Source organism: Triticum aestivum, chromosome 2A (assembly GCF_018294505.1).
Source record: "Triticum aestivum cultivar Chinese Spring chromosome 2A, IWGSC CS RefSeq v2.1, whole genome shotgun sequence".
NCBI classification, from domain to species: Eukaryota; Viridiplantae; Streptophyta; class Magnoliopsida; order Poales; family Poaceae; genus Triticum; species Triticum aestivum.
In genome coordinates, this window is record NC_057797.1 from 675292129 (window position 1) to 675364217 (window position 72089).

Consider the following 72089-nt stretch of genomic DNA (forward strand, 5'->3'; position numbering starts at 1 on the left):
AGCGCTCGCCGGTAGCACACGACCTCATTTTGGCAAGCATGTGTGCCAGGAGGGCATATCCCCGACGGTTTCTGGGTCGTGTGGGAAGAACCCCCTTATCGCTGTCACTCACTAGGCAACGATTCCTAATGTCGTCGCGGAAAGGGGTTAAAACCGTTTGTATAGCACCGACGCATACTAGTGACTTTATCACTATGCATTAGCGATAATTGTAGAAGCAATAGTTGGCGAGACGACCACGACGCTATGATGGAGATCAAGGTGTCGAGCCGGTGACAATGGAGATCATGACGATGCTTTGGAGATGAATATCAAAAGCACAAGATGATGATGGCCATATCATGTCACATATTTTGATTGCATGTGATGCTTATCTTTTACGCATCTTATTTTGCTTAGTACGGCGCATGAAGAAACTCCATGTAGATGGACTTTTGGAATCACTTGATTGTGAATCATTTGATACTTGCGAACCATGCCTCATGGGCAAGATGACTAAAACTCCGTTCTCCGGAACAATGGAGCGAGCTAATGACTTAATGGAAATAATACATACCGATGTATGCGGTCCAATGAGTACTGAGGCACGCGGCGGGTATCATTATTTTCTAACCTTCACAGATGATTTAAGTAGATATGGGTATATTTACATAATGAAACACAAATCTGAAACATTTGAAAAGCTCAAAGAATTTCAGAGTGTGTTGACACACGAACACGCCACGTGTACCCTCGACGCCGGGGGTGATGCACCGCAGATCACGTCGAAGGAGACTCGACCGACAGCGCGATACGCAGGACAGTCGGTGGGCACTTTTGCAGACCTGAAACCCCGCGCACCCAGGAGCGACCCCGTCAGGGATTGCGGCGGCTATGGGTTGCCCTAGGTCGATTCGCTCGCCCCTAGAGCCTCGGTACTCACAGCTCTCAAACTCGAGGAACAGCGAAGAACGAGAGAGAAAAACGGTGGGGAGATAAAACATAGATGAAAAAGTAGTATATTAATTTGTTCGATTGCGTCTTGTTTTAATCGGCCGTCACGCCCAACATATATAAGAGGCGGCTAGACTTCCCGTACAAGCAAAGGATTTATCTAGGCTTTCCTTACAAGAAAATTACATCAATTCACGTCCAAAACCCTAATCAAATTCGGATTGGTTTTATCCGAACTTTCCAAAACTGTTCAGTTTAAACTGGTTGTCTTTGCGGGTCCTTTTTGTGGTGGCAAACGACCTCGGATTGAGATGATCTTTATATCAAAGTCGATCATTTTGACGAGACACACAACTTCCGTGTAGAACACTTTTCCATCCCCCCTATTTTTCGGCAAAGCTTGTGTGCCGAAAAATAACTTGTATTGTGCTTGTTCTAAGGACGATGTCAACACTCCATCGGCCATTTATTTTTCTTAGGGCGATAATTATGTATCGGCCATTGCCTATTTAGGCTTCTTGCCATAAACTCGGATGGTATTTCTTCAAGTATTTGCCATTGAGAGCTCGAGGTAACAATGCCCCTTGCATGGATTCCACCAAATATGAATTTACGGGAACTACTCTTGCGATCCTAATAGGACCTTCCCAACTTGGAGACCACTTCCCGAATTTTCTATCTTTTGAATCAATCAGTAGAATCACTTTCCAGACGAGATCGCCAACTTGAAAATTCTTCAACTTGACTTTCTTATTGTAAGCTCTTGCCACCCTCAACTTGTCTCTCTCTATGGCCTTCAAAGCAGCCAAACGTTTATCGGCAACTTCGTCAATGTTGTCCATCATTAAGTTATAAAAGTCTGCTGCCGATAAATCATTTTGTTTGTCTATTCTCAAAGCATTAAATTTCACTTCCACTAGTAAAACAGCCTCTTGATCGTATACAAGCTCGTATGGAGTCACTTTCGTAGCACCATGCCTTGAGATCCTATGTGTCCACAAAGCTTCAGACAACAACTCATGCCATCTTCTTGGATTATCCTCAATCTTCTTCTTGATGAGTTTGATCAAAATTTTATTGCTAGACTGAGCTTGTCCATTGGCTTGGGCATAATATGGAGAGAAATTAAGCAACTTTATGTTATAAGATTCAGCAAATTCTCTGACTTGGTGTGACATGAAAGATGAGCCTTGATCTGTATTCAACGTTTGAGGAATGTCGAATCTATGAATAATGTGCTCGGTTATTAATTTAATTACCTCCGTATGCGTCATGTTCTTGAGAGGTATTGCTTCAGACCATTTAGTGAAATAATCGGTTGCTACCAATACGAATCGATGCCCCTTTGAGGAAGACGGATGAATTTGTCCAATAAAGTCTAAAGCCCATCCTCTGAAAGGCCACGGCTTGATAATGGGACGTAACATAGCAGCAGGAGCCAACTGAATATCACCAAATTTTGACAAGCTTCACACCCTTTGTAATATCTGAAGCAATCATTAATCATAGTCGGCCAATAAAATCCAGCACGTCGTAGCAACCATTTCATCTTGGGAGCCGACTGATGAGTGCCACAAATACCTTCATGGACCTCCCCCATAGCAACTCTCACTTGGTCCTCATCCAAGAACTTTAAAAGAATATCATCAACTGTTCGGCGATAGAGACCGTCATCTCTCATTGTGTATTTGAAAGCCATATGCCGAACAGCCCTGTCCACCCTTCTACTAGGATCACACAAATAATCAATGATGGGTTTCCTCCAGTCTTGATTTTCTCCTGCATTGCATATTTCATTAGTGGCTGAAACGGTGGGCTCTGGTTCGCCCCCCCCCCCTATGTTGGCAAGACTAGACATCGGCTTTTTAGAAATATGAAACAAGCCACGATCAACATGATAGTCAGATGCTTGTTGTGCCAACTCAATCGCTTTCCAATTGTCATGTCTAGATATATGAGCAATGCTAAAATAATTCAAAGTAGAAATTATATCTAGACATTTATCAAGATAAACATTAAGTGATTCGTCAAAACATTGAAAGACTTTGGATATTTGTTGCACTACTAATAACGAATCACCATAAGCCTCAATATGTGTAACACCTATAGCAAGCAACATCTCTAGGCCGAATAATAATGCCTCATATTCGGCTTGATTGTTTGTACAAGAATATTCTAAGCGGCATGAGGCTTCAAAAATAGCACCATGAGGAGATATGTAAACAATACCAACACATTGGTCATTGCTACAAACTGAACCATCAAAATATAATCTCCATGGTACTAGTGAGACAAGGTTTATATCAACATCATGCTTGTCATTAATCCGATGTTCAACAATAAAATTAGCAACGATTTGGCCTTTCATGGATCTTAGAGATTCATAAGCCAAATCATATTCAATCAAAGCATAAACCCACTTGCCAATTCTACCACTAAGAATTGGTCTATGCAACATGTATTTAATGACATCGGTCTGACAAACTACTATGCAAGCACTCGGCACTAAATAATGTCTTAATTTTGTGCAAGCATAATATAAACATAGACATAATTTTTCAATAAATGTATACCTTGTCTCGGCGTCCAATAAGCGGCGGCTCAAATAAGTGATGGCATACTCTTTTCCTTCGGTTTCTTGAGTCAGAACAACACCAATAACTCCTTCCTCTGCTGCAATGTAAAGCCTGAAGGGTTCCCTATGCTTGGGTGCTTTCATCACCAGAGGAGTGCACAAATAATTCTTGATCATATCAAATGCTTTTTGCTATTTTGCCCCCCAAGTGAAATCAGCATCATTCTTTAACCGAAGGATAGGAGTAAACGCATCAACCTTCCCTGACAGATTAGCTATGAACCTCCTCAAATAATTGACCTTGCCAAGGAACTTTTGCATTCTCTCTTGCATGTTGGAGCCTCCACTTTCTGTATGGCCTCTATCTTTTTGGGATCAATCTCTATGCCATCTTCATGGATAATGAAACCCAAAAACTTGCCAGCTGACACACCGAATGCACACTTCAAAGGATTCATCTTCAGTCCATACTTTTTCATTCTTTCAAAAGCTAAATGCAAATCGGCCAAGTGAGACTCAAAAGCATCCGATTTGACAACAATATCATCAATATAAACTTCAAGTATGACACCGAGTAAATCATGAAAAATCAAATTCATAGCCCTTTGATATGTGGCGCCAGCATTTTTTAACCTGAATGTCATCACTGTCCACTCGAATAAACCAAGAAAACCAGGGCAACAAAAAGTTGTCTTGGACAAGTCCTCTTCGGCCATAAAAATTTGATTGTATCCGGCATTACCATCTAGGAAGCTAATAACCTTATGTCCAGAAGCATCATTAATAAGCATATCAACTATTGGCATGGGATACTCATCTTTGGGTGTAGCCCTATTCAAATCTCTGAAGTCAATGCACACCCTCAACTTGCCGGATCCTTTCTTCTCCACTGGGACAATGTTAGAAATCCACTCGGCATACCTGCAAGGTATAATGAAATTAGCTTTAAGCAAACGACCGATCTCTTCCTTGATCCGGTCATATGTTTTTGGACTAAACTTTCTGGCCGATTGTTTATATGGTCTAAAACCAGCCTTTATAGGTAACCGATGCTCCACTAGCTCTCGGCTTAACCCTGGCATCTCATGATATTCCCATGCAAAGCAACAAATATATTCTTTCAATAGCTCGATTAACTTAGCTTTATAATCGGCTTTCAAATTTTTGTTTACAAACGCCGGCCTAGAAATTGAACCATCTCCTATATCTATCTCTTCTAATGGATCGGCCGATGTAAGACCTTGTCCTAATTTATCCATATCATCTAACTCTTCTATAGACTCATACATATCGTTTTCATTAGACCGATATTCTACAAGTCGCTTTTGTAACCACTCTGGGTTAGGATCCATTTAAACATAACATACCTTGGAGCTGATTGCATTCAGCCGGCTTTAAAGAGACGGGCACGAAACCATTCTTGGTCGCGCTGAGAAAATCAAACTCTGATAAGTCGCGCCCCGTCAAGCAAGTAGCATTAGGATGTTGCCAATCCACCGATGCATCGGCCAAAGAAACACAGGCCAAATTATCCGCATGAATGACTTCCACTTCATCATCAACCCACTGGATTAAAAACTGGTGCATAGTAGATGGCGCGCATTGGTTTGCATGAACCCAATCACGGCCTAGTATGACATTGTAGTTACCTTGCACCTCAGCAATAAAGAATGCAGTAGCCAAAGCTTTGCTTCCGACTGTAAGCTCCACATACATCACACCTTTGGCTTCAGTTTTCTCTTTGCCTTCAAATCCATTGAGCACCATGTTGGTCTTTATCAACTCTTCATCATGCAGCCCCAATTTTTTGAAGATCGAATACGGCATAAGATTCACCACAGCACCACCATCAACCAGCATCCGAGTGAGCGGTGACCCATTGATATGACCTCTGAGATATAACGGTTTCAGATGCATTACTGGTTCTTTTGGCTTCTCGAATATTGCGTTTTTAGGGCCAAAATCCAGCTGAGCCACCTCCCCTTCCTCATCTACAGCATGAAACTCGGCAAGTAATACACCATATTAATATCCATACCTTCATGAACCGGTGTAGACTCGTAATCTAACATATCCTCCTCTTCCCCTAATGTATCCACCTATTCTAAAATTTGTTCAAGCGAAGAGGAATCAATAGGTAACTCGGACGATGCAATGATCACATCGTCCTCTTTTGGTGGTGTAGGCGCTGCTGTGATAGGTGTAGAAGCCACTGCATTTTGTATTTGTTTAGGCTTACACACTTGTTTTGTAGGCACCATGGGCCGACTGTCGTTGAAAAACTTATCCCTTTGCTTCTCGGCCTCTTGTTTTGTCATCTCTTGACTTCTTAGCCTTTGTAGTTTCCTCTTTTGTGTCTTTGTCAGCCCTGGAGGACACCACTTTGGATGATTGTATTTAGGATCTCTCGTCTTTACTTGGCTGGTGCTTGCTTCATGGTCATTAGCCGAGTGCTTTGGCGCGATAGCAAGTATCGGCTCAGTCGGGTTGCTATGCACAATCGGCTGTTATATGGCGAATGTTTCGGTGCCCAAGATGAGTGAGTCAGCATTGATTTTTTCCTTGCCTTTGCTTGACTCAACCGTTGCAGCACTTGGCAACTTAACACACCATTCTTGCTTGCCGACCCTTTTCTGATTATCTTGCACTGGCCGATTGACACCATTATTCAAACGGCCTTGTGTGGGATAAAAAATGTCTCTCATGAACGGACCTCCTTGGTTCTGCCCAACCCAGATGAAAAGCATAAGGGGCCATTGGGAGCTGCCACCATCCTCCATTGAAGTCTCCCATGTAGTATGGCACATAGGGGGTGGCGGCATCCACGGTCCCGGCGCCCATGACCCATATGGCCTTGCATGATGCTGAAATTCTTCCTGAGGAGGTGACCTTGAGTGTTTCAAATTTGATGACCGGTCAGAGATAGAACCGGTTGCTTGACTGGCATACTTGGACAACAACATATCAAAAGTTGGTTTGATTTTCTTGTGCTACACTTTAGCTTTATTCGTCTTCCACTTACCAACCTCCGGACTCTTGGGCTTAACAAATTTAACTCGAGTGTCTTGCTGCACCTGTGCTTGCCCCCTGAGTGTAGGATTCTTGATGGTAATTTTGATCACTTCCTTGCCATCGGGTTGCTTATCAAGTACAACCTGTCTCCCCAAGACCTTGTCGCCCTCTTTGCCTTTCCTGGGCTCACCAACAATGACATTAGCTTTATTAGCAGATTCGGCAACCTCCGGCCGAATGAGTAGCTTCTTCCCATCCAAATCCATGGTATTCATTGGAAAAGGTTGTTTATCAACTTGTATCTCAGAGAAGTTCAATCGTCCGTCATTAATGGCCGATTATATCAGTTGTCGAAAAACATTGCAATCGTTTATAGCATGAGAAAAAGAATTATGATACTTGCAATAAGCACGCCGTTTTAACTCTTCAAACGACGGTAAAGTATGAGATATCCTAATAATTATAGCTTGCAGCAAAGCATCAAATATTCTATCACACTTAGCAATGTTAAAAGTAAACTTCATCTCTTCATTACGATTCTTACGAATCGGTTTCAGATCATTGCAAGTAAAGGGTTTGGCCTTAGATGTCCAAACAAATTCAGTAGCAAAAACATCACCCTCGTCGTCCGAGTGATCACTATCATATTCGACCATATTCATCTTTGGATGATCGACTTTGTATCTGTGCACTTCTTTGAGATCTTTGCTTCGGCTTTCCTGAGCCAAAGCCCTTTGTAAAACTTGGTTGATATTTAAGAACTCATAGCCTTCTAGATTTCCTTTAATGGGAGTTCTCAAACCACTCAGTACTAGGTCCGCCAAGTCCCTTTCTGTTATCACCAAACTAAAACACCAGTTTTTTGTTTCTCTGAATTTCTTGACGTAATCGGAGACCGATTCATCATGCTTTTTTTAACCGATGTTAGATGTGACAACTTAAGTTCATTGTCGCCGCTATAAAAGTGATCATGAAATTTCTGCTCTAGCTGCGACCAAACTCAAATGGAACCATGTGGTAAAGAAGAAAACCATGAAAATGCGGTACCAGTTAATGATAAAGGAAATAAATGCACTTTCAATTCATTCGATGAGCCTGCCTCACCCAATTGTGCTAAATGTTGACTAACATGCTCCCATGTGGTTTTTGTGCCTTCTCCATTAAACTTAACAAAATCTGGAATTTTATATCCTGGAGGGCACTGGATGGCATCAAATTATTTGGGGTATGGCTTTTGGTAAATCCGATTCCGAGGTAGCTCAACTCCAAAATTCTCTCGAAGCATCTTAGCCATCTCCTCTCTTAAATTAGCTAGGGCATCATCTCTAGTAGATGATGAAGCTTGCTGTTGTGGCATGGGAAGAGTAGGACTATTAGTTGTAGGTAGGAATTGTGGCATATATGCCGAACCATAGTTCGGTAATGGCTGAGTGGTTGTAGCTGTAGGTAGGGTTTGGTTCGGTGTTGCCACCGAACCCGGCATGATCATGATGGGACTAATGGGTGCAGCCACAATCTGATTTGTTTGAGTAGGATAATAAGTCATCGGCATGGGAGGCGCCGATGAAATAGGTAAAGTTAGATTAGGGTTTTGCACACTAGCAGCTATACCACCATTACCACTAGATGATTGAGATATATTCTTCTGAGCATTAGTATTTTCTATGAAAGTTTGATAGACTAGATTGTTGCCATCAGCAATACGACTCTCAATCTCAGCCCACTGCTCAGGAGAAAAGGTAGTACTTACAGGGGTTTTAACCTGCTCGGCTTGAAGAGGAGGAAACTTGATTTCTTCAATCGGAGTGATGTTGCATTGGCGATCCTTCTTGAATTTTGCAAGGAACTCCTGCAGGTCCGTCTCCTCGCGCGCCTTCTTGTACTCCTCATAAACTTGGCGATGATTGGCCGATATCTCATCAAGACTGGGCTTAATGATGTTATCGGCGTCTACCTCAGATGGCTTGGGAAGATCGGACATGGTGGATTATGACGATTGATCTTTTGTCCCCAGCGGAGTCACCAAAAAGTGTGTTCACACACGAACACGTCACGTGTAACCTCGAAGCCAGGGGTGATGCACCGCAGCTCACGTCGAAGGAGACCCGGCCGACAGCACGATACGCAGGACAGTCGGCGGGCGCTTTTGCAGACCCGAAACCCTGCGCACCCGGGAGGGACCCCGTCAGGGATTGCGGCGGCTATGGGTTTCCCTAGGTTGATTCGCTCGCCCCTAGAGCCTCGGTACTCGTAGCTCTCAAACTCGAGGAACAACGAAGAACAAGAGAGAAAAACGGTGGGGAGATAAAACATAGATGAAAAAGTAGTATATTGATTTGTTCGATTACGTGTTGTTTTAATCGGCCATCACCCCCAACATATATAAGAGGCAGTTAGACTTCCTGTACAAGCAAAGGATTTATCTAGGCTTTCCTTACAAGAAAATTACATCAATTCGTGTCCAAAACCCTAATCAAATTCGGATTGGTTTTATCCGAACTTTCCAAAACTGTTCAGTTTAAACTGGCTGTACTTTGCGGGTCCTTTTTGTGGTGGCAAACGACCTCGGATTGAGACGATCTTTATATCAAAATCGATCGTTTTGACGAGACGCACAACTTCCGTGTAGAACACTTTTCCATCCAAGATCATATGAATAACCTTTTAAGCCCATCTTCAACTTCTCGTTGGCTTGACTACCATAGCCTCCACCCCGGCAGGCTTTCCACCCGGGTAAGCTTTCCACACCGGCAAGGTTTCTACCTGGCAAGCCTTTATATCAGTAAGGTTTTACCCCGGCATGTTTCTACCCCGGCAAGGGTTCCTCCCCAGCAAGGTTTCTCCCCCGGCAAGATTTCACATCAACAAGGTTTTACCCAGGCAAGGTTTCTACCCCGGCAAGGGTTCCTCCCCAGCAAGGTTTCTCCCTCGGCAAGATTTCACACCGGCAATCTTCCACACCGGTAAGCTTTTGGCGCGGCAAGCTTTCCACGCCGGCAAGCCTTCACACCGGCAAGGTTTTACCCCGGCAAGGTTTTCATTCAGCCGGCAAAGGCCAAATACTTTCTCACTCAGGGCCGGCCCGTGAAGTGTTGTCTCTAACTTTTGCATACGAACCCGGATTCTTGACCATGCCAAAATCTGGTGTCAATAGAGTGAAGTAGAGAATCATAGTAACAAGAAAATAAAGTTTCTACGATCTGATCGCGGAGGCGAATATTTGAGTTACAAGTTTGGTCTTCATTTAAAACAATGTGGAATAGTTTCACAACTCACGCCACCTGGAACACCACAGCGTAATGGTGTGTCTGAACATCGTAATCGTACTTTATTAGATATGGTGTGATCTATGATGTATCTTACTGATTTACCACTATCGTTTTGGGGTTATGCATTAGAGATAGTTGCATTCACGTTAAATAGGGCATCGTCTAAATCCGTTGAGATGACACCGTATGAATTGTGGTTTGGCAAGAAATCTAAGCTGTCGTTTCTTAAAGTTTGGGGTTGTGACACTTATGTCAAAAGGCTTCAGCCTGATAAGCTCGAACCCAAATCGGAGAAGTGCGTCTTCATAGGATATCCTAAGGAAACAATTGGGTACACCTTCTACCACAAATCCGAAGGCAAGATATTTGTTGCCAAGAATGGAAACTTTCTAGAGAAGGAGTTTCTCTTGAAAGAAGTGAGTGGGAGGACAGTAAAACTTGATGAGGTAATTGTACCTTCTCTCGAATTGGAAAGTAGCTCATCAGAGAAATCCGTTCCCGTGATGCCTACACCAACTAGAGAGGAAGCTAATGATAATGATCATGAAACTTTAGATCAAGTTACTACTGGACCTCGTAGGTCGAACAGAGCACGTTCCGTACCAGAGTGGTACGGTAACCCTGTTCTGGAAGTCATGTTACTAGACAATGACGAACCTACGAACTATGAAGAAGCTATGATGAGCCCAGATTCCGATAAATGGCTTGAGTCCATGAAATCTGAGATGGGATCCATGTATGAGAACAAAGTGTGGACTTTGGTGGACTTGCCCGATGATCGGCGAGCCATAGAGAATAAATTGATCTTCAAGAAGAAGACTGACACTGATGCTAATGTTACTGTCTACAAAGCACGACTTGTCGCAAAAGGTTCTCGACAAGTTCAAGGGGTTGACTATGATGAGACTTTCTCACCCATAGTGATGCTTAAGTCTGTCCGAATCATGTTAGCAATTGCTACTTTATTATGAAATCTGGCAAATGGACGTCAAAAATTGTATTCCTTGATGAATTTTTTAAAGAAGAGTTGTATATGATGCAACCATAAGTTTTTGTCGATCCTGAAGGTGCTAACAAAGTGTGCAAGCTCCAGCGACGATCCATCTATGGATTGGTGGAAGCATCTCGGAGTTGGAATATACACTTTGATAAGGTGATCAAAGCATATGGTTTTATACAGACTTACGGTGAAGCCTGTATTTACAAGAACTGTAGCATTTATGATAGTATATGTGGATGAAATATTATTGATTGAAATGATAAAGAATTTCTGGATAGCATAGAAGGATACATGAATAAGAATTTTTCAATGAAAGACCTTAGTGAAGCTACTTACATATTGAGCATCAAGATCTATAGGGATAGATCGAGATGCTTAATAGGACTTTCACAAAGTATATACCTTGGAAAATTTTTGAAGAAGTCCAAAATAGACCAGTCAAGGAAAGGGTTCTTGTCTGTGTTGCAAGGTGTGAATTTGAGTAAGACTCAAAACCAACCACGACAGAAGATAAAGAGAGAATGAAAGTCATTCCCTATGCCTCAGCCATAGGTTCTATAAAGTATGCCATGCTGTGTACCAGACCTACTGTGTACCTTGCCATGAGTTTGGCAATGGGTAAAATGGCGATCTAGGAGTAGATCACTGGACAACGGTCAAAATTATCCTTAGTTACCTTAGAGGACTAAGGAAGTGTTTCTTGGTTATGGAGGTGATAAAGAGTTCGTCGTAAAGGGTTACGTCGATGCAAGCTTTAACACTGATTCAGATGACTCTGAGTCTCGATCTGGATACATATTGAAAGTGGGAGCAATTAGTTAGAGTAGCTCCATGCAGAGCATTGTGGGCATAGAAATTTGCAAAATACATATGAATCTGAATGTGATAGACCCGTTGACTAAACCTCTCTCACAAGCAAAACATGAGCACACCTTAGTACTTTTTGGGTGTTAATCACATATCAATGTGAACTAGATTATTGACTCTAGTAAACTCTTTGGGTGTTGGTCACATAGCGATGTGAACTATGGGTGTTAAATCACATGGTGATGTGACTAGATTATTGACTCTAGTGCAAGTAGGAGACTGAAGGAAATATGCCCTAGAGGCAATAATAAAGTTGTTATTTTATATTTGCTTATTCATGATAAAGGTTTATTATTCATGCTAGAATTGTATTGATCGAAAACATTAATACATGTGTGAATACATAAACAAACACTGTGTCCCTAGTGAGCCTCTACTAGACTAGCTCGTTGATCAAAGATGGTTAAGGTTTCCTAACCATAGACATGAGTTGTCATTTGATAATGGGATCACATCATTAGGAGAATGATGTGATGGACAATACCCATCCGTTAGCTTAGCATAATGATCGTTCAGTTTTATTGCTATTGCTTTCTTCATGTCAAATACATATTCCTTCGACTATGAGATTATGCAAATCCCGGACACCGGAGGAATACCTTGTGTGCTATCAAATGTTACAATGTAACTAGGTGATTATAAAGATGCTCTACAGGTATCTCCGAAGGTGTTTGTTGAGTTGGCATAGATCGAGATTAGGATTTGTCACTCCGAGTATCAGAGAGGTATCTCTGGGCCCTCTCAGTAGTACACATCATAAGCTTGCAAGCAGATGACTAAGGAGTTTGTCACGAGGTGATGTATTATGGAACGAGTAAAGAGACTTGCCGGTAACGAGATTGAACTAGGTATGAAAATACCGATGATCGAATCTCGGGTAAGTAACATACCGATAGACAAAGGGAATAATGTATGTTGTCATAACGGTTCAACCGATAAAGATCTTCGTAGAATATGTAGGAGACAATATGAGCATCCAGGTTCCGCTATTGGTTATTGACCGGAGAGGTGTCCCGGTCATGTCTACATAGTTCTCGAACCCGTAAGGTCCGCACGCTTAACGTTCGATGACGATATAGTATTATATGATTATGAGTTATGTGATTTGGTGACCGAATATTGTTCGGAGTCCCGGATGAGATCATGGACATGACAAGGAGTCTCGAAATGGTATAGAGGTAAAGATTGATATATAGGACGACGATATTTGGACACTGAAAGTGTTTCGGAGGGTATCGGGTACATATAGGGTCACCGGAAGGGGTTTCGGGCACCCCCCCCCCCCACTCCGCCGACAAAGATATGGGCTTAATGGGGAAAGGGAGGGACAGACCAGCCCACAATGGGCTGGTGCGCCCCTCCACCAGGCCGGCCAGCCCTAGGAAAAGGAAAGGGGGAGGGCAAGTCCCTCCTTCCTTCCCCTCCTCAAGGGAGAAAGGAAAGGGGGGGCACCTCCCCCTTCCTTCCCCTGGCTCCTATACAAGGAAGGGGGGCAAACTAGGGCAGGAGCCCAAGTGGGATTCGGCCCCACTTGGGGCGCCCCATGGCATCTATATATATTTGTGTGTGTGTGTGTGTGTGTGTGTGTGTGTGTGTGTGTGTGTGTGTGTGTGTGTGTGAGGAGGGGGGTGCCTAGAACACACAACATCAATTGTTAGTCGTGTGTGGCGTCCCCCTCCACAGTTTACACCTCTGGTCATAGTTTTACGGTGCTTAGGCAAAGCCCTATGAGAATCACTTCACTATCACCCTCACCAAGTCATCGTGTTGACGGAACTCATCTACTATCTCGACACCTTGCTATATCAAGAAAGCGAGGGACGTCACCGAGCTGAACGTGTGTAGAACTCGAAGGTGTCGTACGTTAGGTACTCGATTGGTGGAACACAAAGAAAGTTCGACTACATCAACCGCGTTGTGAAATGCTTCCGCATACGGTCTACGAGGGTACGTAGACACATTATCCCCTCCTTGCTATGAATCTCCTAGATAGATCTTGCGTGAGCGTAGGTATTTTTTAAAATTGTATGCTACATTTCCCAACAAAAACGAGGGCCGCCACCAGCCTTCCCCTCCTCCCCGCGGCCATCTTCGCCTGGTCAGGCCAAAGAGGGAGCCGGGGACGCCGCCCGTCATTGTGAAATAGGAGCACGTTGACATGGCCTCCGCTGATGAGACCGCTCTCAAATGGACGCGGGACGACTACGTCCGTGAGGAGATGGAACGCCAGCGTCGCACCCTCGAGGAGACCGCCGCTTGGCACCATGGCCGCGACGAGGGCGGCATCATCATCCTCGAGGACAGCAATGACGAGGCACCGCCGCCCACCAAGCCCGTCCGCCGAGGCGACCCAAGGCAGGGCTGTAGCAAGGGCGACGACGATGGTGGCTGCGACTACACCGACTTCTTCAATCTCCTCGGCATGTAGAAGGCTCGGGACGGCGGCAGCATAGTTTTAGGTTTTTTAGGTTATGTCTTTCAAATTATTTACAAAAATAAATGGATTTCATCCAATTTTGCCTAAATTTCGTCCAAATTCAGCCAAGCTAATTTTTAAAAAAAGTCGTCTGGGGGCCAACTTGGGGCGGCGACTGGGAACATGACCGCCCCCATGGTGAAAATAATGCGGCTCGCCCCAGGAGGCACTATTTCAGTCCCTGGGGGCGCCGAATGAGTGGAGATACTCTCACTCGTTTGCCTCCCTCCTCTCGATGCCATCGACCTCACCTCGCACCACTAGGAGGAGAGAAGCAGTGCGTGCTCGATCCCCTGCACCAGTCGGCCGCTGGCGCTGGCGAGGTCCTCCACCGCCGCCACCCGCATCTCTCGCGTGTTCTCCTCCTCCCTCTACGCCCCATCGCCCCACTCTCACCCTATTTATCTTCCCTGCTGCAGCGCTGAAGGAAGCCATGACCGCCTCCTTTCAGTTCGTGTCGCCGCTGTCGGTTGCCCTCGCCGATGCATTCCCGGTTGCCCCGTTGCCAGCATCTTGCTACCTCTTGAGCTTGCGTTGGATTTCCCCGAAGGGGAAAGGATGATGCAGCAGAGTAGCGAAAGTATTTCCCTCAGTTTTTGAGAACCAAGGTATCAATCCAGTAGGAGGCCATGCTCAAGTCCCTTGTACCTGCACAAAACGATGGCTACTCGCAACCAACGCGATTAGGGGTTGTCAATCCCTTCACGGTCACTTACGAGAGTGAGATCTGATAGATATAATATTTTTTGGTATTTTTGGTATAGAGATACAAAGTGAAAAGTAAAAGGCAAAGTAAAAAAGCAAAGCAAGATTAAAGTGATGGAGATTGATATGATGAGAATAGACCCGGGGGCCATAGGTTTCACTAGTGGCTTCTCTCAAGAGTATAAGTATTCTACGGTGGGTGAACAAATTACTGTTGAGCAATTGACAGAATTGAGCATAGTTATGAGAATATCTAGGCATGATCATGTATATAGGCATCACGTCCGTGACAAGTAGACCGAAACGATTCTGCATCTACTACTATTACTCCACTCATCGACCGCTATCCAGCATGCATCTAGAGTATTAAGTTAGAAATAGAGTAACGCTTTAAGCAAGATGACATGATGTAGAGAGATAAATTCATGCAATATGAAATAAACCCCATCTTGTTATCCTCGATGGCAACGATGCAATACGTGCCTTGCTGCCCCTTCTGTCACTGGGAAAGGACACCGCAAGATTGAACCCAAAGCTAAGCACTTCTCCCATGGCAAGAACTACCAATCTAGTTGGACAAACCAAACGGATAATTCGAAGAGACTTGCAAAGATAACCAATCATACATAAAAGAATTTAGAGAAGATTCAAATATTATTCATAGATAGACTTGATCATAAACCCACAATTCATCGGTCTCAACAAACACACCGCAAAAAGAACAAGATTACATCGAATAGATCTCCACAAGAGAGGGGGAGAACTTTGTATTGAGATCCAAAAAGAGAGAAGAAGCCATCTAGCTAATAACTATGGACCCGAAGGTCTGAGGTAAACTACTCACACTTCATCGGAGAGGCTATGATGATGTAGAAGCCCTCCGTGATGACGGCCCTCTCCGTTGGAGCTCCGGAACAAGCCCCAAGATGGAATCTCGTGGATACAGAAAGTTGCGGCAGTGGAATTATGTTGTTGGCTCCGTCTTTGTTCGTTTGGGGGTACGTAGGTATATATAGGAGAAAGAAGTACGTCGGTGGAGCTTCGGTGGGCCCACGAGGGTCGGGGGCGCCTGGGGGTATAGTGCGCGCCCCCCTACCTTGTGCCCACCTCGAAGCTTCCTTGGTGTAGGGTCCAAGTCTCCTGGGTCATATTCGGGAAGAAAATCACGTTCCAGAAAGGTTTATTCCGTTTGGACTCCGTTTGATATTCCGTTTCTTCGAAACACTGAAATAGGCAAAAAAAACAGCAATTCTGGGCTGGGCCTTCGGTTAATAGGTTAGTCCCAAAAATAATATAAAAGTGGAAAATAAAGCCCAATGTAGTCCAAAACAGTAGATAATATAGCATGGAGCAATCAAAAATTATAGATACGTTGGAGACGTATCAGGCATCCCCAAGCTTAATTCCTGCTCGTCCTCGAGTAGGTAAATGATAAAAAGAGAATTTTTGATGCGGAGTGCTACTTGGCATAATTTCAATGCAAATCTTCTTAATTGTGATATGAATATTCAGATTCGAAAGATTCAAGACAAAAGTTTATGTTGACATAAAAATAATAATACTTCAAGCATACTAACAAAGCAATTATGTCTTCTCAAAATAACATGGCCAAAGAAAGTTATCCCTACAAAATCATATAGTCTGGCTATGCTCTATCTTCACCACACAAAGTATTTAAATCATGCACAACCCCGATGACAAGCCAAGCAATTGTTTCATACTCTAACTTTTTCAAAACTTTTTCAATCTTCACGCAATACATGAGCGTGAGCCATGGATATAGCACTATATGTGGAATAGAATGGTGGTTGTGGAGAAGACAAAAAGAGGGGAAGATAGTCTCACATTAACTAGGCGTATCAACGGGCTATGGAGATGCCCATCAATAGATATCAATGTGAGTGAGTAGGGATTGCCATGCAACGGATGCACTAGAGCTATAAGTATATGAAAGCTCATCAAAAGAAACTAAGTGGGTGTGCATCCAACTTGCTTGCTCACGAAGACCTAGGGCATTTTGAGGAAGCCCATCATTGCAATATACAAGCCAAGTTCTATAATGTAAAATTCCCACTAGTATATGAAAGTGACATAACGAGAGACTCTCTATCATGAAGATCATGGTGCTACTTTGAAGCACAAGTGTGGTAAAAGGATAGTAACATTGTCCCTTCTCTCTTTTTCTCTCATTTTTTTAATTATTTGGGCCTTTTCTCTTTTTTTTATGGCCTCTTTTTTTCTTTCCTTTTTTCGTCTGGAGTCTCATCCCGACTTATGGGGGAATCATAGTCTCCGTAATTCTTTCCTCACTTGGGAAAATGCTCTAAAAATGATGATCATCACACTTTTATTTTTCTTACAATCTCAACAACTCGATACTTAGAACAAAATATGACTCTATATGAATGCCTCCGGCGGTGTACCGGGATATGCAATGAATCAAGAGTGACATGTATGAAAGAATTATGAACGGTGGCTTTGCCACAAATACGATGTCAACTACATGATCATGCTAGCAATATGACAATGATGGAGCGTGTCATGATAAACTGGATGGTGGAAAGTTGCATGGCAATATATCTCGGAATGGCTATGGAAATGCCATAATAGGTAGGTATGGTGGCTGTTTTGAGGAAGGTATATGGTAGGTGTATGATACCGGCGAAAAGTGCGCGGTATTAGAGAGGCTAGCAATGGTGGAAGGATGGGAAAAAGTGCATATAATCCATGGACTCAACATTAGTCATAAAGAACTCATATACTTATTGCAAAAATCTAGAAGTTATCAAAGCAAAGTATTACGCGCATGCTCCTAGGGGGATAGATTGGTAGGAAAATACCATCGCTCGTCCCCGACCGCCACTCATAAGGAATACAATCAATAAATAAATCATGCTCCGACTTCATCACATAACGGTTCACCATACGTGCATGCTACGGGAATCACAAACTTTAACACAAGTATTCTTTAAATTCACAACTACTCAACTAGCATGACTCTAATATTATCACCTCCATATCTCAAAACAATTGTCATGCTTCAATCTTTTCTTAGTATTCAATGCACTCAAAATAAAGTTTCACAAATCTTGAATACCAAGCATGTTATTATTAAGCAAATTACCATGCTATTAAGAGACTCTCAGAATAATTTAAGTGAAGCATGAGAGATAAATAGTTTCTTTAAAACAAATCCACCACCGTGCTCTTAAAAGATCTAAGTGAAGCACATGGAGCAAAATTACATTGCTCAAAAGATATAAGTGAAGCACATAGAGTATTCTATCAAATTTTAATTCATGTATGGCTCTCTCAAAAGGTGTGTCCAGCAAGGATGATTGTGGCATACTAAAACACAAAGACACAAATAATACAAGACGCTCCAAGCAAAACACATATCATGTTGGTGAATAAAAATATAGCTCCAAGTAAATTACCGATGGAAGTGGACGAAAGAGGGGATGCCTTCCGGGGCATCCCCAAGCTTTGACTTTTTGGTGTCCTTGGATTATCTTGGGGGTGCCATGGGCATCCCCAAGCTTAGGCTCTTGCCACTCCTTGTTCCATAATCCATCAAAAGAATTCACCCAAAACTTGAAAACTTCACAACACAAAACTCAATAGAAATCTCGTGAGCTCCGTTAGAGAAAGAAAACAAAAGACCACTTCAAGATACTGTAATGAACTCATTCTTTATTTATATTTGTGTTAAACCTACTGTATTCCAACTTATCTATGGATTATAAACTATTTTACTAGCCATAGATTCATCAAAATAAGCAAACAACACACGAAAAATAGAATCTGTCAAAAATAGAATAGTCTGTAGTAATCTGTAGCTAGCGCAAGATCTGGAACCCCAAAAATTCTAAAATAAATTGCTGGACGTGAGGAATTTATCTATTAATCATCTGCAAAAAGAATTAACTAAATATCTGTAACGCCCTCGATGCGGCTATATCTCCCACGTGTCGAAGCACGACTTAGAGGCATAACCGCATTGAAAGCAATGTCGCAAGTGAGGTAATCTTCACACAACCCATGTAATACATAAGAGAAAGAGATGCATAGTTGGCTTACAATCGCCACTTCACACAATTACATGAATAAAGCATTACATCAACCAAATACAAACAAGGCCCGACTACGGAGCCAAAATAAAAAGAAGACTACCCCAAATGCTACACAGATCCCCGATTGTCCCGACTGGGCTCCACTACTGATCAACTAGAACGAAGCGACACAAAGGACAAGATCTTCATCGAGCTCCTCCTTGAGCTTGGTTGCGTCACCTTCTCGGTAACATCGGCACCTGCAAACTGGTTTTGGAAGTATCTGTGAGTCAGGGGGACTCAGCAATCTCGCACCCTCGCGATCAAGACTATTTAAGCTTATGGGTAAGGTAAAGGTATGAGGTGGAGCTGCAGCAAGCGACTAGCATATATGGTGGCTAACATACGCAAATGAGAGCGAGAAGAGAAGGAAAAGCACGATCGAGAAACTATGATCAAGAAGTGATCCTAGAACAACCTACGTCAAGCATAACTCCAACACCGTGTTCACTTCCCGGACTCCGTCGGAAAGAGACCATCACAGTTACACATGCGGTTGATGCATTTTAATTAAGGTCAACTTCAGGTTTTCTACAACCGGACGTTAACAAATTCCCATCTGCCCATAACCGCGGGCACGGCTTTCGAAAGTTCAAATCCCTGCAGGGGTGTCCCAACTTAGCCCATGACAAGCTCTCACGGTCAACGAAGGATATACCTTCTCCTGAGACATTCCGATCAGACTCGATATCCCGGTTCTACAAGACAACTTCGACAAGTTAAAACAAATCCAGCAACACCACCCGAATGTGCCGACAAATCCCGATAGGAGCTGCACATATCTCGTTCTCAGGGCACACTTAGATGAGAGCTCCATACAACTAAAACCAAACCTCGAGTTTCCCCGAGGGGGCGCTGCACAGGGCTCTAGTTTGGACCAACACTCAGAGGAGCACTGGCCCGGGGGGGTAAAATAATGATGACCCTCAGGAGCGCGACTCCCAAGGGAAAAGCAAAGGCTAGGTGGCAAATGGTAAAACCAATGTTGGGCATTGCTGGAGGAGCTTTATTCAAGGCGAACTGTCAAGGGGTTCCCATAATAGCCCAACCGCGTAAGGAACGCAAAATCCGGGAACATAACACTGATATGAAGGAAACTAGGGCGGCAAGAGTGGAACAAAACACCGGGCATAAGGCCGAGCCTTCCACCCTTTACCAAGTATATAGATGCATTAATTAATTGTGATATCCCAACAAGTAAACATGTTCCAACAAGGAACAACATCTCCATGTTCCAACAAGGGACAAACTTCAATCTTCACCTACAACTAACAACGCTATAAGAGGGGCTGAGCAAAGCGGTAACATAGCCAAACAACGGTTTGCTAGGACAAGGTGGGTTAGAGGCTTGGTTCAACAATATGGGAGGCATGATAAGCAAGTGGTAGGTATCGTAGCATAGGCATAGCAAAAGAGCGAGCAACTAGCAAGCAAAGATAGAAGTGATTTCGAGGGTATGGTCATCTTGCCTGAAATCTTGCAAGGAAGAAGAATGAGTCCATGAAGAAGATAAACGGACGTAGTCGAACGGTTCCTCACAATGCGACGTTATCGGAACCAACCCGAAGAAGCAACACCGGAAAAGAGCAAACAATCTAGTAAACAACCACCACATAGACATGGCATGATGCGCAAACAAGAATGATGCATGTCCGGTTTAAAGAGGGCATGGCATGGCAAAGTGCACAAGCAATCCTACAAATTAAGTGGAGCTCAATATGCAACGAGTTGCATATTGACAAAACACCACAGTCAAGTTATTTAGTTCGATCTCGTTTATGTACCCAACAAGATTAATTGTTGTTAGAATGGCAAGAGGGTGAAGCAAAGTAAAACTACCTATCTAGTCAAGTTTAAATGAGGCCGGAAGTAACGAACAACAATTCCGATAAAACCCCATGAGCATATTATAGATTTGGTACTGTTCTGCCCTAAGCCATATTTTAGAGTTGTTAAACATGCAAGATGATGCCACCATGTTAAACTAGGCAAAATTCTACCCCATTTACATATCAAGTTTTTTAGGTTTGGAGCTACAGTTATTTAGTTACGAATTAAAGCATTTTAACATGGCATAGGAGTAAATTTAACCAAACATCATTTTAAATATTTTAAACATAGATGAAAAAGACATATTATGAAACTAGATGAAATTCTAAGCAAGTTTCATATTAAGTTTGTTTTAATCCGATGCACGGTTGGAGAGTTATAAAATGCATGAACATGGAGGGTTTTTCTGCAAATCTGCCAAACCCTGGTTAATTAGCAAATTCGGTCGCGAAAAAAAAAGGCGCTCGGGCCGAAACTGCTAGGCGCCGGGGCGCTCACCATGGTCCAAAACGTGTCGTTGGAGGGGAAATAGCCCACGCGGGCCAGAGGCGTGGAGCAGGCCAGCGTGGGAAGGCGGCCCAAGGCCTGGCTTGGAGGTAGATCGGGCGCGTGCGGTCGAGTGCGCATGACCGTTGACCCGAGCGGCAGCTGCAGTTCGTCAGGGACGAATGGGACGGCGGCGCGGCGTGAAGCAGAACGGCGGTGAGCAGGCGATGGAGGCGGCAGCGGGTCTCGGCGTGGGATGGCGAAGGGACTCGGCGGGACGCACGCCGGCGATCGATGCGGGTCGAACAGAGGGACTTGGCGAGGCGAAGACTCCCTGGTGTCTTCGTACAGCTGCAAATGGCGCCATGGGTGGGGAAACGGGCGGAGGCAGGTGGGGACGACGGCTCCCTGGCGACGAGGTTCTGCAGAAGGGCAGCAGCCATGGTAGGGACTTGAAGCGGGGCTCCCGGCGACGAGGCGTTAGCAGGGGAGGTAGACGAGGCGCTGGTGTTGCACCTCCTTCGTGCGGAGAACGAGCGGGCCAGGCAGGGGACCAGGCGCCCGAAGGCTTGAAGGTGGCGCGGCGGCGGACTGCTGCCGAAGGGGATCGGGGCGGCGTGGTCCGTCTCTGCTCGATGCAGAGGCTGGTGTGGGACTAGAAGTTACAGACGAACAGGGGCGCGGGCGCTCGGTCCAGATCGAGGCAGGGAGGAGGATTTGGAGGCGATAGGTGGTGAGCGATGGTTGGGGATGGGTGGATCCCGAGGGGGATTGACACCGGGTGGCGGCGGCGACAGGGACAAAAGTCCTAGAATTTAGGGTTTGGCAAAATAGTCTAGTGGTTGATCTATATATAGTAAGCCGGATAGGTTTAGGGGGTATAAGGTCCCTCCGATCGTAATCGGACGGACAGGGAAAATAGCTTAGGTAGCCCAAATATGGAAACGGTGATATTTTGTAGATGTTTGGGGACGATCCGGACACAACGGTGACGACTCCTCGGGTCGGTTCCGGGACAGCTTTTGGGCGCGCGCGCGAGGAGGGCCGCGGGCTGACGAGAGAGGTTAGGTTGGACCTGGAGGTAGGTCATGGGCTGTGTAGACGGTCTCGAGCTAAGAGAAGAGAAGAGAGGGAGGCCCAGCGACTATTTCCGGAGACCGAAAACGTCCGACGTTAGACCGGCTATAATGCCGCTATAGTTTAACGGTTGGGCTATCAAACGAACTCCGAATGCGATGAAACTTGACAGGCGGTCTATCTACACTATAATAAGACCACACACCAACTTTCAACCCATTCCGAGAATGTTTTCTGGCCACTTATAAAAATACTATTTCGAACATGCCGCGGGCGCGTGCGAGTGTGTCCGGGCTCAGAACGGACAACGGAAAGAACTGGGATACCCCGGACGAATGCAAGTTTTGAAAACATGATGATGCAATGCACATGCTAACATGACAAGATGCAACACGCAAGCAAATGACATGGCAACAACAGCGAATAACAGGAAGACACCTGGCACAACGGTCTCGGGGCGTTACAACACTCCACCACTACGAGAGGATCTCGTCCAGAGATCTAGAATGGCACCGGAGGGAAAAACGGAAGAGAAAGAGAATAGGTAAAACTAAGTTGCTCCTTTGACAAACGAGTGAAAACAAAGAACCTTGAAAAGGTTAAGCCATATCGAGAAAAGAATACAACGGAGATAAATGAAGTTGAAAGCACTCCGTTAGCAAAGAGAAAACAAGGAAGTACAACTTTGGGTAGCACTCCGGTTGAGAAGGGATGCAAGGCTTGATAAGATGAAAAGAACTTGAGCCAAAAGGCACACCTCCGGTTAAATGGATAAGCACGAAAAGAACATGATCTTGACAAGAACAAGAAGAAGGTTTGAAGAGAGCAGCAACACAATGCCTTCGGGAGAAAGAAATAGAAGATAGATAATTGAAATAAAAGAATGGAGAAGAAAATGCCAACTTCTGTCACAAAAGAGTTTGAAAAGGCATCTTTAGGAGAAGGGTCGAACGGAATTGTTGGAACACCAACAACGAAAAGAATACGCTTGATATGGTCTTATGGAATACATCTCAAATTTTGAGGTGACAACCAGCCACTTACGGGAAAAGAATTGGATTGATATGAACGAGGAGACGAGAAACTTATTTCACCGGGAGGATGAAGAAGAACTTGGGTCCTTTATAAGCACCATGGATAGCAACAATCCTCATGGAAGGCTTTAGGTGAAATATACCCAAAGATAAATCCAAAGAAGAGGTTGATGGATTTAAAATACCTCATTCTTAACAACATGTGGAACATGAAACATGAACTCAAATTATCAAGAATGACATAATACCACCTCCAATGATACGGAAGAAAGAATTGCACTCCGGATTGCAAGATGAAGAATGCTTGAGCTCCTCTGAAAAGAATCTTGATGAACACTTCGAGAAGAAATTAAATCCCTTATGAACCATCATGTAGAACCTTCATGAAGAACTCCGTTAAACAAAAGGACAATCAAATGGAAAGGAAAAGAAGTTGAAAACACAAGGTGAATCCTTGTACCGATTTAGATGAATCTCTATGGTGAAATAGTTGTAAAATGTTGGAACTCCGGGAAAACGAGAAGATGAAACAATTGAAACCGAGAATTTGATGAGCCTCCGGAATAGGGAATTGAGTTCACTTGATGAAACAAGAATAAGAATTACATTATGCTTATCCTTCACCAATTAAATTGATGACAAACAACGGATTTGCCATACTACTTATTCTCGTAGAAAGGATTAAGATAGATATAGCGTCAACTTGGAAAGGTGTTCCATGAACCACCAGTAGAACTGAAACAACGAATGAATTGATATGATAAACAAGGAAGAGAAATCTTGAACGAACCACCGTAAGAATTTGCAAAATGGAATTGGAAAAAGGCACAAATCACCGGGAAGAATTAACGAGTTTATCAAGATGCTTGAGGGAATTTAGATCCGTGAGAACGAAGAGATCATGAGCTAAATAGAGAATGTTTGAATGATACACCGATAAGATTGGAGAATGGTAACTGAAAACTGGAATGAATAAATCTTAGATGATGGGTTCCGGATAAACAAACTGAGCAGACTCTTGAATTGCTCCGGATAGGTGAAAAGAATTTCCACAATCGAAAATAATTATGAGAGGGTGGAACAAGCTAGAATCACGAATCTTGAAGAGAATGCAGCAAGATATGGAGGGAAAATTCTTCTTCGGCCTTCCAAATCTGAGAATTACGACGAGAAACACCACCATGTATTGTTGAGATACTCCGGAAGAATCAAAACAAAGAGGTTGAGCCAATGATGAAAAGAATTTGAAAAATCTTGGAGAAAGACATTTGACTGATGATAAATCATTGTTACGCCAAACTTCGAAAATAAAATTTGGGGATAGCTCCGGGAAAATAAGAAGAGTCAGGTAAGATCCTGGGAAAAGACCTGTGGGTTAGGGCCCACTCAAAAGAAACACCATTGAATGATTTAAAAGATAGATTGCGCCAGTTGAAATAAATGGCTTGAATGAGGTAACGTCCTCGAAAGATCTTGAATGAATGTAGAGTGGAACCACGAATCTTCGAGATATCTTGAACACTCCGGAACAATTGAATAGGGAGAAGTGGATGATTAAGAGGTGTACCGGCATGAGAAGGTATTCGAAACGAGGAAAAGGATATGATCAACAAGGCTTGAATTGAAATCCACCGGAGAAGAAAAAGAATGATGAAAGATGAGCTAGTAGAGCATCTTCATGGAAAACACCGGGTAAGAACATTGACGGAAAAAGGAATGGAGAGACTTCACAATAATAAAAGGATACTTGATTAAGAAATCTGAGTCCTTGAAGAAAAAGGGTGGGAGGGAGGGAAAACAAAGGCAGCTTGGGATGAATGAAATGAACACCGTTGAGAAGAACTAAGATTGGATCTTGCAAATGTTGAAGTGATCGGATTCACTTGAAGAGAAACACGCCGGTAGAGAAGAAATTTAGATGACAATCTCGATGATCAAGAAGGATTTGTATTCACATAGAATTATGAGAACATCGCTTGGAAAAGGTATGGAATCAACATTTGACTTCGAAGCAACTCGAATACCACAACTCAAAACAAAAACAAAGGGTTGGCTTGTAGAATAAGTCGGAACAAACATATGATAGAGATTTCGTCCGAAGTTTTCGTGGTGGGGCCTACACGGGCTCGGTCATACAGCACCATCATGTACAAGGCAGTGCACATGACATACGAAGCGTCCCCGAGTCGGCATAGCCAAGGACTCTTTAAGACACAATGAGACCACTGTAAAACCAACTGTGAATAGGCGGACCACTAGACGTCGAACCCCAATTTCATATCATACATCTGTCGGAAAGATATCCTAAGAGCTACTTGATTTCCCACTTATAAACTCCTGAAACTTTCCGGTTATGCAATCAGGTGTTGGGGATACAGGGGAAGCATAATATCTCACCCAAACTAACAAATCCTACATCCAGCTGTATCCATCCTTCAACACATAACCAAGAAACCTTCGGAAATCATCTACCTCAACCTTCGAAAAGCATCCGTTATACGAGTTATGGCAATACTCCCGAACTCCCGCCCCAGTACTGGGTGGCGTCGAGGTTATCTCACCAACAACTGCATAAAAGAGATTTTCGATGTCGGCGAAACTAATCTCAGGTATTCCAGAACTGCAACGATAAAATTGTGACGACAACACCTCAGAGCTCAACTCCCCGGGACACTGCCACAACCCCTAAATGACAGGAGGCACCAAGAACAATGTTCTCGTCACAAATCCATCGGAACGATTCCAAGATACCCGCGTGATCCTAAATTTTTTTAGTGAAATCTGAGAAGAGAAGAGTCAAAACTCTACGTCAAGATGCCTTACCAGAGCGATGAAGGGACTGGGGAGTAAAAAGAATTCCTAAACTCTCTGATATATAATTCCTAATGACTCAGAACATTTTTCTAGACTCAACTCGTCAGCTAATTCGATCAAGTAGTGGGGGCTCCTAAGGTCGGGGAAGGCTCTGATACCAACTTGTAACACCCTCGATGCGGCTATATCTCCCACGTGTCGAAGCACGACTTAGAGGCATAACTGCATTGAAAGCAATGTCGCAAGTGAGGTAATCTTCACACAACCCATGTAATACATAAGAGAAAGAGATACATAGTTGGCTTACAATCGCCACTTCACACAATTACATGAATAAAGCATTACATCAACCAAATACAAACAAGGCCCGACTACGGAGCCAAAATAAAAGAAGACTACCCCAAATGCTACACAGATCCCTGATCGTCCCGACTGGGCTCCACTACTGATCAACTAGAACGAAGCGACACAAAGGACAAGATCTTCATCGAGCTCCTCCTTGAGCTTGGTTGCGTCACCTGCTCGGTAACATCGGCACCTGCAAAGTGCTTTTGGAAGTATCTGTGAGTCAGGGGGACTCATCAATCTCGCACCCTCGCGATCAAGACTATTTAAGCTTATGGGTAAGGTAAAGGTATGAGGTGGAGCTGCAGCAAGCGACTAGCATATATGGTGGCTAACATACGCAAATGAGAGCGAGAAGAGAAGGCAAAGCACGATCGAGAAACTATGATCAAGAAGTGATCCTAGAACAACCTACGTCAAGCATAACTCCAACACCGTGTTCACTTCCCGGACTCCGCCGGAAAGAGACCATCACGGTTACACACGCGGTTGATGCATTTTAATTAAGGTCAACTTCAGGTTTTCTACAACCAGACGTTAACAAATTCCCATCTGCCCATAACCGCGGGCACGGCTTTCGAAAGTTCAAATCCCTGCAGGGGTGTCCCAACTTAGCCCATGACAAGCTCTCACGGTCAACGAAGGATATACCTTCTCCCGAGACATTCCGATCAGACTCGATGTCCCGGTTCTACAAGACAACTTTGACAAGTTAAAACAAATCCAGCAACACCACCCAATGTGCCGACAAATCCCGATAGGAGCTGCACATATCTCGTTCTCAGGGCACACTCAGATGAGCGCTCCATACAACTAAAACCAAACCTCGAGTTTCCCCGAGGGGGCGCTGCATAGGACTCTAGTTTGGACCAACACTCAGAGGAGCACTAGCCCGGGGGGTAAAATAATGATGACCCTCAGGAGCGCGACTCCCAAGGGAAAAGAAAAGGCTAGGTGGCAAATGGTAAAACCAATGTTGGGCATTGCTGGAGGAGTTTTATTCAAGGCGAACTGTCAAGGGGTTCCCATAATAGCCCAACCGCGCAAGGAACGCAAAATCCGGGAACATAACACCGATATGATGGAAACTAGGGCGGCAAGAGTGGAACAAAACACCAGGCATAAGACCGAGCCTTCCACCCTTTACCAAGTATATAGATGCATTAATTAAATAAGACATATTGTGATATCCCAACAAGTAAACATGTTCCAACAAGGAACAACATCTCCATGTTCCAACAAGGGACAAACTTCAATCTTCACCTGCAACTAACAACGCTATAAGAGGGGCTGAGCAAAGCGGTAACATAGCCAAACAACGGTTTGCTAGGACAAGGTGGGTTAGAGGCTTGGTTCAACAATATGGGAGGCATGATAAGCAAGTGGTAGGTATCGTAGCATAGGCATAGCAAAAGAGCGAGCAACTAGCAAGCAAAGATAGAAGTGATTTCGAGGGTATGGTCATCTTGCCTGAAATCTCGCAAGGAAGAAGAACGAGTCCATGAAGAAGATAAACGGACGTAGTCGAATGGTTCCTCACAACGTGACGTTATCGGAACCAACCCGAAGAAGCAACACCGAAAAAGAGCAAACAACCTAGTAAACAACCACCACATAGACATGGCATGATGCGCAAACAAGAATGATGCATGTCCAGTTTAAAGAGGGCATGGCATGGCAAAGTACACAAGCAATCCTACAAATTAAGTGGAGCTCAATATGCAACGAGTTGCATATTGACGAAACACCACATTCAAGTTATTTAGTTCGATCTCGTTTATGTACCCAACAAGATTAATTCTTGTTAGCATGGCAAGAGGGTGAAGCAAAGTAAAACTACCTATCTAGTCAAGTTTAAATGAGGCCGGAAGTAACGAACAACAATTCCGGTAAAACCCCATGAGCATATTATAGATTTGGTACTGTTCTGCCCTAAGCCATATTTTAGAGTTGTTAAACATGCAAGATGATGCCACCATGTTAAACTAGGAAAAATTCTACCCCATTTACATATCAAGTTTATTAGGTTTGGAGCTACGGTTATTTAGTTACGAATTAAAGCATTTTAACATGGCATAGGAGTAAATTTAACCAAACATCATTTTAAATATTTTAAACATAGATGAAAAAGACATATTATGAAACTAGATGAAATTCTAAGCAAGTTTCATATTAAGTTTGTTTAATCCGATGCACGGTTGGAGAGTTATAAAATGCGTGAACAGGGAGGGTTTTTCTGAAAATCTGCCAAACCCTGGTTAATTAGCAAATCCGGTCGCGAGAAAAAAAACAGGCGCTCGTGCCGAAACTGCTGGGCGCTGGGGCGCTCACCATGGGCCAAAACGGGCCGTTGGAGGGGAAATAGCCCACGCGGGCCAGAGGCGTGGAGCAGGCCGGCATGGAAAGGCGGCCCAAGGCCTGGCTTGGAGGTAGATCGGGCGCGTGCGGTCGAGTGCGCACGACCGTTGACCCGAGCGGCAGCTGCAGTTCGTCAGGGACGAACGGGATGGCGGTGCGGCGTGAAGTAGAACGGCGGCGAGCAGGCGATGGAGGTGGCAGCGGGTCTCGGGTGGGATGGCGAAGGGACTCGGTGGGACGCACGCCGGAGATCGATGCGGGTCGAACAGAGGGACTTGGCGGGGCGAAGACTCCCTGGTGTCTTCGTACAGCTGCAGATGGCGCCGGGGGCGGGGAAACGGGCGGAGGCAGGTGGGGACGACGGCTCCCTGGCGACGAGGTTCTGCAGAAGGGCAGCAGCCATGGCAGGGACTTGAAGCGGGGCTCCCGGCGACGAGGCGTTAGCAGGGGAGGCAGACGAGGTGCTGGCGTTGCGCCTCCTTAGTGCGGAGAACGAGCGGGCCAGGCAGGGGACCAGGCGCCCGAAGGCTTGAATGTGGCGCGGCGGCGGACTGCTGCCGAAGGGGATCGGGGTGGCATGGTCCGTCTCTGCTCGATGCAAAGGCTGGTGCGGGACTAGAAGTTGCAGACGAACAGGGACGCGGTCGCTCGGTCCAGATCGAGGTAGGGAGGAGGATTTGGAGGCGATGGGTGGCGAGCGATGGTTGGGGATGGGTGGATCCCGAGGGGGATTGACACCGAGTGGCGGCGGCGACAGGGACAAAAGTCCTAGAATTTAGGTTTTGCAAAATAGTCTAGTGGTTGATCTATATATAGTAAGCCGGATAGGTTTAGGGGGTATAAGATCCCTCTGATCATAATCGGACGGACAGGAAAAATAGCTTAGGTAGCCCAAATATGGAAACGGTGATATTTTGTAGATGTTTGGAGATGATCCGGACACAACGGTGACGAATCCCCGGGTCGGTTCCTGGACAGCTTTCGGGCGCGCGCGCGAGGAGGGCCGCGGGCTAACGAGAGAGGTTAGGTTGGACCTGGCGGTAGGTCATGGGCTGTGTGGACAGTCTCGAGCTAAGAGAAGAGAAGAGAGGGAGGCCCGGCGACTATTTTTGGAGACCGAAAACGTCCGACGTTAGACCGGCTATAATGCCGCTATAGTTTAACGGTTGGGCTATCAAACGAACTCCGAATGCGATGAAACTTGACATGCGGTCTATCTACACTATAATAAGACCACACGCCAACTTTCAACCCATTCCGAGAACGTTTTCCGGCCACTTATAAAAATACTATTTCGGACATGCCGCGGGCGCGTGCGAGTGTGTCCGGGCTCAGAACGGACAACGGAAAGAACTGGGATACCCCGGACGAATGCAAGTTTTGAAAACATGATGATGCAATGCATATGCTGACATGACAAGATGCAACACACAAGCAAATGACATGGCAACAACAACGAATAACAGGAAGACACCTGGCACAACGGTCTCGGGGCGTTACAATATCACTCTCCAAATAAAAATGACAGCAGTTCTCGTGAGCGCTAAAGTTTCTGTTTTTTACAGCAAGTTCAACAAGACTTTCCCCAAGTCTTCCCAACGGTTCTACTTGGCACAAACACTAATTAAACACAAAAAACACAACCAAAACAGATGCTAAATTAATTATTTATTACTAAACAGGAGCAAAAAGCAAGGAATAAAAATAAAATTGGGTTGCCTCCCAACAAGCGCTATCGTTTAACGCCCCTAGCTAGGCATAAAAGCGAGGATAGATCTAGGTATTGCCATCTTTGGTAGGCAATCCATAAGTGGCTCTCATGATAGTTTCATATGGCAATTTTATTTTCTTTCTTGGAAAGTGTTCCATGCCCTTTTGTAATGGAAATTGAAATCTAATATTCCCTTCCTTCATATCAATAATTGCACCAACCGTTCTAAGGAAAGGTCTACCAAGAATAATAGGGCAAGAAGGATTGCAATCTATATCAAGAACAATGAAATCTACGGGCACATAATTTCTATTTGCAACAATAAGAACATCATTAATCCTTCCCATAGGTTTCTTAATAGTAGAATCCGCAAGATGCAAGTTTAGAGAGCAATCATCGAAATCGCGGAAATCTAGCAAATCACACAAAGTTTTGGGGATAGTGGAGACACTAGCACCCAAATCACACAAAGCATAAAAATCATGATCTTTAATTTTAATTTTAATAGTTGGTTCCCACTCATCATAGAGTTTTCTAGGGATATAAACTTTCAACTTAAGTTTTTCTTCATAAGATTGCATCAAGGCATCAACAATATGTTTGGTGAAGGCTTTCTTTTGACTATAAGCATGTGGAGAATTTAGCACGGATTGCAACAAGGAAATACAATCAATTAAAGAGCAACTTTCATAATTAAATTCCTTGAAATCCAATATAGTGGGTTTAGCAACATCTAGATTTTTATTTCTTTCAATCCCACGTTCATCAATTTCATCATAAAGATCTAAATACTCCAAATTTTTAGAACGCCTTCTAGGTAAAGGAAGATCATATTCAGTTTCATCAAGATTCATATTGCAAAACAAAGATTTAATAGGAGACACATCAATAACTTTTAGATCTTCATCTTGATTTTCATAGGAATTGGAAGAACACGCTTTAATAAAGGCATCTTTGGAAGCACGCATCCTAGCGGTTCTTTCCTTGCACTCATCAATGGAAATTCTCATGGCTTTGAGAGACTCATTGATATCATGCTTAGGAGGAATAGATCTAAGCTTTAAAGAATCAACCTCAAGAGAAATTCTATCAACGTTCCTAGCCAAGTCATCAACTTTAAGCAATTTCTCTTCAAGCAAAGCATTAAAATTCTTTTGTGAATTCATAAACTCTTTAACACTATTCTCAAATTCAGAGGGCATCTTATTATAATTTCCATAAGAGTTGTTGTAGGAATTCCCATAATTATTAGAAGGATTACTAGGATATGGCCTAGGATTAAAATTCCCTCTATAAGCGTTGTTACCAAAATTATTCCTACCAAAAAAATTCACATCCATAGATTCATTGTTATTGTCAATCAAAGTAGACAAAGGCATATCATTAGGATCAGAAGAAACACTCTTAGTAGCAAATAATTTCATAAGTTCATCCATCTTTCCACTCAAAACATTGATTTCTTCTATCGCATGCACTTTTTTATTAGAAGATCTTTCAGTATGCCATTGAGAATAATTAACCATAATATTATCTAGGAGTTTAGTAGCATCTCCTAAGGTGATTTCCATAAAAGTGCCTCCCGCGACCGAATCTAAAAGATTTCTAGAAGAAAAATTCAATCCGGCATAAAAAATTTGTATAATCATCCACAAATTCAAACCATGAGTAGGGCAATTACGTATCATTAATTTCATTCTCTCCCAAGCTTGTGCAACATGTTCATGATCAAGTTGCTTAAAGTTCATAATATCGTTTCTAAGAGAGATGATCTTAGCGGGAGGGAAATACTTAGAGATAAAAGCATCTTTGCACTTGTTCCAAGAATCAATACTATTTTTAGGCAAAGACGAAAACCAAGCTTTAGCACGATCTCTAAGCGAAAAAGGAAATAGCTTCAATTTAACGACATCATTATCGACATCTTTTTTCTTTTGCATATCACATAAATCAACGAAGCTATTCAGATGAGTAGCGGCATCTTCACTAGGAAGGCCGGCGAATTGATCTTTCATAACAAGATTCAACAAAGCAGTATTGATTTCACAAGATTCAGTATTGGCAAGAGGAGCAATCGGAGTGCTAAGGAAATCATTATTATTGGTATTGGTGAAGTCACGCAATTTGGTAGTATCTTGAGCCATCGCGACAAACAAGCAATCCAACACACGAGCAAACAAAAAGGCAAGCGAGAAAAAGGCAAACGAAAAAGAGAGGCGGAGAAGGAGAAGGAGATTGGGAAAGAGAGGGCGAATAAAACGGCAAGGGTGAAGTGGGGGAGAGGAAAACGAGAGGCAAATGGCAACTAATGTAATGTGAGAGATAGGGACTGTGATGGGTACTTGGTATGTTGACTTTTTGCGTAGACTCCCCGGCAACGGCGCCAGAAATTCTTCTTGCTACCTCTTGAGCTTGTGTTGGATTTCCCCAAAGAGGAAAGGATGATGCAGCAGAGTAGCATAAGTATTTCCCTCAGTTTTTGAGAACCAAGGTATCAATCCAGTAGGAGGCCACGCTCAAGTCCCTCGTACCTGCACAAAACGATAGCTACTCGCAACCAACGCGATTAGGGGTTGTCAATCCCTTCACGGTCACTTACGAGAGTGAGATCTGATAGATATAATATTTTTTGGTATTTTTGGTATAGAGATGCAAAGTGAAAAGTAAAAGGCGAAGTAAAAAAGCAAAGCAAGATTAAAGTGATGGAGATTGATATGATGAGAATAGACCCGGGGGCCATAGGTTTCACTAGTGGCTTCTCTCAAGAGTATAAGTATTCTACGGTGGGTGAACAAATTACTATTGAGCAATTGACAGAATTGAGCATAGTTATGAGAATATCTAGGCATGATCATGTATATAGGCATCACGTCCGTGACAAGTAGACCGAAATGATTCTGCATCTACTACTATTACTCCACTCATCGACCGCTATCCAGCATGCATCTAGAGTATTAAGTTAAAAATAGAGTAACGCTTTAACCAATATGACATGATGTAGAGAGATAAATTCATGCAATATTAAATAAACCCCATCTTGTTATCCTCGATGGCAACGATACAATACGTGCCTTGCTGCCCCTTCTGTCACTGGGAAAGGACACCGCAAGATTGAAACCAAAGCTAAGCACTTCTCCCATGGCAAGAACTACCAATCTAGTTGGCCAAACCAAACGAATAATTCGAAGAGACTTGCAAAGATAACCAATCATACATAAAAGAATTCAGAGAAGAATCAAATATTATTCATAGATAGACTTGATCATAAACCCACAATTCATCGGTCTCAACAAATACACTGCAAAAAGAAGAAGATTACATCGAATAGATCTCCACGAGAGAGGCGGGAACTTTGTATTGAGATCCAAAAAGAGAGAAGAAGCCATCTAGCTAATAACTATGGACCCGAAGGTCTGAGGTAAACTACTCACACTTCATCGGAGAGGCTATGATGATGTAGAAGCCCTCCGTGATGACAGCCCTCTCCGGCGGAGTTCCGGAACAGGCCCCAAGATGGGATCTCGTGGATACAAAAAGTTGCGGCGGTGGAATTAGGTTTTTGGCTCCGTCTCTGTTCGTTCGGGGGTACGTAGGTATATATAGGAGGAAGAAGTACGTCGGTGGAGCTTCGGTGGGCCCACGAGGGTGGGTGCGCGCCTGGGGGTATAGGGCGCGCCCCCCTATCTCGTGCCCACCTCGAAGCTTCCTTGGCGTAGGGTCCAAGTCTCATGGGTCATATTCGGGAAGAAAATCACGTTCTAGAAAGGTTTATTCCGTTTGGACTCCGTTTGATATTCCGTTTCTTCGAAACACTGAAATAGGCAAAAAAAACAGCAATTCTGGGCTGGGCCTCCGGTTAATAGGTTAGTCCCAAAAATAATATAAAAGTGGAAAATAAAGCCCAATATAGTCCAAAACAGTAGATAATATAGCATGGAGCAATCAAAAATTATAGATACGTTGGAGACGTATCACATCCCCCTTCCCCGACGCTCCCCTCTGCTCGTCTTCCTACTGCCCCTTGCAAGCCTGCACTGCCATGGTCTGTGGTGTCGACGCTGGCGAACTACTCGCCCCCGGACGACTCTCCATGTTCTCCTCCATCTCCGCGCATGCCACCCGCCTCGCTGCCACCGCATCGCTGCTGCCGCCGCCTGATGCGACACCCGAGCGCAACAAAAAGGATTGTGGGTTGAAGAACGAATCGCTTTTTTGTTTAGCCACTTAAAAAAGGGAGTGTAGGTTGATGCTACAAAAAGTCAGGGGCCTTTTGGCAAAAACGCCATTACGGTGAACCCGATAGAAACAATATGTGCTTTATTAGTAGGTAAAGATAAAGATAAATATAATTTATGTATTGAAGATGTACGATATATAAGCGCCTACATCTGTACTATATTCTAAAAAAAAGTCGGCTTCTAACTGGATAACAGTAGACTTTGTTCTGATGGCCCCGATCTAGCAACGACATTGCCATGTCGATCATGAAGGAGTGCACGCTATCCTTATGTACTGTCAAACTAAACTATTCTGCACTTCATGCACTCGCTGACGAGTGTCAATTTTCCATCAAGTCCACATCGTAATTTAAACCACCATCTTCAATGCAAGGAGGGAAAATGGTCGACCCGTTCGTACCTACTCCCTCCATTTTGAAATATTTGTCCTTTTAGAGATTTCAATAAATAGCTACGTACGAAGCAAAATGAGTGAATCTAAACTTTAAAATATATCTATATACATCGGTATGTGGTAGTCCATTTAAAATCTCTAAAAAGATAAATATTTAGAAACGGAGAGAGTACTTAATATTGGTCCCTTCATATTTTGTGCTAAATTTTGACATTAGATTTAACGAACAAAATATTAATGCATGTAACCACAAATAATATCACTAGAAATTATGTTTAAATACGAATCCAACTATATAATTTTTGGTGACATGCATTATTATTATTATTTTAATTAAATTCATGATCAAAATTTGGCACAAAATATTACGGGGCCAATAAACTAAAACGGAGGCAGTAGTTGATTCCACCATTTTTGTTTTTTTTTCTACCGTGACTGCGCGCATGCACGCTTTGTTGCTTTGGTGTGGTATTGCCTTACGGTTTTGGAGTCTGTTGTTGGCACGAGCAAATGTGTATGATAAACCCATGCAAAAAAAATGTGTATGATAAACACTAGATATGTAAAATACAACCAGCCCATTAGGCTTTAATTTATGGACTTGACACGTGTTTATATATTTTTTGATTTATTTCAACTTTTTTGACGTGTATATTCAGTAGGAGGAGACATTTTCGTCAACTATAAAAACACTGCGAAGACACATATCTTGATCTTAAAATGTTGTGCTGGCTCATCATCTCGAATACCTCCTCTATGTTTATACCATGTTAAAAAAATAAAGCATGCCTCCTCCTCCTCCACAAAAAGAGCTAGGGTTTCTGCCTCCCGCCGGCGCCGCCACAGATCCACTTCTCTCCGGTGGCCCTAGGACCATGGGGCGCAGTGGATCTCGGCAAGGGCCAGCGGGAGGGCTCCGTCTTTAGTCGTTTCTTTCAGTTTTGTTAGGGTTTGTGTCCTGCTCAGAAAGACGAGCGGCAGCGGCTCCCTGAAGATGGAATAAAGGTCTCCTCGTCTAGACACCGTTCTGACGATGCGTCTAGCACCGTTGGTGAGCGTGTGGAGGTGTGTCTCCGACGGATTTGCTCAGATCTCGTCGTTGTTCGTCTACGTTCGTGTGTCTTTGAGTTGGATTCTTCTGATCTATGTTATTCTTCATCTGTGGCGGTTGTTGTTCTGGTGCGCTGGTCCTACGGGGCCTTAGCATGACGACTTCCCGACTGTCTACTACAACAAGTTGTGCCCGACTCCGGCGATGGAGGGGCGATGATGGCGACGCGTCTTCGGCTCGCTTCAGTGCTCGTAGTCGTCGCTAGGTGGTTTACGGATCTAGATGTAATTTTTTTCATTTCTAATATTCGTTGTACTGTCACGATTGAAAATGAATAGATCAAAAAATTTCTCGTAAAAAAACATATGAGAGGCTACTTTTCCCTCATAATATTCCGTATAGAGAGAGTTGAGAAGAAAATTGTTCCAGCATGCCTTTTCCAAATAAATTCTTGAGATGTTACAATAATCAAACCATCATCTCTTTCGAAAATTTTAATCCTCCCAAAACTTCTAATAAATGTCACATCAACATGCATGCGTTAGAGTCCGTCGCAGAAGAATTGTGCCGCCGTCGTTTGCCACCCCATTGTTGCCGCCTCCCGCCGACAGAGGCTACCGTGCCGCTATCGCCGTCGATCGCTACCGAAGACCACCACACCGCCATCGTCAACCATCACCGTCGGCCGCCAAAGACCATGCACTGCCACCGACTATTGCTGCCCCCTCGTCCGCCGCCACTGCTCGTTGCCGCCGTCACGCCACCACCGGAGAAAGAGAAGGCCATCACATTAGGACCTCAAGGTAAGATTTTGTACCCTCTCCGATCCATACCACTCGTCGCTCAAACGGATATATCTAATACTGAAATACATTTAGTAGCATCCATTGAAGCGGCAAGTATTATAATAATATTAGAAAGAGATTATTGGATTTTGAAGAGAGGCCCGTAAACTTTTCAGTGAGGCTATTGGAGATGGTCTTGTACCCCCGATTTTCCTTTAAATATAAAAAGTAGTAGGAGCACATTAAACAAGGTGGCAGAAAATCTTGGGCGGCACGCAGGGGTCGTAATCACAAAGCGCATTAACCCATCGAAAAGAACATCCGACGTGGATTTGCTCGCATATTACACTCCACGCAAATGAAAACACCTCACGGCATCAGATAAAATATTTATGGTTGAAAGGACATCTTAACAACAAATATTTATCGCGGAATCTCCTTCCAAAGTTCCACAAGGAACGCCAAGGAGATAATAAATTAACCGACGACGCCGCGTAAATACCCAAACAAACCGGTTGCTTCAACCATCGCGGCTAACCAACTCGGCCTCCTCCTAAACAAACCTCGGGCGAGGGGAAAGCGCGGCGAGCGGCGGCGGCGGCGGTGAGGTCCAGCCATGGTGGTCCACGTCGTGTACAGGAGGCGGGAGAACAGCTGGAGGGGGGCCGACTCGTCCGTGCGGTTCCTGGGCGCCGCCATGAGCAGCAACCCGCCGAGCAAGCACCAGGTCCGCCTCGCCGGCCGCGGCGGCCTCGGGCACGCCCCCGCCTCCCCCGCCGGCGCGCGCAACGGTGGCCTCTCTCTGCGCGCCACCTCTCCGCCGCCGCCGACCGTCTCCATCGCCTCCGTCGCTGGCTGGGATTCCATCAAGCTGCGGCTCGACGGCGAGGAGGGGCTGAAGGAGTTCTTGGCCGTCGGGGATAAGGCCGTGGGGGCAGAGGAGGAGGCGGCGGTTTACGCGAGCGAGTGGCCGGCGGGCGGGGACGAGGTGACGTTCGACGCCCCCCCTACAGATGAGGAGGTCCATGCCGCCGTCGCCAGCATCCAGCAGTAAGATTTATGCTTAATCTATCAACTTGTTTTCCAAAGAAGAATCTTAAAAAGCATCCACTTAGATTGATCGAGTATTATTTTTTTGTACGTTATGCTGCTGATGATCAGTTCGTCATCTCCGGATGATTGGAAGATCGGAACTGTCTTGAACAATTATTACTTAGTGACTATTTTAATCATGTGATTGTTCTGGAATTTAGATGGATATTTTCCCGTGATTTATCACGTTTATGTCATGGACACAGCTCCAACCATGCTACTTTCCTTGCAGATTACTCTTGCTTGTATTTTTGAAACTGTTCAGGTTCAGGGGTGTGCGCCAATTGTTGTCATATGCTACAAAGTTCAGTTGGATCCCACTTCCATGATCATGCACCAATTGCAGTTTACACACTCCATCATTGCTTAATTAGCCTGCTACCCTGTTGTAGGGCGCACACTCTCCTTTGTTATCATTACTTAAAGCTTGTCCGCTCCTTAGTAGTTTAATTGATGGTATCTGGTTTTTACATGTTCCATCTGAACAAATTAAACAAAACTCTGTCGTATGCAGGGTATTTGAGAATCCTTCGGGTGTGGATTCTGATGCACTCGAGTTACAAGCGCTCGCACTGCCCATCGCAGGACTCTCTTCATCTGGGATGTTTGTTAACTATTTTGCTGCCGATTCTGATGCATCCGAGAAGCAAACTGTCCAAATAGCCAACTTAGGGAGTTCTCCATCCAACATCGGATTAGACGAGTGCACTGAACCTGGCACACTTGCACTTAACTCGACTGCTCTTATGACAAGGGAACATCAAAATGTACTGGACGCATTCCAGCTGTTGAAAGAAGATGCCTCTGTTCAGGTGAATACTGCTTGATTTGAGTCATTGTATGGTATTTATGCATAGAAGAATCTCAAATTTCTCAGTGCCACGAAATATTGACCAAAAATCACTATTTTTTCTTCTTTGCTGTGACATTTTTCTTCCTCGATGCAGAAAATGGTTATGGCCTTGTCAACTGATAAGGCTGTATGGAACGCTGTCATGAACAATGAGGTGGTGCAAGAATTTAAGAAGTCCTTCCAGGATGGTACGTGACCCTTCTTAATGATCTTTGTATGTACATCTTCATATTGACTTGACGTGGATGAAAGATAACCTTTTGATTGTTAACGTCAAATTTTATAAACTTTGGTACTCCCTCCGATCCATATTAATTGTCTCTGATTTAGTACAAGTTACCTTATTTAGCTGTTCCATCAAAGTCGCATCTACTCCCTCTGTTCCTTTATATAAGGTGTATTTGTTTTTTGATAAAATTCCAAAATGCAAGGTGTATTTCTTCCAATTCCAGTATTATGTTGGGTGGATCTGCATCTGATGCAAATTATCCTACTTTTCAGCTAAGGAAACTGATAATAAGGGGAGCTCTAGTGCTCCTCCTGGAATGATGCAATGGGTCCTGGAGAACACCCAGGCGAAGATCAAGGAGTTCCTTGAGAAGATACTTCAGCTCGTGCACACGCTCTTCCAGGCCCAGAGCATGGACTACGATTTGTCTGACGATGTAGTGAGAATGTCCTTCATGCTCTCGGTGTTCGTCTTCATCGTCGTAACAATAGCTCGCATAAAGTGAGCACAACAATTCGTCGACTTCACACTTGGTGGTTAGTATTGTACAGGATCAGTTATAGTCCTAGTGATTTCGTATGGGTTTCTTATGGTTGTGATCAGGGACAGTGTCCGTCTTAGTTTCCAGGTCTAGAACATTAAAAGTTGCCGTGCTGTTACAATTCTCAGTGGAAATTCAATATGTTTACTCTGTGGGTTGTGGTAATAATTGTTTTTATCATCCATAGTTCATATCAACTGCATCAGTCATGCTTGTTATCCTGCTGTGAAATACTAAATGCAGTACGAACGGTTCATCAGTGATGCGAGATTTGACAAGCTCCCTATGAATGGTTGCTGTATAAGAACGGATCAGGATATGGGATCCCACAGGATATACATACATTTTACACTCATATCAAAATCGATCAGATTTTGCCCAGTTTTGCGAGCCTAACAATTGCTTATCAGAGTGGCTGCCTGCGATTTTTGCCATTCATTCATCAGCCCAAAACCCATGGAATCCCATTGGGAAGGTGAGGTGCTTTGGTACTTCAAGTTTTGCCACAAGTGCGCCTCTTTTCCCTATCTTCCTTGCATCCAACACCACCAGGTTACATCTGTCCTCGGATACTGCATACTGCAAAAGGAGATTGGGGGCGTCAAATGGTGCAGATGTTTGAAACACCTGGAATCTTTGAAAGTTGTTGAATTCCAATAATAGCTTCGAAGAGTTATGTACATACTGACAGGGCATATGTAGTTACCTCTACAAGAAGAACATAGCCGTGATCCTCCTCCCCACCGCCGGTGGGGATGAAGACCGGCTCCCCGACGAACTTGCGCCCCTCGGAAGACCACCGCCTCGCTGACCCATTCGAGACATCGACCTTGACAACGCTGTCAAACGGAAAATATGGGAGTAATTTGCGAGAACCGGAGGCAGCGCCCGCGTAAATGAACATATTCCTCTTGTTGGCGTAGCCTGGATTTATCGCAGGGAAGTCTGCCGGTCTGTTCCACTGATCGGATAATCTCTTCACGGTGCATCTCCGGTATGCTCCTCCTCTCTTGTCGAGCTCAATTGCCACCTGCGTTTGACAAGATAAAATTTCTGAAATTAGCAGTTAAATTATCATAGGCCCGAACAAGCAGTTCGAACAGGACTCAAATTTAACTGAAACCTACTGAAATTTGACAAAAGTTTGAATTATGATTTACTAAAACAAGCATTCGTTCACCTTCACAAGGCGAGGCAGCATTTCCTTGGTCTTGACCGCGTTCATGAACGAAGGGTCCAGCTTCTTGTTCTTCCAGTTGTAACCTGTGAGAATCGCACCATCGCAGCACAGATATGTCAGTCACTGGGATCATCGTCGCACTTGAGCAGTAGTAAAAGTGCAGACGAAGATCAACTGAATGTTTGGCGCCATGCCGACGACGTTACCGAACATCCTGTGGAAATGGAACCAGTCGTAGGAGCAGCCCGACATGTGCAGGTGCAGGTCGAGGCCGCCGCGGGCGTTGTCCTCCTCGAAGGCGTTGCCGACGTGCAGCGACCACATCTGCGACGGCGCCTCGACGGGCACGGTCCAGTCGCGGCCTCTGGCCACGGCCTCCGTGGAGCGTGGCAGCAGGTAGACCGGCGTGGTCCGGCTGCTCGGGTCCAGCGCCAGCGCCGCGATCATGGGGTGCGTGCCCGTCATGGCCAGCATCGACCCCGGGATGTCGAGCCTGATCCTGTTGCCGAGGACGACGTAGTGGGAGTCGGTGAAGGCCCAGTCGTGGATCATGAGGTGCGCCGGCAGCACGAACTCCCGCTTCCGCACCAGCCTGAAGCCGGCGTCGAACTCTGCATACGTACCATCAGTGATTTGATTTTAATGGGCATATGGATGGAGATGGACGAGGGCGTGCTGCAGACCGTAGAAAGTGAAGTTGGCGCGCGGGAGGAGCATGTCCTCGGCGTTGCAGGCCACCATGAGCAGCCGGTTGCGCTTGGGGTCGACCTTGTAGTGCGCCAGCAGCCGCTTGGGCGGCATGCTGAACACGCCTGCACGGGATAATGGCGACCGGGCCGGCGCACAAACGTCAGATCATCCACGCTAGCTCGGTGCGCAACGACTAGTCTACTCTACTCAAAGTGAACAGCACGCACCGCTGAGGACGGGGCGCAGCAAGCGGGTGGCCGCGTCGAGCCCGGCCTCCGCCAGCCACGGCCGCCGGCGGTGCCCCAGGCGGCGCCGTGCGGGGGCCGCCCCGTCGGCGCGGTCGCCGAGCGCGAGCAGGTCGAACGGGCCGACGGTCTCCAGCGTCTTGGGGTCGAGCTCGTACGGCATGCCGCCCTCCCAGAGGCAGAGCAGCCGGCCGCCCCACCAGAGCACGCTGGTGTTGGCCACGTTCTTCATCACCTTCACGTTGCCCACCCTGTGCCCACCCTGCAGCACCGAGAAGGGGCCCCGGTGCGTGAACCTCCACGACGCGCCGTCCCCCTTCTCCTCCGTCTTCGCCGCCGTCTCCACGTACCTGCGTATACGCGTGCTCTGTAAACTCACACCGGGATCGTCGACGGACGACATTACAGTACACGCCGCCGAATTCCCAAGGTGGCACGGCGGCCGGCTTGCTTGCTAAGTGGTGCGTGGCGTACCTTGCGGAGTAGCGCACGCCGTCGTCGGGGTGGAAGCGGAAGGAGCGGAGGTAGCCGTGGCCGTCGAGCGGGTGGACGATGGAGCCGTGGTCGTCGGAGAACATGCCGGGCCCGGCGAGGTAGTAGGTGCCGGCCGGGAAGTCGGGCGGGATGGCGCCCTCGGTGACGCGGAGCTGCACGGGGGCGGACGTCTCGCCGCGCTGCGACCGGAAGAGGAGGTTGTAGTCCCAGAACGCCTTCGACAGCGTGTCTGGCTCCGTCGCCGCGGCAGCGGTGGCGCCGGCTGCGACGCGGACGAGCCGGCGCGGCGGCGGGACCTGGAGGCGAGGGTGGTGGCCGTGGTGCACGACGGCGTGCATGGTCGCGATCGTGCATACCGCCATGCTTCGGCGTTGGTCTCTTTCGGTCGTTGGTTAGGTTCCTTGCGGTTCGTAGCCTATAATAACGCCCGCTGGTACTTCCGCAGCTCGCAAGAGTGACAAGTTGCGCCTTTTGGCCTTTGGAATACTTCATTTTTGTCTCGTCCAATATGTATAATCGCAGGAGCGCACTTTCTTGATGGGAAGAATCGACGTTCAATAGCTGTATAAACATCAGATGGTACACGTAGGGGTTTGGAGCGAGCGCCAACGGTTTTGTGAGGCGTTTTGGAGGGGTTTGGGCAGGGAATCGTTGTTATTTCCGGAGTGGAATCCAAGGGATGTTCGTTCGCACAGTCACCAAATGCGGTTATCCGCTTGCGCCGAACAAATTTGCCAGTGGTGCCTCTGCTTATTCTACATTGGGACATCACAGTACTGACTGACTAATTAAGGCCGCAATACTCCCTGATAAGCACAGAATTTTTCGACGTCTACTTATAAACAAAGCGCCACTCGCTGTCGTTGATCAGTTCCAATGGGCTGCTTAAGATCCGGTCCTCCCCACCGTTCTGTCTCGAGCGTGTTGGCATCTTCGCTTGAGCAAACTGAACACACACCATTAGCACCAGGCAATACGACAAGACGATTCCCTGCGCCACGTGGCCTCTGAATAGATGGTTAGACCCAAGTTTAATTTGTGAAGAACGTGATGCACACTTGAGAACTGCAAATCTGATGGCATTGCGGCACCGAACGACGTATCAGCCATGGACAGACAGGCACATAGCCCCAAGTGATTACTCCCTCCCTTCCAAAATAGATGACCCAACTTTGTACTAACTTACTAAATTAGTACAAAGTTGGGTCATCTATTTTGGAACGGAGGGAGTGCATAGTAAATGCAACTTTACCACTTACGTCGACGGACCAGACTGAGCAGACCACATGCAATGCAGAGATGAAAAATCAAGGGAAGCTCAAATTGCTCCACGGGTCGGACGGTAACAAAGACTACAACAGGCAATAAACAATACCCTAAACACGTACTTACTAATAAACAATGCTGGTAAACGATGCACACCGGTATTATTCAGTATCACACAAGAAAAGCAAGCAGGCAACATAATTAGTCAGTGGGCACAGATTTGCCCTTCGTTTTCTCAGCATATCCCCGTCCAACAAATGAGATGCAGCAGCGGAAGAGCTCCGACGAATGCGGTAATTAGATACTGAAAAGAAGGCAGGCACCGTTCCTTTTTAGCTATGAGTGGAGTTCACTATGCTATGCCCATGACAACATGGTGGTCGAAACTGACGAGAAGAATCAAACCCATATCAGTCTCCCGCATCCTCATGGCTAGCATAATTGGACCTTGACGTAGCGGCGCTCAATCGAAGTCCTTTTCCCCATCCACTTGGTTTCCGCAGTTCTATCCATCACGCTGCACTTAGCTCTGCGCCTGGGCTGGCGCTTTAAAATTTACAAGAAAACCTGAAAGAAAAGAAAAAAGTAAAGTCAAGGTTTTAGCTTAGAAATTCCTAGAAAGAGTTCCAAGTAGAATGGATATTGCATCCGTGGTTTCAGTTCACATGAAAAAAAAATATAAAGCGGAAGCTGCGAATAAATGAACTTCTTTTATTCTTGACCAATAGTACATGGCTGCAAGTTCAGACTGAAATAGGTGAATGCCAGAAAGAAAAAATCATTTTACCACTGAATAGCTTCATTTCATGATTTACCAACAAAACCCTATACTTCCATGTCAATAGGTTTGGAATTTTTCTTCCTTCGATGGCATCAGCACCATCATTGTCCCCTTGTCTAGTGCACGGACAAATAGATACCAAACTGTCAAGATGGTCGCACTAATGGTATGCAAGGACGAAAACTCAAAATTTGATTGCACAGAAGGAATAAGGAGTTGCTCTTCTTCCGGGAAAAAAAATAAATTATTCGGTGGCAAATCAGGGATTGTGGTGTTATTCGGTGGCACAGAAGGAATTCTCAAAAACCAATGTCGGCCATTGGGATGGATCTTTTTTGTGAGATTCAATGCTTACCACCAAAAGGTATCACTAGCAAGCAGCCCACTGAACATAGGGATAGAATAATGGAACAGCACTAACCAGTATATTCCCAAAAAGAAACACTTAGCAGTATATACTGGACACAAATAGCAGATGTACTAGTCTGGTGATAAGCAAAAGCACAGTTCACTTGTAAACTGTTCCATTCCAATTTTCACAACGTTAAAGCAGGTTCTGTATCCATAGTTTCTTTTCAACAACAGTTCTAAAGTATATGAAGAAAGTTCAAAACGTAAGGTAAATCTGAATGCTAGAGAAAGTAAAAGTAGGCGCCGCAATTGCCAAGACTACCAGTGCATGGATACAGTGCTAGGAGCAGCCTCGGCAGGACATGTGAAATTTAACAGCAGTGTGTTAACAGAAGAATGTTAAATGTTCTCTATGTGTTTGTTTTCAAGAAAACGCAAAAGGATCTTTGCGTTTCATTGCATTGAAAAGATGAGAGAGTACAAACCACCTAGGAGGTGATAGTTACAAGGGCCCGACGCCCGATCAGTGGACATCCCAGGAGAAAGTTAACAGAAGAATGTTACATGTTCTCTATGTTAAGATAGCTTAACACACTGATTATATTATTTTACTACTGCAGCGACAAGGGGGATATATGGAGAAAGTGCTGGTGCATGCATCTTTTATTACTAGCAACTTTCATGATTAATACAGTATTTGCCAAAGACCAGGGAAAGGGAAGGCCTTCTGCTGAAGTTAAGAGGCCTTCAGAATGAAAACCTGTAGCTGGTCAGTGGGTAAATGCAGTTGCAGGTCAGTCAATGCTTATTGACAAGACTACTCCAGCCATACTCTTTTTGGCTCTCAATAAGGTTTAGAGATGGTGAATCACCCCCGCCACCTATTTTTATCTGTTGCAGTGAGTAGTTAATTATGTACTGAAAAGATGTTTTTGAGTGTTCTTAGTTTCATAGACGGGTGTACCAAGCATCGACTGTAGTGAGAAGGATGAGACAGAACTCATCAAATCGTAAAGAATGTAATTTACCTGCCTCTCAGACAAGTAGCTCTATCAAAAGGAAAGAAGTGCATAACTGAAATATATCATTTGGTGACTTCAATCAAGCATGGAATAACGTTTACTCAATTACTTCAGTAAGAGAAAGATTATATATCCTTTGAGCAACCTATAAAGGATAAACCCAAGCCAGAATACTACGTAAACTTGAGATAAATGCTAATACTATGCTAGAATGTAACTGTTTTAATTGGAATTAGAATGATTGGGTAGTGAAGTCAAGAGCAAAAGAAAAGGCAAAGTTTAGCTCTTGTATTACCTAAAATGATCACTAAAAATATGTGAAATGTGAATGAAGAAATGACTTGTGTGAAACACTGCAGTTGGTACCATTGTTTCTACAGAAATGTTGACACTAAACATGTTGAGATCATGAATGTCATGGCATGAAAATTATAATTTGGTTAGCTCCGGTAAGACTGCAAGAGGCCCTAGTGATGGATGGCCTTATATCTAGTTTTCCTTTTATTGTGCCATCACAGTTTGACAGCCAGGAATGTGTAAAAAGGCTCACAAGCACTATTACTGTTCCAAACAATACTTGTGTACAATATTTATAAGCTTACGATTTTATCATTAAGTGGCTTCAAAGCATAGGCAATATTTTTGTGAAACAACATTGCTAATTGGAGCTTACTTCCCGCAAAAAAAAAAAAAATGGAACTTACTGAAATCACCAGCTACCCATTTTCTATACTAGCTTTCCCATGAATTTTCAAGATGTATTCAAGTACATATGTGACACATCAGTTTACAATCTTTGCAACTGAATCCCATAGGAAATTTTGAACTATGCTTAAAAAAGGAAGAATTTACAGTCATGCAGAATTGCAAAACTACGCTTATCACTAAGAAAAGAAATGGCACAGATGCTACTATTCTTGCTTTGCTAGACAAAAACTCATACCACGGCCCAACAAAAGAAGCTTTATCAAAATCAAATGCAACCTCAGTCAGCATTACTCTCCTACAGTACACAAATGTCAGGAAGGTACTCTTATTGCAATCATGAGGTGAGGCTACATTGGCATAAATTACATGGCAGATTGGCAGTATGAACAGAAAGGCATAAGGAAGTACCAAGGAGGCATTTTACACCTTAGCCGGTGATCATTGTGCCAGTGCCCTCATCTGTGAGAATCTCGAGCAACAGCGAGTGCGGGACACGCCCATCGATGATGCTTGCAGTGTGCACACCCTGGGCGAGGGCTCTCACGCAGCACTCCACCTTTGGGATCATTCCACCAGCAACCTGCCCACCGGATACCATCTGCCGCACCCCAGCGATGTCAATCTCCTTCACCAGGCTGCCAGGGTCATTACGGTCCGCCAGTATCCCAGACACATCTGTGAGCAGTAGCAATTTCTCGGCGCCCACCGCAGCGGCAATCTCACCTGCCGCCGTATCCGCGTTGATGTTGTAGGCCTGCCCTGTCTCGTCGGCAGCAACGGTGGCAATGACCGGGATGTGACCAGAGGCGATGATGGGGTGGAGGACAGTGGCGTCCACCCGCGCGACTTCGCCAACGAAGCCAAGGGCTGCGGCGTTGGGGGAGGGGCGCGCGGTGATGAGGCGCGCGTCCTTGCCGCAGAGGCCGACGGCGGTGCCTCCGGCGAGGTTGATGAGGGAGACGAGATTCTTGTTGACCTTGCCAACGAGCACCATCTCGACGACCTCCATGGTGAGCGCGTCGGTGACGCGGAGGCCGTTGCGGAACTGCGGCTCGACGCCGACGCGGAGCAGCCAGGAGTTGATCTCTGGCCCGCCGCCGTGGACGAGGATGGGGCGGAGGCCGACGCAGGAGAGGAGGACGAGGTCGCGGATCACGGAGGACTGCAGCTCGGGGGACTTCATCGCGGCGCCGCCGTACTTGACCACCACCGTCTTGCCCTTGAAGCGCTGGATGAAGGGGAGCGCCTCCGAGAGCACGTCGACGCGGCTGAGCGCCGTCGCCCCCGGCGAAACCGCCGTGGATGCGGCGGAGATGCGGAGGCGGCGGCGGGGGGAGGGGGAGGCGGCGATTGGCTTGGCGTGGTTGGGATTGGATGCGGGGTTAAAGAGCGGCGTGGATGCGAGCAGAGAGGAAGATAGCTGGGGCTTCGTGGGGAGCATGGCTGCGGCGGCGGCGGTTGGTCGGGGGCTGGTGCTCGACGGAATGCCTAGCCGGAAGGGAGGTGGAGGCGCTGGACAGGTTAGCGGCGTAGTAGGTGTTGACTGCAGGTTTTTTTTTTTTGAGACAAAGGTGTTGACTGCAGGTGCGTGCGGCGGGCAGGGGAAGTGGTGAATTGGGGTTGAGTAACCTGGGCATCTCTCGGGACGGGCTCTTAAAAGCCCGACGCTACAATGTGAAGCCTGAGCCCGGAAAAAGCCCCCAAGAGTTTTTTAGATTTATAAGCCCGAGCCCGGCCCGGATGAAAAGCCCAAAGCCCGGCTGCTCCTGGTATACAGCACATTGAACATCAACGTTTTACAAAACAGCAGAATAATAACATCATATGTCACAAAATAGCAGCATATATATGGTATCTTCACAGCAGCATATATATTTCAGCAAACAATACTATATGATCTTTACAAAACAGCACATACATTCCACTATTCCAGCAAACAGCAGGTCAGCAACATATACAGCAGCCTATATACACAACTACTCTTCACAACACTATATAGTATATTCCAACAAACAACACTATAGACATGTTATCCGAACAAAACATCATATATATTCCAGGCTTCCAGCAAACATCAGCATATACACATATGAAATCTTCACATAACAGCAACATAAATTCTTCACAAGATAGCAAAAGGCAAGTCTGTTACATCATTACATAACAGCATCATATTTCTTGTTCATAATAGCAAGTCCATACTACATAATAAATACATAGTCTCACAAGATAACAAATAGCTAGTCTGTTACAAAATACATAATAGCAAGTCCATACTCCATAACATAGTCTGACAAGTTCATTACAGAACATCATATCAAATAACGAAGAAACAAGTTGATGACTCTTTTGACTTCATCTCTTTCTTGTTCCATCAAGCTATAATAACTTAATCATTTTCCTGGAACAAAGCAAGAGAGAAATGATATGAACTAACAAGATATAATCAATGGTAACATGATATCAGTGCACAAGATAGTAAGGAAGAAAGAATGAACACAAACTGAATCTAAAGATAACTCCTCCGCATGAGGACTTGAAGGTCCACCTCCCGCAGTGCTCATTTCTACAAAACAAACAACACAATAAACAATGATAACATGAGTAACCATGATGTTAAATATGAAACAACAAAGCACACCCGATTGTACCTTCATTATGAGACATCTACCAACGATACCAATCTTGCAGAAACATTAAAGCCTCGATGGTTTTAGGCTTAAGTGAAGCTCGGTTAGGCGTTATAACTTTGTGACTCATGCTAAAGTCCTGCTCCATAGCAAAACTAGAAATGGGGACAACAACAACATCCCGAGCCATTGAAGCAAGCTGAGGATATCGCATAGATGATTTGCTCCAAAATTCCAAGACATCCAACTTGTCATTCAATTTTCTAGGTGTTTCTTCCAAGTAAAGATCCAATTGAGACCTCTCTACAGTTGTGCGTTGAGATTGTATGTAATTCTCATAGTCATTGAACATATCAGCATCATCTCCCCTACTTCCCTTACTGTCTGTAGCACCATCTGATGGTGTTTCACTAACAGCAGCAGCACTATATTCGGCAAACAAATTCACCAAAGTTTTCTTAACTTCATCCACCCAGCGTTCGGCCTCGTCGGGGGCATAAAGTTTTCCATAACAGTAGCTAACAAAAGCAAGCTTGCAATGGGGATCAAGACAGCAGCACAAGACAAAAATACATTATAATCAGCCCAATACTTATCAAACTTCTCTTTCATTGGAGTTAGCATTGGTGCCATCAACTTCTTTCTTTCACTAGATGCTTTCAAGAGACATGATTGCACCAGGAACACACACTTGAAATACAAATTGGATGCATGATACTTTGTCCCAGAAATTATGTTGGTCACTTCATAGAAAGTTTTCAAGAAATCATGCATGATAGCAACTTTTCCCCATTCATCATGAGTTAGAGAAAAATTGGACTTGAATGTGCCATCCCTATTACCAAACCACAGTAATGCATCTTTGAAATACAAAGAGTTCTCAAGCATTATGTATGTTGAATTCCAACGGACAGGCATATCTACTCCCAGCTTTCTATCTTCATTCGAATGGTAAATGTTCTGGCCAGTTTCATAGAACTTGTGAATACAATTGGAAGAAATTTTGATATACCGAATGCCATCTCTAATCTTGTCAACAGATTTTGAAGGAAATATGCGCTATAGGCAATAATAAAGTTGTTATTTTATATTTCCTTATTCATGATAATTTTTTATTGTTCATGGTAGAATTGTATTGATCGGAAACCTAAATACATGTGTGAATACATAGACAAACACTGTGTCCCTAGTGAGCCTCTACTTGACTAGCTCATTGATCAAAGATGGTTAAGGTTTCCTAACCATGGACATGAGTTGTCATTTGATAATGGGATCACATCATTAGGAGAATGATGTGATGGACAAGACCCATCTGTTAGCTTAGCATATTGATCGTTCAGTTTTATTGCTATTGTTTTCTTCATGTCAAATACATATTCCTTCGACTATGAGATTATGCAACTCCCGAATACCGGAGGAATGCATGTGTGCTATCAAACATCACAACGTAACTGGGTGATTATAAAGATGCTCTATAGGATATCTCCAAAGGTGTTTGTTGAGTTGACATATATTGATATTAGGATTTGTCACTCCGAGTATCAGAGACGTATCTCTGGGCCCTCTCGGTAATACACATCATAAGCTTGCAAGCAAACGACTAAGGAGTTAGTCACGAGGTGATGTATTATAGAACGAGTAAAGATACTTGCCGGTAACGAGATTGAACTAGGTATGAAGATACCAACGATCGAATCGCGGCAAGTAACATACCGATAGACAAAGGGAATTACGTATGTTGTCATAACGGTTCGACCGATAAAGATCTTCGTAGAATATGTAGGATCCAATATGGGCATCCAGGTTCTGCTATTGGTTATTGACCGGAGAGGTGTCACGGTCATGTCTACATAGTTCTCGAACCCGTAGGGTCCGCACGCTTAACGTTCGATGACGCTATTGTATTATATGAGTTGTGTGATTTGGTGACCGAATGTTGTTCGAAGTCCCGGATGAGATCACGGACATGACAAGGAGTCTCTAAATGGTCGAGAGGTAAAGATTGATATATAGGATGATAGTATTCGGACACGGGAAGTGTTCCGGAGTGTATCGAGTATTTATCGAAGTACCGTCGTACCGGAGGGGTTACCGGAACCCCTGGGGGAATATATGGGCCATATGGGCCATGAGAGGGGAGCACACCACCCCACAAGGGGTGGCTCCCCCCCTATGGCAGGAGGCCGAATTGGGAGAAAGAAAAACGGGGTTCGGTCCCCCCTTCCTTTCTATCTTCCCCCTTCCCTTTCTTCTTCGATGAAATAAGGCAAGAGGGGCACCACTTGGGGAAACCCCAAGTAGGATTCAGATCCTACTTGGGGCGCGCCCTGGCTGCCTTCCCTCTCCCTCCCACCTATATATATGTGGGGGGGGGGGGCTAGCACACCCCATACAATTGTTAGCCGTGTGCGGCGCCCCCCTCCACCTTTTACTCCCACGGTCATATCTTCATAGTGCTTAGGCGAAGCCCTGCAAGGATCACTTCACCATCACCATCACCACGCCATCGTGCTGACAGAACTCATCTACTACATCGACATCTTGCTGGATCAAGAAGGCGAGGGACGTCATCGAGCTGAACGTGTGCAGAACGCGAAGGTGTCGTGCGTTCGGTACTTGATTGGTTGAAGCGCGAAGAAGTTCGACTACATCAACCGCGTTGAGAAACGCTTCCGCTTACGGTCTACGAGGGTACGTAGACACACTCTCCCCTCGTTGTTATGCATCTCCATGCATAGATCATTGCATGTGTGTAGAATTTTTTTGTTTTTCCATGCAACGATTCCCAATAGATTTATCAATAAGTTTCAGACCAGCTTGGACAATCAAATTTAAAATGTGTGCACAACAACGTTAGGCTTTGTTGGGGGTTTTGTTGTTTCTAGTACTGGTCGTATTGGTGGATTGGGGCTGTTCTGGAGGCATGGTCTGAATGTTCGAGTAAAGAATTACTCACGTTATCACATTGATACATGTGTACAAGAACATGCTAAGGAAGATTGGAGGTTGACTTGCTTCTATGGAGAGGCAAACCATAGCTTGAGGCACAACACATGGGAGACAATGGCCAGATTGCGAAGTGAGTCCACACTTCCATGGATTTGTATCGGTGACTTCAACGAGATACTCCGAAGTGAGGAACAATTTGGACCAAATGAAAGGGATGCAGCACAAATGGCAGGGTTAAGAGAAGCTATGGATTTGTGTAGTCTGAATGATCTCGACCACATCGACCTTGATTGGACGTTCGAAAAAAAGATCAATAATACCAGTTCTGTAGAGTACGATTAGATCGGGTGCTGGCAACGACAGAGTGGAGTGAGAGGGGGTCTTGGGGGATTTATAGGTGCGAGCAGAGGCTGCGGAGTCGCGAGGATAAGCTTATCCGCGAGGGCTTTGCCCTGTCAAATCTGATCACACACCAATTGTGTTGTTCAATGATCTCCAAGATGCAAACAGAAAAATTGTACTTGATAAAATATTTAGATATGAGCAAATGTGGGAGTAGCATGTGAACTTTTCCCAATGTTACTGTAGCGACCCGACCTCAAACAGTCAAGCCTCTGTGTATCTGTGCCATCCCTGGATCGGTATGCTGGCACACACAGTACATCAATGTATATATCAAAGTGCAATCACATGTATAAATAACGTGAAACTGATATATACCTCATAAGTCTTAGCGGAAACAATCAAACGGGTGTGGAGTCCCATAACGCCAACGGCAAGTTGAGTGTAGACCGTAACCCTACAACGAAACTCTTACTCGTCGTAGAAATTCCTGCAACATAAGACGTTGCAGCCCTGTAGGTCAGTACATTGAATGTACTGGCAAGTCACATCATAAAAATAATGAACCTATTTGTACATGCAATTTGGCTGGTGGAAAGCTCTAATTTTAGTTTTTTTTGCATAAAGCTAGTTTTTCCCTAGAATAAAAGATATTATTCTACCACTATTGTATATCATAGAATGAGTTGGCAAACCCAACTCAATCCATTCCCAAAGTTTCATTTAAAACCTAACTATTTAATTAAGAGTGATGAGATCTCCCATCATTTCCACTACTAGATGCTCAAGTTGTCCGTAACCGGGGACACGGCTAATCGATTAGGTTTTAACACTCTGCAGAGGTTTGCGCACTTTTCCCCACAAGACTCGATCGCCTCCCTTGAAGTTCTCGCATTGCCTGGCGTTTGAGAACAGGATGACCGAGACATAGTCTTTCGAAAATGTTCCCCCTTAACCCACGGATAGGCCGGTACACCTACATCATTCTACATCTGCTAGCCCATCCCGGAAGGGGTCACACTAACTACTCAAGTAAGCCATAGCCCATATTGGCTTCTGGCTGCACACGTAAGCTTCTAGACATGAGAATAAGATTGATCTCTTTGAGCCTGGGTGGCCGACCACTAGTGGTGCACCGCCATGGATTAACCATGCATGCTCCCACTGTACTTCGCCACCATTCAAACCAAATACCGCCCAGGAAGTTCATTTACAAGTCTTGGTCCTGATTACTACTTTGTCACTCATGTCTCGCCATGTTCGCTTCCCAAACCATGTCTACAATTAGCGAGGAAAAAATAAACTTACACGGTGGTGACAAGGATGTATAGATCAGACCTACCTCAAATGAACTACTAGGTAACGGCATAGCCATCTGGCAACAATAAATCCTACCATGCAATCCTACCACAAAAGGACTAAGTGCATAATATAAAACATAGGTAATTGAAGGAATGATCAAATGTGAACTTGCCTTGATACTGGTAGTTGAATTCTAGAGATCGATAATACTCGGCTTCGCACTTCGGACAGTCTATCGTCAAAGTAAAATAACATACATAAGCAATCATTCTAGAGAGCAATAACATGCAACACAAAAGACTCATAAAACCAAATGGAAATCCAGCACACATAACTTGCATGCAAATAATTCTAGGTGCTAACAATAAGTGACATAAGGTGCAAAACTGTCATGTGATCTATCGTGCATACTTGGCATAGTAATAAAACTATCATGGACATATACTAACCCTGTGAGAAGTATAGTGGCAATGGTCCAGGTGGTAGGGTTTTGGCTACGGTGACACGGTGCAAAAAGAATCACATCAATCGAAGCTACGGTTTAGGAGATATGGCCATTTGAAGTTTGAATTCAAATTTGAATGAAGTTCAAATTTGAATCTGGAAAAGTTTAAAACATGATGCTACTAGATAGATCTAATCATGATGAAGAATTTGCCGCTGGTTTCATCGAATTTGGATCTACGGTTAAAATGATACGGTTATCCGAAGTTCAGGGACTAATCTGAAAATTCAGATATTTGACTGTGAAAATTTTATTCGCGGCCAGGTCCCTGGCCATGTGGCGGCTTCCAGGTGGCTGAGCAGCATTCTCGGCTTAGGCTAAACGGCAAACGACCACTAAATAAAGGAAAACAACTACCGTGGCTAAACTAAAAAACCAACAACCGGTTTTAATCAAAACCGTTCGGTTTAAACGAACCGCGGTTAACCGATCTAATACTAAATAAAAAAACTATATGAAACAAACAGGAGGTTCGCTTACGGTGGCAACGACGACGAACAGGGACGACGGCGCTGGCTCGGGCGATGGACGGGGCGGCGCCTGTGGTGCTTTTCAGCGGCGAGGAAGGAGTCAGGGAGGTCCGGTGGTGGAGGCGGGTGTCCTCGAGGGCGTCGGGGTTGTGCTACGCGGGGACGACGGCTCCGTGCTTTGGCGAGGACGCATGTCGTCGGGGCGGCGGTTCCGATGGTCCCTAGGGCAAAAACGATGTCAACCGGATGAGACTCGGCGAGTTACAAAGGTTGACAGAAAGAAAAATAAGGTAAGGGAGTCTACGGCGATGGAAACTCCGGCGAGATGCTCCGGCTCCAGCGAGATCCAACGCGGTAGGGCGTTGTCTATGGTTGGTGTGGGGCAAAACGGACTGGCAGAACGGAGAGAGGGGGTCTTGGGGGATTTATAGGCGCGAGCAGAGGCTGCGGAGTCGCGAGGATAAGCTTATCCGTGAGGGCTTTGCCTGGCGATTTCGGCGTGCGGGCGCGGCATCCTAATCCCGTGCAGGGCAAGCGGGAGGTTGGGGGCGACTTGGGTGGGGCCCTCCTGGCAGCGGGAGTAGCGTACGTGCGAGAGGGAGACGAGGAGCGGGTGACGAGGCGGAGGCCTGCGGGCGCTGGGGGTCTCGGGCGCGGGAGGTCGGCCGTGGGCCAATTGCTGGCTGGGCCGCTAGGCCTCCTGGCGTTTGTCTGGCTGGCTGGGCCGGTGGCCTGGCCAGCCAGAGTTTTTTTAAAATAAAAGGTTTTTCTCTTTTTTTTAACAGCCAGGAAAACAAACAAACTGAGTAATAATAAAAAAACTATATAAGCATATTATATACCAAAATGCTCAGAAAAATAGCAGCAATAAGATGAACTATTTTTCAAGTTCAACTAAATCCCATAAAAGTTCCTAAAAGTCAAAGAGCGCTACTGTTGCATTTTAAATCAATAAAAATCATTTTTAAAATAGCAAAATGATTTCAAATTTATTTTCTCCTAATTTTCTATTGAAGGGAATCATTTTACCCTTATTTCCATTTATTTATTTTTAGGAGAAAAATAATTTGAATACAAAACTAAATAACTCCCAAGAGGATTTGAATTTGGAATTTCAAACAACTTCAAATGGAAAATGAGTTTCAAATAACTTCAAAGTGACTTCCAATTTATTTCTTTGAAACTTCCAACTCTCTTTATTCAAATATGAAGAAGTCATTTTATCTTCCCTCATGAACTCATTGAGTTGCTTAAAGTTTCTAAATTTGAAATATTTCAAATGGAATTCAAATCATTTTTGAACCCCTTTTCATTTCTTTAAATGGAAGAAGTCATATTATCTTCACTCTAGGGTTTTCTAATGAAATTAATTTTAATACATGGAGATCAAAATGCAAGATGAAAAGTTTTGGGAAAGTCCTTTTATTCCCTCTCATTCAACTTTCAAAAAGTTTCAATTTCCACTCAGTTTCACACAATCAATCACACAACAATCAAACAAACAATCATAATAATTTATATAATATAACATTCCAAAATTTAGAATTTTGGGATGTTACAAACTACCACCCATAAAATGAATCTCGTCCTCGAGATTCGGAGAGGCTAGAAAGAAGGTTAGGTTTGGGGGTCTCCTTGAAAATCCATTCATCAACACAAGGTATGGGGTGCTACCACCCTTAGAAGCATGGTCACGGTTCCAACAAAACTCATGTACTCCATCCTTTGCGTTGACGGTGTCGGTCTTCTCATATTCTCCGAGATAACTCCGTCACTTTTGCTCTTCTGGTAAGGGCATGGCCTTTTCCTCAAAATCAGGAGTCCTTGCATCAAAATAGGATCCTTTTGAGACTTTATAGGTCTGGTGCCAATGCTAAACAACTATCGAAAACCTCATGGTGGTCGACAATTTTTGGTTTCTCTTGCAGGAAATGGGTCTGGGTTGAACCTCACCGCATAACCTACGATTGGCAATAGGTGCCTGTACAGGGTTTCCATCGTCCTGCCATTCTAAGGTTTTTAGCTTATCGTGTCGACACTCTTCTAGGGTTTTAAAGCTCTCTGATTTTCCATCAACATCTGATAGCTCATGATAGAAGTCTCCGGTATGGGGGCCAATCCATCTCGTACTTGAATCATTACTACATACGCAGATAGTGAATCACATTTCCTAACACTTGGTCATCCTCACAAGCATTGCAGAACTTCTCTTCTCCACGAACTGGGTTCGGATAAATCCATTGGTCCTGCAAGCCAGCAAAACCTCTATCGTTTCTTCACAACTCTCGGGTTTATGTAACCTCCTAGGAAACGTGTGCTGATGAAATCACAGCTTCTTCTAGAATTCTTTTCTTCAACAAGATTGTGCTTGTTTCCTGATCAAATCCTGGGTCCTGTGGGTTATGGGCCCACTTCAAACTTGTATATCTTTAACTCATCCTTGGAGTTACTATTGTTCCATATTCCAACACTACATCTCCTTTAAATCCAACAGTACTTCATTCCTTCATACTCTTGGGGTAACCATCATAACTAAAACCAAACTCCAACTCATTTGTCCAAACTCCACTCTATAGAATACATTTTCTTTTCCATTGGTCAAGTGTTCACACAGACAAGTATCGCCAAAAAATGCACTTGTTCATCCATAATTCATATTCTCTTCATATCAAACCCTTTATTACATCCTTAACCACTACTCAAAACTCAAATTTCAAAAGCACTCTATTACAAAAGCTGCCATCCACATAGTTTGGTATGGTCAAGCATTACTTCCATCTTTATTCATTTGCCCTTCTTGAAGATGCTTCAGTCCCACTAGAATTGTGCTATGTGGTCCTTCAAATCATCGACCTTTTGCTTCATCATGGTGGCCATGAGCTTCATCTCCATCATCTCTGCATGCACCTCCCTCGGGTATTCCTGAGTGTGACAGAGTCTTGCTTCTAGTATTTCTCCAATCTGACGTATGGCTTCCATAGCAGCTTCACAAAGAGAGTCAAAGAATGTTGCTCATGGTACTCGAGAAATGACAAAGTATTGACCCATAGTCTTTGGGCAAACTCCCTTCACGTGGTGAAGGTGTGCCTCCACATACCAAAGTTCAACTCCCTTCTCCATGAAAGGCTAACCCTTGTAGACTGCATCTCCTTCAAGATGAATATGCTTCATCATGTCCTTCAGGATTTTTGGGTAATCCAGATCACTAGTCAGGGTCATGATCGTTTCCGGGCCCTTGAGAAAAGAGTCATAAAGGGTTGTCATCTGCAGGAATAAGATAGAAGGGGTACTCAGGATAATGTATCTATTTCCTTGGGTGAAATGTGGTTATTTTTGGGGAAAGGTTTGGGTCAGCTTGTACAGGGGTTCAAGGTTTAAGTCTGGGTGACATAGTGAGGGAGGCACTCACAATCAACAAACAACTCATAACATTTCATATGAGATTCCAAACACCTCAACTTTTATTGCTTTACGAACTATTACAATTCCCATTTCATAACTCAACTCAACATCCCCAAAAATAAAAGTGTATTCCACATTTATTACATGCTTTAATCCAGTATCAAGATCTCAACTACTCTGCTCAAGCTTTCCTCGGGTCTGAGCATTCTCTGACAAAATGTCCTACTCCTTTGCAGCGTAAACAAATGGCGTCAGACAAATCCAGGGGCTTCCTAGTGGTTATCTTGGCTCCTTGGGTTCTTGGCTTCCTTGCTGGGAATTTGCTAGCATAATGACCTAAATCCTTACACCTGTAACAAGTGATATGACTCAGGTCCTTTTCTACAGAAACTGGGTTGTTCTGGGGACACGTGTGCTTTCTCTTCCTGGACTTCTTTGTTCCGACCAATTCTTCTATCTCATGTGGATCAAACTCCACTTCTTCTATCGGGAAGTCTCCCAGATACTCTTGGTTTTCCTTCATGCAATATTGTGAAAATGTCCTTCTTCTCCACATGAATAGCAAGCATTGGAGTAAAATCTGTTTACGCTTTCTCCATCAGGGTCGTCAACATCTTCTTTCATCACCGGTTTTCTTAAACTTTCCCTGAGGGCTTCTTTCACTGCTTCCTTCTGCTACTTGGTAATTTCTTGTACCTTGGGATAAATATGACACTTGGCAGGGTAGTGCGTAGTTCCTTCACACAAGAAACAAGTAACCTTCATGGTTGGACATTATTCAACTTGGTGATTTCCTTCACAATGAGGGCATCCATCCTTGTGTTCTTCATGGGTGTGTCCTATTTCTCCGCATATCTTGCAGGCACAAGGTTTCTTCATCGGGTTATCACCGTGCTTCCGGATAAGACGGGATCCCAACAGAGTCTTCTTCAATTCCTCCCATGTTTTTGCTCCATTACATACTTGTATGGCTTGATGCATTTTTCACCAGGTTGCAGCACTTTTTGTAAAGTACTGAAGAGCGTATTGAACCTCATACTTCCTTGCAACAAAATTGATCCTGAAGTGATTCTCCATGTTTTGAATCCATAGCTCTACCTCTAACTGAGTGATCGGCCCAGAGAATACAAGTCCATCTTTCATCATCTATTGGGTCTAAGGGTTTTGGGGATGAGATAAGAGGGATAGAAAGAGATACACACAATACAAACAATACAGTTTTGAAAATAATTTTTTTTGTTGCTGTCAGAAAACGCACACAAAATATGACAGCACACAAATCATCGCATCTAACGTGAGTATACAACAAGGGTTTGGTCTTCTAAAGGTCATATACATCTTGGAATTCGTCAGTGTCTTCAAATTCTTTAATTCTTCAGAGGCTTTGACTATTGTAGCTTCAACTCTTCTAGTGTATGGTGAAGTCTGATATCTTGTCCTTCTCGGAGTGGTCTCATCAATTGATCCTCCGTGTGGTCAAAGGGAAAAGGGGTATTGTCTAACTATTTGAGGTAATAGTGGATATTTGATGAAGTTTAGAAAAGAAGAGAGGTAAAGGACCTTTTTGAAAATAAAGTTTAAGAGAAATCCTTTCCTAAGGGCTTTCTAGTTTCTAGGGTCACGTCCTACAGTCAACATGTGCTCTGATACCATCTTTGTAGCGACCCGACCTCAAACGGTCAAGCCTCTGTGTATCTATGCCATCCCTGGATCGGTATGCTGGCACACACAATACATCAATGTATATATCAAAGTGCAATCACATGTATAAATAACGTGAAACTGATATATACCTCATAAGTCTCAGTGAAAACAATCGAACGGGTGTGGAGTCCCATCAACACCAACGGCAAGTTGAGTGTAGACCGTAACCCTACAATGTAACTCTTACTCGTCGTAGAAATTCCTGCAACATGAGATGTTGCATCCCTGTAGGTCAGTACATTGAATGTACTGGCAAGTCACATCATAAGAATAATGAACCTATTTGTACATGCAATTTGGCTGGTGGAAAGCTCAAAGTTTAGTTTTTTGCATAAAGCTAGTTTTTTCCCTAGAATAAAAGATATTATTCTACCACTATTGTATAGCATAGGATGAGTTGGTAAACCCAACTCAATCCATTCCCAAAGTTTCATTTAAAACCCAACTGTTTAATTAAGAGTGATGAGATCTCCCAGCATTTCCACTACTAGATGCTCAAGTTGTCCGTAACCGGGGACACGGCTAATCGATTAGGTTTTAACACTCTGCAGAGGTTTGCGCACTTTTTCCCACAAGACTCGATCGCCTCCCATGAAGTTCTCGCACTGCCTGGCATTTGAGAACAGGATGACCGAGACATAGTCTTTCGGAAATGTTCCCCCTTAACCCACGGATAGGCCGGTACACCTACATCATTCTACATCTGCTAGCCCATCTCGGAAGGGGTCACACTAACTACTCAACTAAGCCAAAGCCCATATTGGCTTCTGGCTGCACACGTAAGCTTCTAGACATGAGAATACGATTGATCTCTTTGAGCCTGGGCAGCCGACCACTAGTGGTGCACCACCATGGAATAACCATGCATGCTCCCACTGTACTTCGCCACCATTCAAACCAAATACCTCCTAGTAAGTTCATTTACATGTCTTGGTCCTGATTACTACTTTGTCACTCATGTCTCGCCATGTTCGCTTCCCAAACCATGTCTACAATTAGCAAGGCAAAAATAAACTTACACGGTGGTGACAAGGATGTATAGATCAGACCTACCTCAAATGAACTACTAGGTAACGGCATAGCCATCTGGCAGCAATAAATCCTACCATGCAATCCTACCACAAAAGGACTAAGTGCATAATATAAAACATAGGTAATTGAAGGAATGATCAAATGTGAACTTGCCTTGATACTGGTAGTTGAATTCTAGAGATCGATAGTACCCGGCTTCGCACTTCGGACAATCTATCGTCAAAGTAAAATAACATACATAAGCAATCATTCCAGAGAGCAATAACATGCAACATAAAAGACTCGTAAAACCAAATGGAAATCCAGCACACATAACTTGCATGCAAATAATCTTAGGTGCTAACAATAAGTGACATAAGGTGCAAAACCGTGATGTGATCTATCGTGCATACTTGGTATAGTAATAAAACTATCATGGACAGATACTAATCCTATGAGAAGTATAGTGACAATGGTCCAGGTGGTATGGTTTGGCTACGGTGACACGGTGCAAAAAGAATCACATCAATCAGAGCTACGGTTTAGGAGATATGGCCATTTGAAGTTTGAATTCAAATCTGAATAAAGTTCAAATTTGAATCTGGAAAAGTTTACAAACATGATGCTACTAGATAGATCTAATCATGACGAAGAATTTGCCGCTAGTTTCATCGAATTTGGATCTACGGTTAAAAAGATATGGCTATCCGAAGTTTAGGGACTAATCTGAAAACTCAGGGACTTGACTATGAAAATTTTATTCGCGCCAAGGTCCCTGGCCACGTGGCGGCTTCTGGGTAGCTGAGCAGCGTTCGCAGCTTAGGCTAAACGGCGAACGGCCACTAAATAAAGGAAAACAACTACCGCGGCTAAACTAAAGAAAACCAACAACCGGTTTTAATCAAAACCGTTCGGTTTAAACGAACCGCGGTTAACCGATCTAATACTAAATAAAAAAACTAAATGAAACAAACAGGAGGTTCGCTTACGGTGGCAACGACGACGAACAGGGACGGCGGCGCTGGCTCGGGCGATGGACGGGGCGGCGTCTGTGGTGCTTTTCAGCGGCGGGGAAGGAGTCAGGGAGGTCGAGCGCGGCGTGGGCAGTCCGGTGGTGGAGTCGGGTGTCCTCGAGGGCGTCGGGGTTGTGTTGCACGGGGAGGACGGCACCGTGCTCCGGCGAGGGCGCAGGTCATCAGGGCGGCGGTTCCAGTGGTCCCTAGGGGCAAAAACGATGTCAACCGGATGAGACTCGGTGAGTTACAAAGGTTGACAGAAAGAAAAAGAAGGTAAGGGAGTCTACAGCGACGGAAACTCCGGCGAGATGCTCCGGCTCCGGCGAGATCCAACGCGGTAGGGCTCGGCCATGGTTGGTGTAGGGCGAAACGGACTGGCAGAACAGAGAGAGGGGGTCCTGGGGGATTTATAGGCGCGAGCAGAGTCTGCGGAGTCGCGAGGATAAGCTTATCCGCGAGAGCTTTCCCGACGGTTTCGGCATGCCGGCGCGGCGTCCTGATCCCGTGCAGGGCGAGCGGGAGGTTGGGGGTGACTTGGATGGGGCCCTCCTGGCAGCGGGAGCAGCGTACGTGCGAGAGGGAGACGAGGAGCGGGCGACGAGGCCAAGGCCTGCGGGCGCTGGGGGTCTCGGGCGCGGGAGGTCGGCCATGAGCCAATTGCCGGCTCGGCCGCTAGGCCTCCTGGCGCTTGTCTGGCTGGCTGGGCCGGTGGCCTGGCCGGCCAGTTTTTTTTAATAAAATGTTTTTCCCTTTGTTTTTTAACAGCCAGAAAAACAAACAAACTGAGTAATAATAAAAAACTATATAAGCATATTATATACCAAAATGCTCAGAAAAATAGCAGCAATAAGATGAACTATTTTTCATGTTCAACGAAATCCCATAAAAATTCCTAAAAGTCAAAGAGGGCTATTGTTGCATTTAAAATCAATAAAAAATCATTTTTAAAATAGCAAAATGATTTCAAATTTATTTTCTCCTAATCTTCTATTGAAGGGAATCATTTTACCCTTATTTCCATTTATTTATTTTTAGGAGAAAAATAATTTGAATACAAAACTAAATAACTCCCAAGAGGATTTGAATTTGGAATTTCAAACAACTTCGAATGGAAAATGAGTTTCAAATAACTTCAAAGTGACTTCCAATTTATTTCTTTGAAACTTCCAACTCTCTTTCTTCAAATATGAAGAAGTCATTTTATCTTCCCTCATGAACTCATTGAGTTGCTTAAAGTTTCCAAATTTGAAATATTTCAAATGGAATTCAAATCATTTTCGAACCCCTTTTCATTTCTTTAAATGGAAGAAGTCATATTATCTTCACTCTAGGGTTTTGTAATGAAATGAATTTGAATACATGGAGATCAAAATGCAAGATGAAAAGTTTTGGGAAAGTCCTTTTATTCCCTCTCATTCAACTTTCAAAAAGTTTCAATTTCCACTAAGTTTCACACAATCAATCACACAACAATCAAACAAGCAATCATAATAATTTATATAATATAACATTCCAAAATTTAGAATTTTGGGATGTTACAGTTACAAATTGAATGGCAAGCTGATGGTCAGTGCTACACAACCATGGGTCTGGAAGGGAAGTTGAAAAGACCTGCAAGAACTTTAGCTGATTGGGGTTCCCATGAATTTGATAATGTCCGTGCCAAACTCAGAAGTTTGAAGGGTAAACTTAAAATCCTTCATGGAGCAGCATGAAGAGTATGCACGAGGAGATAAAAATTGAGGCGAGGATTATTGAACTTAATTTTCGGGAAGAGATTATGTGGCGCCAAAGATCACACATCCAATGGCTAGTGGAGGGTGATGGGAATACCAAAATTTTCCATCAAAAAGCTACACATATGAGAAGGCGTAACAAGATCACTCAGCTTAGGAGAGAAGATGGAATAATAATATGCTCTCACGAAGAGGAAATAGGTGTGATGGCAACCGATTTCTACGAAAACTTATACAATAGTGAGCCTACTATTGGGATGGATGAGGTATTATCCCACATACCACGAAAGGTGAATGATGATATGAATGCAATGCTAAATGAGGCTTATACGGAAAAAGAGGTGAAGGAAGCACTTTCTCAGATGTTTCCAACGAAAGCACCCGGTCCAGACGGTTTCTGTGTCCATTTTTTCCAGAAGAACTGGAGCGTGTGTGGTGATGAAGTTACTCGGGTTGTGCCGCGAGTGCTGAATGAGGAAGAATCTCCGGAGGTGATAAATAGGACGTTCATTGTGTTAATTCCTAAGGTATTGAATACAACCTCTCTAACTCAATTTCGACCAATTAGCTTATGCAATGTGATCTATGAGATCATCTCAAAAGTGCATGCGAACGAGTTGAAAAGAGTGCTACCGGAGATCATCTCACCAGAGCAATCGGCATTTGTACTGGGGAGATTGATTACCGATAATATCATTGCTGCCTATGAGTGTTTACATTTTATGAAGAGGTCTCAAAGCAAAAATAATTCACATTGTGCGCTGAAGCTAGATATGATGAAAGTATTTGATAGGGTGGAGTGGTGTTATTTGGAGGTTGTCATGCTAAATATGGGTTTCAATAGGGGCTGGGTGTCAAAAGTGATGCAATGTGTCACGACAGTTTCGTTCGTTGTGTTAGTGAATGGTGTGAAGAAGGAAGATTTCATGTAAACTAGAGGGATACAGCAGGGGGACCCCATATCGCCCTACCTATTTTTACTTGCGGTCGAGGGTTTATCAAGTGTTCTGAAGTCAAGAAGCATTAAAGAGAATGCGAGAGGAGTGGTGGTGGCTCCAACGGCACCTGCGATCAACCATCTCATGTTCACGGATGAATGCCTTTTGATGTTAAAAGCAAATTCGGAAGGGGAAACTATCATCAAAGATGCGATACAAGACTACTGTTATGCATTGGGGCAGCGAGTTAATTTATTGAAGTCAATTATCTTTTTTGGCAAAGGGTGTCCTAAGAGCAGGAGGAATCTGACTAAAGGTGTTCTTGATGTTTCAAATGAAGCATTGGTTAAACGGTACTTGGGGTTACCGTCTGATGTTGGAAGATCAAAGAACGTATCTTTAAGTACATAAAAGACCAGATATGGTTCAAAGTTCAGGGGTGGGTGGAGAAGTGCATGGCGGCCGCCGGAAAATAAGTGTTGATCAAGTTCGTGGCATAAGCAATCCCAATCTTTTGGGGCAACAAAAACGGGGCAAGAAAAACCGCATGAGTCTCATGGGAAATTTTGACCATGCCAAAATATCTTGGAGGATTGTGGTTCAGAGATACCCAAATGTTTAATTTGGCCGTGTTGGCAAAACCATCATGGCACGTTTTACAGGAGCAGGGATCACTCAACGCAAGAATACTAAAAGCTGTGTATTTTCCAGATAAGGAGTTTTGGGAGGCGGAATTGGGAACTCACTGTTGGTGTCAAAACCGGCGGATCTCAGGTAGGGGGTCCCGAACTGTGTGTCTAAGGCGGATGGTAATAGGAGGCAGGGGACACAATGTTTACCCAGGTTCGGGCCCTCTCGATGGAGGTAATACCCTATGTCCTGCTTGATTGATATTGATGATATGAATATTACAAGATTTGATCTACCATGAGATCGTAGAGGCCAAACCCTAGAAGCTAGCCTATGATTATGATGGTTGTTGTCCTACGGACTAAACCCTCCAGTTTATATAGACATTGGAGGATGCTAGGGTTACACAGAGTCGGTTACAAGGGAGGAGATCTACATATCCGAATTGCCAAGCTTGCCTTCCACGCAAAGGAGAGTCCCACCCGGACACGGGACGAAGTCTTCAATCTTGTATCTTGATAGTCCAACAGTCCGGCCAAAGTATATAGTCCGGCTGTCCGAGGACCCCCTAATCCAGGACTCCCTTAGTAGCCCCTAAACCAGGCTTCAATGACGATGAGTCCGGCGCGCAGATTGTCTTCGGCATTGCAAGGCGGGTTTCTTCTCCGAATACTCCATAGAAGATTTTGAACACAAGGATGGTGTCCGGCTCTGCAATACAAATTTCACATACCATCATAGAGAGTATAATATTCCCACAAATCTAATCTGCTGACAACTTTTCATAATGTGACATCACGCCATGGCCCGGTCATTATTCGAACCGTTTTTCTCAACCAGCTACTACGCGTATTGCGAGGCAGTTTTCTGGGCACGTCTTGTCGAAGCAGAGATCGTGTCCCCTTATCACGGGATTCTCATCAATACGGGTGTGGGTAACCCAACCGCGCCATCAATTACGGTGCTTGGGGAATAAGCGAGTTTACGAGGCAAGTGGGGAGACACATAGTTTCTTCTGCCCTTATAAAGGGACAAGGACTCCTCCTTTTCACCCACGCCTTATTCTTCCCGATCCATTCCCCCTCGCTCGAGCCCCAGCACCCGAGCGTTCGTCTTCTACGCCCACAAAGGCCTTCCGAAAATTTCTGGATCCGGAGCAGGAGGCAAGTGGATGGCCTCTACCGTCCAGGAGAAGCATATCAAAAAGCTTCGGGAGGCCGGGTATCTGGCCAAAAAAATCGGCCACCGTCTCCCGACAGCAGGACAGATCGTTCCCACTCCGGAATCCCAAGAGAGGGTTGTATTCCTCCCCCATTTTGTCTGCGGGCTAGGGTTTCCCCTCCACCCATTTGTTCGCGGCATCATGTATTACTATGGGATCGATTTTCATGATCTATCCCCTAATTCCTTCCTCAACATCTCGACATTCATCATCGTGTGCGAGGCTTTTCTCCGCATCTCGCCACACTTCGGCTTGTGGCTGAAGATTTTCAATGTGAAGCCCAAGGTGGTGAGCGGCGAGCACGCCAAGTGCGGAGGCGCTATGGTGAGCAAGATGCCCAACATTACATGGCCAACATGTGCTTTTAATGATTTCGTCAAAGAGTGGCAACAGCAGTGGTTTTACATCACTGAGCCGCGCAGCACGGAATGGGCCGCTGCTCCAGAGTTCCGATCTGGAGCCCCTCTGCAGCTTACATCCTGGCCCAATAAGGGCCTGAAATGGTCTTCCTCGGACGAACTGTCTATGCTCCAGACGCGAGTTAAAGATATGGAAGACAAGAACATCGAACTTGTCAATGTAATCCAGGTGATGTTAGTTCGCCGGATCCTGCCTTGTCAGCACCGGACTTGCAATCTATGGGAATTTGATCCGGCCAAGCACCAGACCCTACGAAAGCTCTACGGCTCTTCGCACGAATACATCTGGAAGGTGCTTTTCAAGTACGACAAGTCATGGTCGGACTCGGCCGAGGACCGCGGGTATCAACTGTCCCGCCTTGCAAGCTCGACAAGTTTTTATGCGTTTTATCCGCATAACCCAAGGGAAATGCTTAATGTGTTTTCCTCAACTCTCCTAGTGTTGGATGAAGAAGGCGGGGCAGATCCATTGTCCAGCCCCGTTGCCCGAAGAACCGGTCGGCCCACTTCTGACGAAGATGTTGGCCCAGCGCCGTACAAGGCGCCGAAGAAGAAGAAGACCGAGAAGGAGGCCAAAAAGACCCGGGGTGGCCTTCGCCGCCGCGGCACTTTGGGCACAATACCCGAAGGCTCCAACATCCGTTCTGCCTCCGAAGAGGACAAGGAGGATGAGGAAGACGAATCCCCGGCAGGGGGAAGAAAGAAGAGGGCAGCCTCCATACACTTGGAGGCCGAGTCGCCTAAAAGGGGAAAAGCTCCTCTTCCAGAAGAGTCCACTCTCGCCGCTAATAGCAACCCTGCATGGGATCCCAGGGCCCAGCCCCTGGTGAACTCATGAGTGTAAAATCTGAACACGTTTAGGCGTCCAGACTCATCATGGCATAATATTTTAACCCGAGCTATATATTTTTTGTAGTCTGGCAATGTCCGCACCGAACGATCCTCATCAGAGGATTTGCTGAGCTCGGATGCTATGGAGAGCGGGACGCCCCCGAAGGCCCCTTCCCCCAAATATGTGAATAATACCGAGGCCTCGTCCCAGAAGGACCCCGGCCAAGGAGGGGGAAGGGATCGTGAAAGTGGCGCCTGGAGGTCAAACTTCGGGGGCCGGAGACATGGGGGTCGACGGCGGGAGCCATCTTGAATTTGGCTCCCAGCCGGACGCAATTCCGGAGACCAATACGGCTCCAGAATCAAGCAGGCGGCCTCCCTCGGCTGGAGGGGGCGTGCCTGTTCCACTGGCAATCTCTGTCCAACCAGAGGTGCCGGATGTTTTGTTGGCGGCGCTGAAGAGCGCCTCCATCGTCGATGAGCACCGTGCCCTGATGGGTGCGGTGATTAAGGAGATTCAGTCTGCTGAGAGTGGACTAAATGAAGCCTGTATCATCCTTATAAAAGGCTTTGAGGTATGTTTTATGAGGTTTCAGAGAGTGTCATAGTATGGATAGCAGCCCCTGATACACTGTTCGGTGCAAGGAAGGACCGGACATAGGATCAATTTTATTTTCGCAGGAAGACTCACTTGATGACATCTATCTCTCTTCTTTTATAAGCAGGCGTCTGTGGTGGCTGCTGCCTCTCATGCTGCGGAGGTCTCCAGACTGAATCAAAGTCTGGAGCGGGCCGAAGAAGAACTTGGCCGGTTGAAAAGGCAGTTGGAGGATAAACAAGGTATGCGCCAACCTTGTTCGTGTTTAGTGCGAACAAATTCTCAGTATGATAAAATATGTTTCATTATTTGCGCCAGGGGCGATGACCGAAGTCGAGGTTCTGAGGAAGGTTGTTGCCGAGGCCGAGGAAAAGGCAACCGCGGAGCAGGCTCTTCGTGAGAAGCACGAGGCCAGGGTTATTGAAGCTGAGCAGGAGCTTCAAGATTCCGTGAAGAAATGCGAGACCTTGGAGCAGAGTTTAACGGAGAAAGAATCCAAACTCGCCAGGGCTCATCAGGCCACGCGCGATGCCCAGGGGGAAACCCAAGGCACCCTGCTGGAGATCCAAGAGGCGAGGACGATCGCGGTGGGTAAGGCTTTTTCCATGTAAAGCAAGTATAAGAGGAGAAAATGATGTTTCTAATTTTGAGTTCAGATTTCTCCAGGGGTATTTGCGGGACTGCCCCGCAGAATATCGGATGCCGCCCAATTCTACCGAGTCGAAGAAGGGAACACTGCAGATAAGCTCTTCTGGTCGCAGTATCTGGCACCGAATTATCCGGTGCCTTTTGCCGACCAACTGAAATAGCTGATCGAACTGCATAGGGCGGCCGAACTAGCCATGGAGGATTTAATTATTCGGCTATGGCCTGTCGAGCCGATTCCAGGCAGCTACTTCGGGCTCGTGAAGCGGCTTGTGAGTGCCTGCCCTCGACTTGACGTCATCAAGCGGTCGGTCTGCATAGAGGGTGCGCGAATGGCCTTCGCCCGCGCAAAGGTGCACTGGGGAAAGATGGATGCTGAAAAGCTGATGACCGAGGGACCGCCAGAGGGGAAGGAGCACCGCAAGCCCGAATTATATTATGAAAGTGTCCTAAAGGGATCCTGCCTAGCGGCGGAGCAATGCACCAAGGACATTATATTTCCATGAATACAATCATGTTGTCCTTTGTAATGTTGAACAAGGTCATTGATATTATTTATTGCCTGTTATATAAAAAATTATCCTCCTGCCCGGCCGTTTTATATATTAATCTTGAGAGTTGGCCAGTCGTCGGCTTCTGCCCCCACGTAGGAAGTACGGGGGTGTTCGGGATAAACCTGATCACTCTTTATCCCAGTTTTGGGTCCTTCGAAGGAGGTGTTCAGCACAACGAACTAGGCAATTGGACTATAGGGCTTTATCACTCTCACTTAGCCATAGGAGCTTTAGAAAAGTAAGGTAGGCGCAGCCCCTGGTGTTCGGAAGACCGCAAGAGGGGCTATATAAGCGCCTGATCGGAAGAAAGCCGATCCATTGCACGCTGCATTGGTTATGACATTATGCGGAAAATCCTTAAAGATTTTACAAGCTCACGAACAGCTGACCAGCTCTCGCCGCATCATGACAGTCAGTTTTTGGCTTTCTCTACTGAGGTGCTCGTCCGGAAGAACTGCGACACAATCGCAGTAGTTCTCCCAGTGCTACCTTAGCCGATATAGCGGAACGTAAGGTACCAAAACGTGGGAGCCAGGTAAACCCAACTATTGACCCAAGACATGATTCAGAGCTGATGCATATAATGCTATAAGTTCGGGGTGTCGAACTTCCATGAAGGTGTTCAGACTTGATTGCCGTATTATGGGTAAAATGAAGCCCCTGGCATATGTAAGGCATATCACGATGTGCGGATGCCACTTGACAAAAGAGTTTCAACAAGAAATAATAGTAGATAAGTGTTATATAAATCCACATGTTGTATTTGAGTAGTACGTCGATGCGTGTGAGTACATGTAATGTGATGGAAAAGAAATATGACTGTGGAACCTGCTTAGACCAGGGGGGAAGAAGCTGTGTGCGGATCCGGAGTATAGTCGGATGGTCATCGCGGGGAATATATAAGGATTCCCTTGTGCGTTCGGGCTGCGTCCATATCGCCAGTCCTGGTCTGCGCAAAGTTGAACCTACAAACAAAATGTAAGAAATGCTTGTGTGCCACAGAGCGGTTGAGCCGCGGTATGTGGCATGTCCTGGCCCTCGCCGGAGTGTTTAATTGAGCTCTAGACGAGCCAGGCTATCCTGCCGTGAAGTAGTTCGATGTCCTTTGGCGGTGTCCGAGAATCGGGCCGTCGACTCGAGGTTCGGTTGGAAGGTGCCACTTGTAGCTCCTACTGTTAAGGCAGTGGTATACTCCTCGGTGCCAAGGGAAAGTTCGGCCTTGCCATTAACCGTGATGACGCTGCGTAGACCGGGCATCTTGAGCTTACGGTAGGCATAATGTGGCACCGCGTTGAATCGAGCGAACGCGATTCGTCCGAGCAGTGCCTGATAATCACTGCGAAAGGGGACAATATCGAAGATTAACTCTTCGGCACGGTAATTGTCTGGTAATCCGAAGACTGCCTCCAGGGTGATGGACCCTCTGCAGCTGGCATCCACACCTGGTATGATACCTCTGAGGGTGGTTGTAGTGGGCTTGATCACCGAATGATCGTTGCCCATCTTGCGCATTGTGTCCTGGTAGAGCAGGTTTAGACTGCTACCTCCGTCCATAAGGACTCGTGTGAGGTGGAACCCGTTAATTATTGGGTCGAGGACTAGTGCGGCTAGATTGCCCTAAGTGGTGTTAACCGGACGATCCATGTGGTTGAAGGCGATTGGCCCCAGTTTATATTGTGGGACGACTGGTTCTGTTAAGTCGACATCCCTGAGGGTGTGCGTTCAGTCCGGGTTGGGAGTGTAGGTGTTGTTTACCACGTTCACCGTTTGGATTCACGGTGGAAATTTCTTTTGCCCTCCTATACTCGGCGAGCTGGGCTCCTCGTCTCCATCGCCGCTTTGAGACCCCTTATCTTTGTTTTTGGCACCTAACCTGCCGGCTTGTTTGAAGACCCACCATTCTCTATTAGTATGATTGGCTGGTATTCCTGGGGTGCCGTGAATTTGGCATGGGCGGTCGAGTATGCGGTCCAGGCTGGACGGACCCGGATTGTCATTTTTGAGTGGCCCATTCTGCTGACTGGACTTAGAGCCCCTAAATCCGGCATTGACTGCCGTATCTTCGGCGTTTTCACCATTTTTGCGGCGCTTGTGTTTGTTGCGTATCTCTGGCTTCTGATGTGCCAGGGTTGCTTGCTGTGTTGTCGCTATGAGCCAACCAGCTATCTTCGCCCGCGCAAAAGCTGGTCATGAGTGTCGTGAGGGCTGCCATGGATTTTGGCTTTTCTTGGCCGAGATGTCGGGCGAGCCACTCGTCATGGATATTATGCTTAAATGACACTAAGGCCTCGACATCCAGATAATCAACAATTTGGTTCTTTTTAGTTAGGAACCGAGTCCAGAATTTCCTGGCTGATTCCCCTGGCTGTTGGGTTATGTGACTCAAGTCATCGGCATATGGTGGTCGCACATAAGTGCCCTGGAAGTTGTCAAGGAACGCACCTTCCAAATTCTCCCAACTGCCAATGGAGTTTGTCGACATGCTATTGAGCCAATGCCGAGCAGGCCCTTTGAGTTTTAATGGGAGGTACTTGATGGCATGTAGATCGTCACCGCGGGTCATGTGGATATGGAGGAGGAAATCTTCGATCCATACCGTGGGGTCTGTTGTGCCATCATATGATTCGATATTCACGGGTTTAAAACCTTCTGGGAACTCGTGA

The 72089-nt window shown here is 45.0% G+C and overlaps 3 protein-coding genes across 4 annotated transcripts; 1 reads left to right on the top strand and 2 right to left on the bottom strand.

Annotated features, from left to right (window-relative positions):
- Window positions 1–37543: 37543 nt before the first annotated feature.
- LOC123190135 (uncharacterized) lies at window positions 37544–39975 on the top strand. The gene is made up of 4 exons (XM_044602723.1): window positions 37544–38119; window positions 38676–38973; window positions 39109–39202; window positions 39516–39975. Exons 1-4 carry the CDS (start codon window positions 37686–37688, stop codon window positions 39746–39748), a joined length of 1059 nt encoding a protein of 352 aa, XP_044458658.1. The 5' UTR covers window positions 37544–37685; the 3' UTR covers window positions 39749–39975.
- Window positions 39976–40103: 128 nt separating this feature from the next.
- Window positions 40104–42860, bottom strand: LOC123190133 (carotenoid cleavage dioxygenase 7, chloroplastic). The gene is made up of 7 exons (XM_044602722.1): window positions 42374–42860; window positions 41882–42249; window positions 41648–41776; window positions 41171–41575; window positions 40965–41047; window positions 40491–40814; window positions 40104–40363 (listed from the first exon to the last, which is right to left on the bottom strand). Exons 1-7 carry the CDS (start codon window positions 42754–42756, stop codon window positions 40220–40222), a joined length of 1836 nt encoding a protein of 611 aa, XP_044458657.1. The 5' UTR covers window positions 42757–42860; the 3' UTR covers window positions 40104–40219.
- Window positions 42861–43845: 985 nt separating this feature from the next.
- Window positions 43846–48142, bottom strand: LOC123190136 (acetylglutamate kinase). 2 transcript variants are annotated; one of them, XM_044602725.1, is made up of 2 exons: window positions 46949–48142; window positions 43846–44227 (listed from the first exon to the last, which is right to left on the bottom strand). In XM_044602725.1, exon 1 carries the CDS (start codon window positions 47961–47963, stop codon window positions 46950–46952), a length of 1014 nt encoding a protein of 337 aa, XP_044458660.1. In that variant the 5' UTR covers window positions 47964–48142; the 3' UTR covers window positions 43846–44227; window position 46949. The 2 variants fall into 2 exon arrangements, with proteins under 2 accessions (XP_044458660.1, XP_044458659.1); XM_044602724.1 differs by having other exon boundaries at window positions 46931–48134.
- Window positions 48143–72089: the final 23947 nt, after the last annotated feature.

Bases quoted from the DNA above. Each gene is read 5' to 3' on its own strand.
- LOC123190135 (XM_044602723.1), top strand. From the start codon at position 37,686: ATGGTGGTCCACGTCGTGTACAGGAGGCGGGAGAACAGCTGGAGGGGG. The intron at 38,974-39,108 runs GTGAATACTGCT...TCCTCGATGCAG, and splicing joins AAGAAGATGCCTCTGTTCAG to AAAATGGTTATGGCCTTGTC. The intron at 39,203-39,515 runs GTACGTGACCCT...CCTACTTTTCAG, and splicing joins TAAGAAGTCCTTCCAGGATG to CTAAGGAAACTGATAATAAG.
- LOC123190133 (XM_044602722.1), bottom strand. From the start codon at position 42,756: ATGGCGGTATGCACGATCGCGACCATGCACGCCGTCGTGCACCACGGC. The intron at 42,250-42,373 runs GTACGCCACGCA...GCGTATACGCAG, and splicing joins GGCGTGCGCTACTCCGCAAG to GTACGTGGAGACGGCGGCGA. The intron at 40,815-40,964 runs GTGAACGAATGC...TGTCAAACGCAG, and splicing joins TGCTGCCTCGCCTTGTGAAG to GTGGCAATTGAGCTCGACAA.
- LOC123190136 (XM_044602725.1), bottom strand. From the start codon at position 47,963: ATGCTCCCCACGAAGCCCCAGCTATCTTCCTCTCTGCTCGCATCCACG.